Here is a 72,089-nt window from a genome sequence, read left to right as displayed (position 1 = left end):
ACACCACTGGCATGTCCAATGAATATGCCTTTCTTTGGCTCTTAACTCAAGTTTTCCATCATTAACATGAAAATATGCAGGACAACAAAAAATTTTCAAATTTGAATAATCAACAGGAGTATCAAACCATACCTCATTTATTGTTTTCAAACGAATATCTTTGGCTAGAGAGCGGTTAACCAGAAAGCAAGCGGTGTTGACTACCTCAACCCATAAATCCTTAGACAAGCCTATATTGGAAAGCATACTCCGGGCTCTTTCCAAAAGAGTCATATTTATCCTTTCAGCTACCCCATTTTAATGTTCAATTCAAAATGATTAAAACTCAAGAATAACGAAATCAACCTACAAGTAAAGCTGTAATAGCTGTAATTCGAAAATATCATATCTTTACCAAGGATAGAAAAATCCTATTAAACACACCAAAAATAAATACGCAAATATGGCCGGTAAACCAGATGAATTTTTCTTCTGAATTTCCAGCTGGGCCATAGCTAAAGTTGGGAAGTATGGCCGTACTAAGCTAAATTAAAACATTGTAGTATTTTCAGATTAAGAAAAAAAATAGTGCTATATATACGTAAAACTTTATATACAATATTATACGTATTGAATATCTACATCTATTTTATAAAAAAAAAAATTAATTCGAATTTCAAAATCTTCAGAATTTTTATAGCTACACGGCAACATTTATGATTATATTTATGCATGTAAAGTTTTAAAAATAAATAGCATTTTTCGGAGAAAAAAAACAAAAAACAGAAACAAGAATATGGCAGAATACTTATATTTATATAAATTCCATCTTGCTGTAAACTCAAGTTCCCTTCACTGAAGAATAAGCATTGAGAAATGATAGTTACAGTCGTGAGTGTACAAGCACTGCGCGATCACTTTGAAAAAAATGAATAACTATTGGGTCTACATGAAAAAATAATAATTTTTTAATAGTAAATTCTACTCTTTTCAAAACAACTGCATGACGCTTACGCACTCCATGACTGCATATAACATTACTCATAAGCATTAAGCAGCCCCTCCTTTCTATTTCCCCCATTCACATGCTTGATAGGATTTTAAGCACACAGATGAGTGCTGAATTTTCTTTTTTTACAATGCTAGATTGCATCATATAGAAACTTATTGTAACACCAGTGGATAACTTCCCTCTGATCAGATGTAAAAGCTATGGCTTCTTTCGACATCAGCCATAGCTTGTACTGCTACAGCATCATATTTAATTTTTTGGGCCAACGTCCTAATTAATTTCCTTTGATGTGATAAATCATCAATGCCCCCACGTCAAGAAATCCCAAAAGTCTAAAGTTCATACATGAAATTCAATAGAACAATCTTAATGGCCAGTGTTTGATTTTGACGTTTGTTTAATTTACGTGGAAGGACTAATTCAATTCAAAACCGTGTAAATGGTATTGCAAGTTGGCTTAGCAAGAAACTTAATTCCCACGCAACTTCATTTAAATTTGTACTTGGAAGAAGATAATTAAAACAGATTTGGGTATCGACAAATCGCTTTCTCAAAAGAATTAATTAAGGTGCATGAGAGAAACTAGGAAGTCAAGTTTAGGGGGTGGATTTGTAGATGCATGATCAAAGTCTTGCCTAGGAATAAAAGTCTGGCACCTTTTTAGTCCCATAATTTGGGTTAAAAAGTCAACTAGTAGTTGTGGTTTGCCTCTAAGACAAATTAGACCCTAGGTTTTAACTTTTGAACTTTTACTGATCCTTATCTTTCCAACTTTTATCAAATTAATGAGACAAAACCGTATAAATGGGTGCAAGTTGGCTTGCCAATCAAACTTGTAATGCATGTGCTTCAAATGCTATTATTACTGTGGAAATTAGTTCGCAAAGTGCTGGAATAAGAACTTCATTAATAGACCATTAATCCTAATAGGTGTTCCATGATCTGGACATTTGTCTTACAAAAGACTTAGGGTACATTTGGATAGTGAGAAGTGTTGATAATGTTTGTGAATAGTTATGAGTAGAGATTGGAGTGAGTTTGTAGGTCCCATTGAGAGTATTTTGAGTTGTTTGGATGTGTGAAGTATGTTGAGTTGTTGACTTTTGAGTAGGTAGTTGAAAAATATGTGGGTCCCATAAATATTATAGTGATTTTATTTTTAGTAATAAATATTATAATGATTTTATTATAGTGATTTTTTAATATTGATAAATATTGTAGTGATTTTATTTTACTTTTATATATAATAATGATAAATATTATAAAGATTTTATTTTTAATTTATATATAATAGTGATAAATATTATAATGATTTTATTTATATATATAATAGTGATAAATATTATAGTAATGTTATTTTTTATTTATATATTATAGTGATTTTATTAATAGTGATAAATATTATAGTATTTTATTTTTTATTTATATATAATAGTGATTTTATTTTTTATTTATATATTATAGTGATTTTATTTTTTATTTATATATTATAATGATTTTATTTTTTATTTATATTTAATAGTGATTTTATTTTTTATTTATATATTATAGTGATTTTATTTTTTATTTATATTTAATAGTGATAAATATTATAGTGATTTTATTTTTTATTTATATTTAATAGTGATAAATATTATAGTGATTTTATTTTTTATTTATATATTATAGTGATTTTATTTTTTATTTATATATTATAGTGATTTTATTTTTTATTTATATATTATAATGATTTTATTTTTTATTTATATTTAATAGTGATAAATATTATAGTGATTTTATTTTTTATTTATATTTGATAGCGATTTTATTTTTTATTTATATATTATATTGATTTTATTTTTTATTTATATATTATAATGACTTTATTTTTTATTTATATATTATAGCGATTTTATTTTTTATTTATATATAATAGTGATAAATATTTTTTATTTATATATTATAGTGATTTATTTATTTATTTATATATTATAATGATTTTTTTTATATTTAATAGTGATAAATATTATAGTGATTTTATTTTTTATTTATATATAATAATGGTAAGTATTATAGAATGTTTGTGAATAGTTATGAGTAGAGATTAAAGTGGGTTTGTGCGTCCCATTGAAAATATTTTAAGTTGTTTGGCATGTGAAGTATTTTTAAAAGTACAAGAATACTTGAAAAGTATTAAGGATACTCTAGTACCCAAACACACCCTTAAGTTCAAAATCGTTAATATTCAATAGACTTCAGACTTTTGGGATATCCTAAGATGAGAGGCTGAGAGCATTGGCATGCAGGTTGTTGCCAACCGCGCCCCAAGAAGTTGCTGAGAAGTTTGACCCACTTCTCTATTATTATTTATTTGCAATAAGTACTCTATAGCTGGACCTCTTGGTGAATACTAATCTCGCATTCAGATCAGAGGATGAGCACTTCTTCCATAGCCTTTCAATTAGAAGCTTCTTCCTCTCTCTCATTCTCTTCTTCTTCCATTCGTAAATGGACTCACGATGTATTCTTGAGTTTTAGAGGTGAAGATGTTCGCCAAAACTTTATTTCTCATCTATACCATGCTTTGCATCAAAGGGGAATCAACACTTACATAGACAACAATCTCGAAAGAGGAGAGGAAATTTCGTCAAAACTTTTCAAAGCAATTGAAGGATCAATGATTTCTATCATTGTACTATCTAAGAACTATGCAGAGTCTCGATGGTGTTTAGATGAGCTATTGAAGATCCTCGAGTGTAAGGAAATGGAAAAACAAATTATTTTACCCTTGTTCTACGATGTAGATCCGTCAGAGGTACAACATCAAAAAGGGAGTTTTGGAGAAGCATTCGCCAAACTTAGATATAAGTTGAAGGATGAAGTAAAGGTCACAAAGTGGGAGGCAGCTTTGGAAAAAGTAGCCAATTTGTCCGGACTCGAATTAGGGGACAGGTACTTCTTATGAGCTGTGCTTATATATATATATATATATATATATATGTTTACATATGATGTTAAAGAGAAGTTTATGGGGAAAATTTCGACAAATCCCAGATCTGGGAGTTTGCAAATCTGTGAAGATCATATGGTGCCATCCAAACTATTTGATATTCATTAGTTTTTTCGGCATTGAGTTTTATGCATATCATACTTAAAATAGAAATATTTTCTTACTGAGGGATTTAATATCATACTACCACAATAATTTCGCATGATGTTTATACGAGAAACATAATAAAAGAACATGAGATAATACAAATTGAAATCTTCTCAAAATTAAGGGAGGGTTAAATTCGAGAACGGAACAAAAAAGTAGTTAAAATGTTTAATAATTCATATGAAGAATGAAAAATATAAGTCGGAGAAGAGCACGACAAAGAAAAAAGGTTATCTTTGACATGGTAATCTACTACTGTCATTTTGTAATGGAGAGAGAGAAAAAATGATATTGTTACTAAATCATCTTTATGTGTGTATTTATGTGACAAGTCTTAACTCTTTAAATTTCTTTTGTTTTATATATTGATAGGAATGAATCAGAGTTTATTCAAGATATCATTAAATGGGTGGATTCAATAATGGTAAATCGTACATTTCTTAAGGTTGCTAAGCATCCAGTCGGAATAGAGTCCCGCGTACGAGACATTTTTCAACATTTAAATATGGGAATGAATGATATTATATGCATGATAGGGATATTTGGAACCGGTGGAATTGGTAAGACAACTATTTCAAAAGAGGTCTATAACAAGATTTCTTACCAATTCGAAGGAAGTTGTTTCTTGAAAAACATTAGAGAAACTTCAAAAGTAGGAGGTCTGATCCAACTACAAAAGACACTTCTTTATGAGACTTTGGGAATAAGTTTGGAATGTCATGATACTGAAAAAGGCATCAATGTAATTAGGCATAGACTTTGCTTTAAAAGAGTTCTCCTAATTCTTGATGATGTGGATGACTTGGTTCAACTAGAAACATTGGCTGGAGCTCGTGATTGGTTTGGTTCAGGAAGTAGAATCATCATAACAACAAGAGATCAACATTTATTAAATATATCTAAAGTTGATTCAAAATATGAAGTAAAGAGATTGGACCATAATGAAGCTCTTGAGCTCTTTAGTTGGCATTCTTTTGAGGAAGACAAACCTATTGAAGATTATGTGGAACTCTCTAAGCAAGTAATGCAATATGCTGAGGGCCTTCCACTAGTTTTAACAGTGCTAGGCTCAGATTTAAGGGGTCAGAATATAAATTATTGGAGAAGTACATTGGATAAGTATAAACGAATTCCTAGCAAAAATATTCAAAAAGTACTTTGTATAAGTTACGATGGATTGGATGATAATGAGAAGGAGATTTTTCTCGATATTGCCTTTTTTTTCAATGGACAATACCTGGATCATGTCGTTAAAATTTTAGATAGCTGTGGTTTCTCTCCGGAGAATGGTATCAAAAGGCTTATAGATAAATGTCTCATTACAATTACTACTTACAATACATTGTGGATGCATGATTGGCTACAAGACATGGGAAAAGAAATTGTCCGAAAGGAATCACCCAAAGAACCAGGCGCACGTAGTAGATTATGGTTTCATGAAGATATTCGCCATGTACTAGAGGAAAATACTGTAAGTTCTTAGATTAAAAGCTCTTTCAATTGAACATTTTTTACTGGTAAAACTTACATGAAAAGTGTTGATTTCTTTTCATAACAAATTATGGTAAAGAAGTGGATATTAAATAAAATATCATATATGTATCGATAAATAATGTGGTCTTTCTTTATATTTCCAGCCTAAAGTAATGTATTTAACTAATAAGGGGAATCATTGTCCTTCAACCAACGTCTTTAAATATATATAATCATCTCTTTTCAAATACAAGAATGAGTTTTTTTAATCATGAGTATATTGCCTTATCTTATATGAGGGAATAGTTAATAATGTCAAGTAAATTTGAAAAAAGAGAAATTTTGAAGGTGATTAAATACTTTTGGATAATAATGGATATTATAGTTTTGATATTATAATTTTAACAAGTGCTTATAAATAAAGATTTTAACGATCTGACATTACTGGCAAATTTATGAATTGTCTTATTAGGGAACAAACAATGTTGAGGGGATAGAAGTGATTCTGCCTGAGGACAATGATCATGACATGATACGCTTGAGTCCCAAATCATTTAGAAAGATGAAAAGACTCAGATTTTTTAAAAGCCATGGTGCATACTTTTCTAGAAGATCACTTGATTATCTTTCTAATGAATTAAGAGTGCTTGATTGGTCAAACTGTCCTTTACAATCTTTGCCATCTAATTTCCGTGGAGAGAAGCTCTTTGATTTCAAACTATATAGATGCCGCATCCAGGAGATTAGTGGGAAATTTAAGGTACAATTATTACTTTCAATATTTCCTTCTTTAAACTTGTGATGTCAACTTCCTCAGGGTTAATATACATATTTGTTGTTTTTCAACAGAACTTGACGAGAATGAGATTTTTTGAGTGCAAGTTCTTAACCAAAATCTCGAATCTTTCGAGTTGCTCAAGTTTAAAGGAATTGGATATTAGGGATTGTGAAAATTTAGTCAAAGTTCATGATTCTATTGGATTCCTGGATAAGCTTGCTCGTTTGCGTCTTTATCAATGCTCCAACATGAAGAGTTTTCCAAGGTGTCTTAAGTTGAGATCTCTAGAAGTCCTTACACTTTTTAATTGCTCAAAACTTCAAACCTTTCCAGAAATTGAGTGTAGAATGGAATATTTATGTTTCATCTCATTATTGGGCACTCCAATAAAAGAATTGCCTTCATCCATTGGATACCTCACTCCTGCGCTTAAAGAGTTACTTTTGGGGCAATGCACAAAACTCATGCGTCTCCCTAGTAGCATTCATCAATTGCAAAATTTAAAGGTGCTAATTTGTCTCAGTGACTGTATTAATGGATGCTGCAAGGACCTGATGCGTCTCCCAATCATCGTTTCTCACTCGCAACATCTAAAGTGTCTTTCTCTAGAAAATTTTACAAATCTTGCAAAAGAAGAAATAGTTCTATCCATTGGGTACTCCAAGTGGCTTAAACATTCACAAATAACATTATCCAGAACGATTAAGAGGTCTGAACCAAAATCAAGTGCTGAATTACGACGACAACTCTTGTCGTCACTTCATTGGTATCTTGACGACTTCTCATTTTATAGCACATCCACTTTGCAAGAGTTAGATCTATCTTGGAGTGCTGTTGTCAGCCTTCCTCCGAGAATGAAAATATATGTTGAATTGAGGATTCTCAAATTGTGCCATTGTGAGAAACTTCAAGAAATTCTACATTTTCCACCAAATATACAAGAGCTATATGTCAGAGAGTGTTTCTCCTTGGAACGATTACCAGAAGTATCAACAAAATTTCAATTCTATATATCCTGTGGCTTGCGAGAGCTAAGATGGATTGACTTGTCCGGTTGCTATAAATTGGTTGCAAATATAGGGAGTCAGGTGCCAAAACCTTCATTCGTTGAGGTATGTCTGTATTTTTCTCTGTGTTTTTTATTTTTCTTAAGGTGTTTGTGTTTACGGATTGCCTTGTGTTCATGAAAATATGTGGTACATTTTAACAGGAACATATTCAGGACCATTCATGTGGTATTATATTTCCAGGGAATAAGATTCCAAATTGGTTTAGCCATACTAAGGAGATTTCAAATGGTGATGATTCTTGTGAATTGGATATTCGCGGGCCCTTGTATTTGGAAGAAATCATAGGAATTGTTTTTTGTGCTGTTCTTGGATCCGACCCGGATTACCCCTTGGGGCCCTTTTCCGGTATTTGTGTTTCTATAAATGGTGACATGCTTGTAAAAGAGAGGTTTTGCTTATATGGAGGCTCGGATCATGTATATCTAAATTACTCGTTTGCAGAATGTATCGAGCAATTGCTGCGGTACCCAACAGGAGACAATCTGAGGTTTAGATTTTATTGTGATTCTTATAATGTGATGTTTAAAAGTTGCGGAGTCCACATAATCTATAAGCATGAAGAGAATGAGAGCCTAACAGTTGGGGAGTGCTCAGTAGATTCGTCGAATGGTATCCCACTTTCTAAGAGATGCCGAGATGATGAAGACAGCAACTTGGAATTCAACGGGTACCCACAACACAAGAGACGCTCTTACAACTTGGGCAATTCAAATGTGGTTGTCGATTGCGTAGGTGTTGATGGTGATTTCGCAAAAGCAGAGGGAGGCTCTGACTCTGAGGGAAGTTTAAAAGAAGAAGTACCTGCCTCTCGATCTGCGTCCCAAGAAGGCCAGGGAATTCGGAGAAGGCTTACTAGGCATCAGGTCAGTGTCTTTGCATTCATAAAATTCCCCATTTTGGTTTTTTTTTTATTGGATTAATTTTGTTGTATTGGTTTCATGATATTAATGGCGTGTACAAGGATATTACGCTACCGGTGCAAAAGGGTTTCTCAAATCATCGGCAAAAGTCAAAGCAAATTTGGAGGAAACATGTGTGGGTGGTGTTGTTGCTGGACTTGTTTGTGTGCTCAGTGTTGTTCGTGATATGGTTTTGGGTCTGCAGGGATTGAATGGTTGAGTTGGGGGCATTTTGGTTCTCTCTCTCTCTATTTTTTTTTAAAGGTTTGGGAGGAGGTGGGGTTGGTTTTAGGACAGTGGCATGACTTTCAAGAGCAATTGGTGTATGATGAGGACGTATAAGCAAGTGTTGTTGATTTCTTCTTTTGATAATTTACTTGGAATTTTCTGCTAAATCTTTGTATGAACTTCGAGACAAGTAACTTGTTCCTCTTTCTATTGCTTGTGCATGCCTTGATTCTATACCTGTTCCTCTTTCTTTTGATATTTATGTGGTCACACAAAGCTAGTCTCCCATTTTAGCTAGCTTATGCTTCTCTTTTTGTTTCCCTTTTTTGTTAGTCTTTTGGTTCAATCTGAAATCTTTATTGTCTTGCTTTAAAACTCTTTTAAGTTCATCCTCTGTATTTGCTTGAAAACAAAGACCAGAGCTGCTAGATGAGCACCAAGTGCAATCATAAAAGCTTTTACTTGATTTTATATGTATACTTTGGTTGTAGCTAGTAATCCATTGCAATCGAGAATAGTTTCATCCTCTGTATTGGGCCAAGCTCCATTTCGTAGCTAGGAGCATAAAATCCAGGGCCAAGATAACAAATCTCGTACTTTGTTTTGTGATAACTTTTTCAGAGATCTTTGATGTAGATTGGTTTATAAAATTTCTGTCAAAAGACGTTAAAATTATTCAACATCTGGTTCGATACGCTATGTGTGTGCCAAGGAAAGATGTTACGAAAGTTGTGTATTGCCTGTTGATCTCTTGGAAAGGCATGTAAGGTTCATTCTCTTATGCTTCTATTAATTGCTTTTGTACGATATAATTATGATTTTTCTCTTCTTTGTTTTGTATACTATTTCTCACTAGATGCCAAGAAAACCTTGTTGAAAAGGAGCCCATCTTAATTAGATGCAGACCAGATTGGTGATAGTTCATATGAAATTGGACATGAGACACCTGAGACTTAACATCAGCAGGCTGGGCCGTTACACTGGCCAAAAACTTCCTGCTTTGACACCTCAATTTGATCCTAAAAAAAAAAATTTACACAATCTTATACAAGATGCATCTCGAGCAGCCTTTAGATAACTACATGACGAGGAGTTGTTTCTGGATTCGTTGCAGTGCAGAACATGAGCCAAAAAGTTTATGGTTTGAATAAGATAACTGCCATCCACATACGTATGACATAACGACCCTAGGAAGGCCCAAGTCATATGGTCTATATTTCAAAATGACTAATCAATAGATGTTTATCAAACCTATTCATCATACTCTAAAATGACTGACCAAGATTACAATTGGAGTTCCTTGTAATCATTCCACCTGATATATATTTTTCCTCTGGGGTAGTTCATAATTCTTTTTTCTGGATGTCAGTTTTTAACCATGATTCCAACTCTTTCTTAGATGTTTAGGTGTGATTTCTAAACCATGATTCCAACCCATTAACCAAATATCTATTTTTTCAGTTATCTATTTTAAAAACAAAATACTGTGCTGGTTTCTTTGCATGGGTTCCATATTTTCAACTACTCAGAGAAAACCCAAAACAATCAAAACCAAGCCAATGCAGTCTGCACGATTGCCAACATCTTTTGGGCAACACTCAGTCTACCCCAACTCTCTTTTTGACAAGTTAACTAAGCCCATAAGAAATGACCTAAGAGAACCAAAAAACCAAATAATGACTGGTCTAGTCTATATCCATATCAAATAAAGGACCGTTTGGATACTAGAATATCTCAGAATATTTGTGAATAATAATAAACTAGATTGTAAATATAGTTTGTTTTTTAATAGTTTTTCCCAAAGTTTCTTCTTGAGTTTCTAATTTCTAATGGACTTCCTTGTTATCTCAAGATATAGGGGCCCAAGGTGGAGATTGGGCCTCACTAATATTGTATACACGTCTGCCATGCCCCATCATGTCTCATATCTTACGTGTACAACTAGGATTCTCTTTGCCCAACCAATTATTTATCTTCTTTCTCCTTGAGCTGATTGCTACCTTTTACCATCAATACTGGGATTTAGCAAGAATAGTTGTTCATTACCATTAGCAAGAGTAGCAGAAGATTAAACTAGTAGATTTATTATCAACTTTCTAGTACTTGATTTGCTTTTAGATATCGATCTGCTTTCAGATAGAATCAATCACGTTAAAGCGCATGGATTCAGAGATGAGATGAGATGGTTGAGATGAAAAATAAAATTTGAAAATAAAATATTATTAGAATATTAATTTTTAATATTATTATTGTTTTGGGTTTGAAAAAATTGAATTGGAATTTGAAAAAGTTGAATTGTTTATTATATTTTGTGTGAAAATTTTGGAAAGTTGTAATGATGAAATGAGATGAAACACTTTCCGAATCCAAATGTGGCCTAAATGAATTTGAAGCATTTATGTTTTATTTGAAGCCTTGGAAGTGTATATATATATATATATATATTGGATTTGGAAAATTTATTAGTATTGTGGAGGTTGATTATCAGGTGACAGGAGTTCACTCCCTGGACCTCCGGGGTTGGGGTGTTACAATAATGACCATATATGTTTAGTCTTTGCGAATGAAATAAAGATGGTCATTTGGTTACTATTTGATGTTAAAATTCCCCTAATCTACTCGGGTTGCATTTGCATGTGTATTGAGAAAGAGAACAACCACATTGATTGTGAAGAATATTGTTTCATAGATTTTAATAATCTTGCCTTTCCAGGATGATTATTTGCATTGTTTGGTGATCCACAAAGAATACCATGATTTGAAAAATCACTTTCTTGTCCATTCCTATAAATTAGTTCGAGTTTTTACTTGGTTTCATTTTCCAACCAGATAGGAATAGATACTAAAGTTTTATATGGTGTAGCGTTTAGTGGGAAGAAACATCTTCGGCTGCATCATATTTGTCAAAACCTGTCAGTTCCATTCAACATATACAGCCATTTCAAGGTTTGGCATCTACAGCCCAAGTGGCTTGCCGGCCCCTGTTGCTTTTATTTCTTTTACTTGGGATATCTTTGTTAAATCGCCTGCCCCTATTGCTGCTATTTCCTTGAAATTGCAGCTGAGTTTTTCCTTTCATTTTTGTTTGTTCTCGTTGGTCTCTAAGACTTGATTTGGTATTTGCCATTGAAATCAAGTGTTGTCATTTGTTTCATATATGATGTTAAAAAAAATGACATTAATTTACTCGTGGGGTTGCATATGCACTAACAGTATTGTTCATGTTGGTTGGTTGGGATTATGGGAACTCAACTCTATTGATCTCAACTTTTGGGTTTAGGGACCTGTACAACATGAGCACTGATGTAACATGTCTTAATTTTCAAGGGACCTGTTCCAGATAAGGTGGTGAAGGACTATGATGATCCAAAGGTAGATTTGGAGTTAGAGCCAGGACTTGTTTGAGATGGATGAATGACATGTACGTTTAAAAGAGCTGAATCTTAAGACCACTACACTATTGCTACAGTCATCCATCTCACTCTCTCTCTCTCTTATTTGGAGGTAACCGTCAATCTTGCCAAAAGTGGGGAAATCTTCATACTTAGCTTGTAAGCTTTTCACTTTGGCCGTTTACTTAAAGCCATTAGTTTATTTCTTGCATGATGAATTAAATTGTTGTGCTGCCCTGAAATATTTCTTCTATACCCTTATTACAGCAAGTTTCAGCTAAAAACACTTGCTGAAAAATCAGAAAACACCTCTTCTCCTTCAAGAACTCCCATTAAGTTGGAGAGCAGCTTATACAAAACAATGAAATATTGATACAGACTGACTTACATCTCAGATATGCTAAATCAGCTCTTTCTAATATCAACCAACCCCTTGACACTTTCAGGAAGTTGAGACACAGCCCTGAATTCCCTTTTGCACCTTCTTTAGCAAAACAATCTGCAATTTGATAAGGGTAAGTTGTGTATGAGATCCCACATTTCTTGGAATTGAGAAGTTCTTGATCTTTATAAAGTTCCAATATGACTCCAATTATGTCATTGGCTAGTCCTTTTTTAGTATTGACCATGTGGCTTGGCCTATACTCCAACCAACCGTCCTGTTTCTCCAACAGTAGGCATAAGCAGAGACTATAAAGCATTTTGCAAATTAATCCAAAGCCATATCAAACAGAACAATCAGCAAAACCAGCCATTTCACACCTTAGCACAGACAAAATTCCTCTTGGTTTCCAATGTGTTGTGTAGCCAATGTGGTATACAAGCATGAAAGGAAATCAAGGGAAGAAAAAGAAACAAGGTTGTAACCTATCCTTTAAAAGGCCTCAGCAAGGATGGAAAGTTTCAAAGAAAGAGGCCTTCTTCGACTTGGTTGGGATATCTGTTGAAAATTGAAATGGATGATCCGTACTACAAACTTTGAGTCTGATGTTCCACACAACATATTACCTCCTTGTTCCTCCACGTATTGATCACTTCTAGCTATCAGCTATGACCTTTGCTTAAAGCAATATTGACTTATTGTTTGAGATGTCTCACACCATGTTGATAACAATTTATATTTTAGTATAAGACTTTATCATAGAGCTATATATACTCTAGCAATGAAATTTGATCTTTAAGAATTAATCTGACCTTTTTGGTTTTGGGACACTGTCTGTAAAAACAGTTTAAACTTCCTCTTTCTTTGAAGATTTAAAACTTGTTGATACAGAGTAGTTAAGGATCTTTGCCACTATGGGAATCTAATAGGCATTGTGGGGTTTTGTTAGGGGTATGCAGGCTGCAACCAAATATGTTGACTTGAAATGATCTTCATTTCGACTCGCACTGCTTTTAAAAATGGATGAATTAATGATATAAAAATGAACAGGTTGTCTGCTTTTAAAAATGAACTTCTTTTATAGATTTGAATAATCTGTCTTGTCTAGGATGCTTTGGTGAGCTTAATGATGTCATTATACAAGAGAAATCAGATGGGAAATCCAAAATAATATATCTCAGTTATTAAAGATTTTAATGATGTCATTAAAAAAGTGCCAAGGTGAGACTTAATTGTGTCATTATACAAGAGAAATCAGTTTCTGGTCCATTCCTTTAGTTCAAATTCTTACCTGGGTTCAATTTTTATTCAGATGGGAAAATATATTGACGTTTCATGTAGCAGTGAGAGAACATACAAGCACATGTGCAGCAATGGGAGGAAACAACTCTGGGGGGCCATCATATTTGCCAAAACATGTCAACTCCATTCAATACATCCAAATCAGAGTGAAGAATCACCAACTCTTCCAGTAATCACTGAAGCAGTCAACAGAAAACTGGAATTTTTTAAATGCTAACCACAGCATTTCAAAAATTCCCCCATAAACTTCGTTTCTCATAGACCATATATGTTGATACCAATCACTGTCATTTGCTAATTGCTGGAATTTCCACCGACAAAAACTCATGATATCTCAGTTGGAGTTGTTTTAGCTATAATTTATTCTGAGGGGTTCTAGCTGAGTATTCATATCAAGAGCATTTACATAATTTCAAGATGATCCAGGGCATTTGGAGAACGCACGTTAGACCTGATTTAGAACGGACCAACAAGCGCAGATCATGTAATGCCTAGACACAAACTACATAATAGAAAACTTCATAGCATCTCTGTCCCCAAGCAATTACATAAATAATAAACTCCCCATCACCTTCAGAAGTACTGAAACTGCTTCTTTTTACTTGGTTTCATATTCCAACCAGATAGGAATGATTAGACATTAAAGTTTCATATGGTGTAGCGGTTAGTGAATATGGTGTAGCACTAGTGCAGTAGTGGGAAGAAACCACTCTGGTTCCATCCTATTTGCCAAAACCTATCAGCTCCATTCAACATATATAGCCAATTCTAGGTTTAGCATCTGCAGCTCTCTTGGCAATCACAGAAGCTTCAACAGAAAACTGGACAAGGTGATCGTTGAAGAAGATTCTCTAGTGCCAATCACAACAATCCAAAATGCCGCACATCTCGGAGGATTTGTGAATTCATCCCATCATAAGGCCAGGACATATGATCTATGATCTAGATTTTTAAAAGTTTGACAAGTACAAAAATTACTTTAGTTCCAAAACTGACTTGTGCACGATCTGTGGGATAATGGGCAAGTTCACAGTGGCATGCAAAGACTCAACTTGAAATTTGAAATGGAATGTATTATATGTTTTTTGTTTTTAACTTTAATGTGCTCAAGGTTGGTGATAAAGCATTGGAAGTAGTGACATTGACTTGTTTTTTCAGCCATGGGCCACAGCTAAGTTCACAACTGAGTATACTTGGAACTCTTCCGATTTTCAGTGGAAAGAACCAGTTGCAATGAGAGCAGAACTTTCACCTCCAACATCAACGCCTCCAACATCAACGAAGCTGAGGACTTTCCCAAATAACTGTCCATGTGGGATAAAGTCATAATATAAACCTAGAAATGAGTGACTTCAACTCCAATATTGAGAAAGTAAATGTAGGAAAAGAAATGTGTTGCTACTGCAGTTTGTGATATGCATCTAAAAGCAATAAGCTTGGCTGTTTCTAGAATACGAATTTTAAGAATAATTAAAGGAATATTAAAGTGATCCAACATAAGTCTGCCTCGAGAACTTAATACGTTTATTTTTAATTTCTGTGTAGAATTGCTCAAAATGGCTTTAGAAATTGCTCAATGTAAGGAGAAATGTGGCAAAGACGGCCACATGAGGAAACACTGCCGCAAGTTTTTAAGGGAGCATGGTCAAAGCAGTAAGCGGAAGAAAGAAGATGGTGAAACTCTTGTCACTCTTATGGGAGATGTGGCAATACTCTCCACTAGAGACGAGACATGTCTGCACGTTGCAAGCCACGATGTTGAGTGGGTGGTAGACACAGCAGCATCATACAACGCCATTTCCCATAATGAATTTTTCACTACATACAAAACAGGAGACTTTGGTACGGTAAAGATGGGGAACGCCAGTTCCTCGAAGATCGTGCGAGCAGGCGAAGTGCAGATACGTCCTAGAACACGCCCCCACGTGTCGTCGAAGGTTTGAGAGGGAAGCCCACTCTCGACACGCGCCACCACGTGCCCAGAGGAAGCAACGCGCATGAACCCCAGTGCTACAGTGAAGGTTCAGCGCGTGAGTCTCACACGCCATACGAGCTCTAGCTTCTAGAAGGCACACGATTTTCACTCGCCTAAGTGTTCCATGCTCACTAGCAAGATTTTCGCACGTGAAGCACACGCGCCACGCACTGCACGCTCGACAAAGTTCCTGTTTTGGTTCTTTTTCTCATCCTTGTGCTATCTGAGTTCGATTTTAATGAAACAAGACTCGTTTCCAACAAAATCAGGGGTTCCAGACACAACGGTGTTGTCCGTTTTGTGACATTCCACCTCGAAGATCCTGTACTTGCATTTTGTATTTAGACTCAGTCTAAATCCATGGAGGATTCAGCAACAGGCGCCATGATAAAGTTGATTGCCTCAAACTACAGTCTTTGGAGACCTTGAATGGAGGATCTTTTGAACTATAAACATCTGTTTGACCCCTTGAATAATGAAGGGAAAAGCCAGATCAATTTACAGATCAAGTGTGGAAAAAGATGCATAAGAAGACTATCGGTCAGATCAGGCAATGGATCGACCATAGTGTCTTCTACCACGTGGCCCAGGAGACAAATGCATATAACCTTTGGAAAAAGTTGGAGAATATGTATCAAGCTAAGACTACTCGAAACAAGGCCCTCTTGATGAGACGGCTTGTTAACTTGAAGTTGAAGAGCGACACCTCTGTTGCCGAGCACACTAGCAAGTTTCAAAACCTAAGTAACCAGCTCGGGTCCGTCAAGTTGAATCTTAGCTTTGAAGAACAAGCCTTACTACTTCTCAGTTCATTGCCAGACAGTTGGGAGACTCTAGTGGTCTCTCTAAGTAACTCTAGTCCAGAAGGCAAACTTACCATGACGATGGTTAAGGATGCCCTGTTCAATGAGGAGGCCAAACGAAAGTAGACGAGCATGAATCAATCTCATGTCCTTGTCACTGAGAGTAGAGAATGGCCTCAAGGTAATGATAGAGGTAGAAGTGGAGGCAGAAACAGAGGGAGATCTCAACCACGTGGAAGGTCCAGCAGACGGGTAACATGAAGTGTTACCATTGTGGCAAAGAAGGCCACATGAGGAAACACTGCCACAAGGTTTTAAGGGAGCAAAGTCAAAGCAGTAAGCTGAAGAAAGAAGATAGTGAAACTCTTGTCACTCTTTTAGGAGATTTGGCAATACTCTCCACTTGTGACGAGACGTGTCTGCACGTTGCAATCCACGATGTTGAGTGGGTGGTAGACACAGTAGCATCATACCACGCCACTTCCCATATTGAATTTTTCACTACGTACAAAGGAGGACACTTTGGTATGGTAAGGATGGGGCTCGCCAATTCGTCGAAGACTGTGGGTGTAGGCAAAGTGCAGAGATGTCCAAGAACGCGCCCCCACGCGTTGATGAAGGTCGGAGAATGAAGCCCACTCTCGACACGCGCCCAGAGGGAGCAACTCGTGTAAACCCCCACGCTACAGAGAAGGTCCAGCGCATGAGTCTTAGCGCTAAATGTGTTCCAGCTTCTGGAAGGAGCGTGATTTTCACTCGCCTACATGTTCCACATGCACCGGTAAGGTTTCGGCTTGTGAAGCACACGTGCCACGAACTGCACGGACGACAGAGTTCTTGTTTTGGTTCTTTTTCTCATCCTTGTGCTATCTGAGTTCGATTTTGACGAAACAAAACTCATTTCCAACAAAATCAGGCGTTCCGAACATAATGGTGCTGTCCGTTTTGTGACCTTCCACCTCAAAGATCCTATACTTGCATTTTGTATTTAGACTTAGTATAAATCCTTGGAGGATTCAGCATCAGGCGCCATGATAAGGTTGACTTCCTCAAACTACAGTCTTCAGAGATCTCAGATGGAGGATCTCTTAAACTGTTAAGATTTGTCTCACCCCTTGGAAAATGAAGGGAAGAAGCCAAATGAATTTATGGATCAAGTGTTGAAAAAGATGCACAAGAAGACTATTAGTCAAATCAGGCAATGGATCGACCATAGTGTCTTTCACCATGTGGCCTATGAGACAGATGCATATAACCTCTAGAAAAAGTTGGAGGATATGTATCAAGCTAAGACTGCTCAAAACAAGGCCCTATTGATGAGACGGCTTGTTAACTTGAAGTTGAAGAGCGACACCTTTATTTCCGAGCACACTAGCGAGTTTCAAAACCTAGTTAACCAGCTCGGGTCTGTCAAGTTGAATCTTGGCAATGAAGAACAAGCCCTGCTACTTCTCAGTTCATTACCAGATAGTTGGGAGACACTGGTGGTCTCTCTAAGTAACTCTACTCCAGATGGCTAACTTACCATGACGATGGTTAAGGATACCCTGTTCAATGAGGAGGCTAGATGAAAGGAGACGAGCATGAATCAATCTCATGTCCTTGTCACCGAGAGTAGAGAAAGGCCTCAAGGTAATGATAGAGGGAGAAGTGGAGGCAGAAACAAAGGGAAGTCTCAACCACGTGGAAGGTCCAGTAGTAGTAGGAACTGGTAGATGGGTAACATGAAATGTTATCATTGTGGCAAAGAATGCAATATGAGGAAACACTGCTGCAAGTTTTTAAGGGAGAAAGGTCAAAGCAGTAAGCTGAAGAAAGAAGATGGTGAAACTCATGTCACTCTTTCGGGAGATGTGGCAATACTTCCCCACCGGTGACGAGATATGTCTACACGTTGCAAGCCACCATGTTAAGTGGGTGGTAGACACAGCAGCATCATACCACGCCACTTCCCATAGTGAATTATTCACTACGTACAAAGCAGGAGACTTTAGTATGGTAAGGATGGGGAATGCCAGTTCCTCAAAGATCGTGGGAGTAGGCAAAGTGCAGATAAAAACCAACATTGGTTGCACCATGGTGTTGAAGGATGTTCAACCCATTCTTGACCTTTGGCTCAACCTGATTTCAGGAAAAACCCTTAATCGACAGGGCTATGACAGTTACTTCAACAAAGGCACTTGGAAGCTGTCACAAGGTGCCATGGTTGTCGCCCAAGGACATATTTGCGGTACGTTGTACAAGATCCATGTGAAAATCGGTTCAAATAGCCTCAATGCAGCGAAAGACGAGGCTTCACTGAATTTGTGGCACAAGAGACTCGGACACATGGGTGAAAAAAGGGCTAGATATGCTTGTGAAGAAGGCACTCATCAAAGTTGTCAAAGGAACAGTGTTAAACCCTTGTTGGTACTTTTTTTCGGCGAACAATTCAGAGTCTCGTTTAATTCCTCTACAGAGAGAAGATTAGAGTTGTTGAGTCTGGTACACTCTGATGTATATGGTCCCATGGAAGAAGAGTGATTGGATGATAACAACTTGTTACCTGATAAACAGATCACCTTCTGCACCACTGAAATTTGAAGTTCCTGAGAATGTTTGGTTTGGAAAATATGTCTATTACTCTCACCTAAAAGTGTTTGGGTGCAAAGCCTTTGCACACGTATCCAAGGAGCTAAGACAGAAGCTCGATGTCAAGTCAACTCCATGTATCTTTGTTGGATATGGAGCTGAGACAAAGAGAATTGTTAGAAGTAAGGACGTTGTGTGCCTTAATGTCAGTAGAGCTTAGTTCCTATACTCCAAATCTTGTACCATTAATATTCACCACAGATAATGAGGATATGCAGGATCGAGATCCAGAAGCAGAAGAAGAAGATTAGGGTGTCGAGCAGGGGGAGCAAAAGCCCTCTCCACTAGCAGCTGGTGTACCACCACAAGGGTTAGATGGTGATAAACCTCCTTTGGTTGATGAAGCTCAACCAAGAAGATCAGCAAGAGGCCACTACTGATTCCATCGAGGAGATATCAGGAATCAAACTATATTCTGCTTACTGATGAGGGGGACCAGGAGAGCTTCCAAGAAGTTCAAACTCATGCTGATAGAAGCCTATGCGTACAGGCAATGCAAGAAGAGATGAGTTCTTTGCAGAAAAATCTGACCTATGAGTTGGTGAAACTTCCTGAAGGAAAGAAAGCCTTAAAGAACAAATGGATGTTCAAGCTCAACAAAGATGGCCATGGAAAGTTGATAAAGCACAAGGCCAGATTGGTTGTCAAAGGATTCCAGTAGAAGAAGGGAATCGACTTTGACGAGATATTTTCTCTAATGGTGAAAATGATGTCAATCTAAGTCATACTCAGATTGGTAGCGAACTTGAATTTGGAACTCGAACAAATGGATATGAAGACAGCCTTTCTCCATGGAGATTTGGAGGAGGAAATCTATATGGAGCAACCAGAAGGGTTTGAAGCTCCAAGAAAAGATCACTTAGTTTGCAAGCCAAATAAGAGTCTCTATGGCCTCAAGCAAGCGCCGAGGCAATGGTAGAAGAAGTTTGACTCATTCATGATGAGTTATGGTTACAAGAGACTTGTTGCAGATCAGTGTGTCTATGTTCGAAGATTCCAATATGACAAGTTTGTCATACTCCTTTACGTTGATGATATGTTAATCGTTGGTGAGGATAGGTCCATGATTAACAAACTAAAAAGGGAACTATCTAAGTCCTTTGACATGAAGGACTTAGGCCCATCACAACAAATTTTGGGCATGAAGATTGTTCGTGATAGGAAAGCCAAAAGGGTGTGGCTATCACAACAAAAATATGTTGAACGGGTCATCAGACATTTCAACATGGGAGATGCTAAGCCATTCAATACTCCACTTGCTAACCACTTCAAGTTGAGCAAGAGCTCATGTCCTTCTTCAAAGAAAGAGATTGAAGAAATGGAAGCAGTCCCCTACCCTTCAGCAGTAGGAAGCCTGATGTACGCAATGGTTTGTACCAGGGCAGATATTGCTCATGTTGTAGGCATGGTGAGCAGATTCCTTTCAAATCTAGGAAAGGATCATTGGGAAGAAATCAATTGGATTCTCAGCTACCTAAAAGGTACATCGAAGATGTGCCTGTATTTTGGGGGAGCTAAACCAGTTTTGGAAGGCTATACTGATTTAGATATGACTGGAGATCTGGATAGTCAGAAATCTACTTCGGGATTTCTCTTCACCTTTGCAGGAGGAGCTGTCTATTGGCAGTCCAAATTACAGAAGTATGTTGCTTTATCTACAATAGAGACAGAATAATTGCCGCAGCGGAAGCTAGGAAATAGATGTTGTGGATGAAGCATTTTCTCCAAGAACTAGGGGTTAGTCAAGAAGACTACAAGGTACTTTGGAAAGAATTAAAGAACAGAGGTGAAAAGAGAAGTTGTAGATCGATCATGCTTGTGGTTGAGAGTTCAATTTTATCCCAATGATACTGATCATCCTTCGTGGGTACAGTTTTATAAAATTTTCGGAGCCAATGTGGTATACAAGAATAATGAAAGAAAGAGCAAATAAAAAGAAAAGAGAAGAATGGATTAAACCGATCTGCAAAAAGTCCTTGACATGAGCTGTTCACGTCTTCCCTGTTGCTACTGTTTACTCTAATTAAGTTTATTTTTTTCTTTCTTTCTCTAAATATCAAGAAAAAGGGGACCATAAACATATTAAATTCTAATATTACCTAATTTGGTTAAAGCATTATAATTTATTGACTCCTTATTTTAGATCAATTATAGCAATTTAATTATATTTTGGTATTTGGTATTTGCAACACAAATTTTAAGGTTGTTAATTATTATGATATTGTGTTTTACCATTTGCTTAGTAAGTAAATTACTTGACCGCACAAACGGTTTTGATCAAAAACTACAATATATATTGATAATTAATTCCATTAATGTGAACTTAATTTAGACCTTTGACTTTTCTTAATTAATTTATTAATTTCCTCAACAGCCATTTTTCCTACCACTAATTATGATGTGTTAAAAGAGCATTATTGGAAAGTCACGTTAAATATACATATATATATATAAATATTAAGTAACCTCTTTGTGTATTTTGTAAATTAAATGAGTTAGATTCCTTTCAAAATATAAAGATTGCCATTATAAATTTATTAAAATTTTCACTGATTGAATTCTCCTACACAATTTTAGACACTGCAAATCTTATATTGAATGAACTGCTAGATCATCTTTTCAAATTTAAACTCTCTTTTTGAATGAACAGCTAGATCACTTTTTTTGTATAATAATTTTATTTAAAAATAAATAAATAAAAATTTAGTTTTTGTGTTTTTTAGCTAAATAGATCAACGGTACTAGTGGACCAATGGCGGCTTCTTTACGGGTTTTGACTTTTGATAGGGTGGCTTCCATTTTCTTTTAAATATTGACCTGCAGGCTAGCTAGCATGGTTGTTGCCGAGAATTACATCCCCAGTTCTCACCTTTTTTGACCCACTTGATCTTTATATAATTGCACCTCTCTCGTCAACATTAATTACCCAAACAAAGAAGATGAGTTCTTCCAAGGCCATACAAGCTGGATCTTCTTTCTCGCTCTGTTTCTCTTCTTCTTATTCCATCCATCCTTGGATTAAAGATGTATTCTTAAGTTTTAGAGGTGATGATGTTTGCCAAAAATTTATTTCTCATCTATACGCTGCTTTGCATAAAAGGAGAATCAACACTTACATAGACAACAATCTCGAAAAAAAAAGATGAAATTTCGCCAAAACTTTTCAAAGCAACTGATGAATCAATGATTTCTAATGTTGTACTCTCTAAGAACTAATCTGATTCCAAATGGTGTTTAGAGTAGTGAAGATCCATGAGTATAAAAAAAAGGTGAAACAAATTGTTTTTCCCCTATTTTATGATGTAGATCCATCAAATGTATAACATCAAAAAAGAAGTTTTAGAGAAGCATTCGCTAGAGTTGAATATAAGTTCAAGGCTGATAAAGTAAAGCTTATAGAGTGGAAGGCAGCTTTAGAAAAAGTAATCCGTATTAGGGGAAAGGTATTTTTATGGGTAGTGATTGGGTTACTACCCATTTACTACTCATAGTTTATTTGAATTTTTTTTTTATCATTTTCTTTTAATTATTTTTTTAACATATTTAATCATTAAGAAAAAAAATAAAAAATATATAATTTTATTAATAATCACTTCCTTAACCATTAAGTAAAATTAAAAATTAAAAAAAATCAAATACAAAATGAGTAGTAGGAGAGTGATAATCCTATCATTATGCTATTTTTATTGGGCTGTGCTTATATATATAAATATATATATATTTATATGTTTATATATGATGTTCAAGAGAAGTTTATGGGGAAAATTTATACAAATCTAAGATCTGAGAGTTTGCAAATTGATGAAGATACGGTGTCATGCAAAACTATTTTATATTTATCAGTCTTTTTGGCGTTGAATTTTATGCAGACTATACTTAAATTAGAAATATTTTCTTACTGAGGGATTTAATATGTATTACCACATTAATTTCACATAAAGTTTATAGGAAAAAGAGAACTGAAGAACATGAAAAAATACAAATCGGAATCTTCTCTCCGTTTTTCTTTTTTCTTTTGCCCACGTAAAATTGTTTATTTTTGGGTTCTATAAAGAATAAGCAAATATTTTAAACATCAAATTGTTTAGAGATGTAAAGACTGAAAAATATTCTTAGTTTTAAGTTTCAGAAGTAAGGGAGGGACAAATTCCACAAGAAAAAATTAAAATATTTAATAATTCATATAACGAACGAAGAATGTAGTAGTACTCTGAAACGACCATGAGGAAGAATAAAGCCTATCTTTGACAGTTTGACATGGTAATCTACCAATGTCATTTTGTAATGGAGAAAAAAAGGAAAAAACAAATATTGTAGCAAAGTTATCTTTATGTGTGTATTACATTGAAAAGTCTTTAACTCTTTGAATTTCTCGTCTTTTGTATTGATAGGAATGAATTAGACTTTATTCTGGACATCATTACATGGGTGGACTCGATAAAGGTAAATCGTACATTTTTTTAATGTTGCCACTCCTTTCCATTTCCCCCCATTCACATGCCTGATAGGATTTTAATTAGCACACAGATGAGTGCTGAATTTTCTTTTTTTACATTGCTAGATTGATATAGAAACTTATTGTAACACCAGTAGATAACTTCCTTCTGATCAGATGTAAAAGCAATGGCATCTTTCGACATCAGCCATAGCTATCATATTTAATTTTTTGGGCCAACGTCCTTAATTTCGTTTGATGTGATAAATCTTCAATGCTCCCACGTCAAGAAATCCCAAAAGTCTAAAGTTCATACAAGAAATTCAATAGAACACTCTTAATGGGTGTTTGATTTTGACGTTTGTTTAATTTACGTGGAAGGACAAATTACTCAATTCAAAACCGTGTAAATGTTATTGCAAGTTGGCTTAGCAAGAAACTTCCTACGCAACTTCATTTAAATTTGTACTTGGAAGAAGATAATTAAAACAGATTTGCGTCATGTCGACAAAGAGCTTTCTCAAAAGAATTAAGGTGCATGAGAGAAACTATATAGGAAGTCAAGTTTAGGGGGTGGATTTGTTAAATGGTTATTTGTTTGGATTTGTAGACGCATGATCAAAGTCTTGCCTAGGAATAAAAAGTTCCATAATTTGGGTTAAAAAGTAAACTAGTAGTTGTGGTTTGCCTTTGAACTTTGAACTTTTACTGATCCTTATCTTTCCAACTTTTATCAAATTAATGAGACAAATTATAAGTGGGTACGTATCCTGGACGTTTGCTTTACGTTGAAGCCATTTTGGTCAAAAGCGTATAAATAGGTGCAGGTTGACTTAAGTTCAAAATCGTTAATATTCAATAGACTTTAGATTTTTGGTATATCCTAAGATGAGAGGCCGAGAGCATTGGTATATCCTAAGATGAGTAGTTAACGGGAAGTTTGACCCACTTCTCTATTATTATTTATTTGCAATAAGTACTCTATAATTGGACCTCTTGGTGAATACTAATTAATCTCGCATACAGATCAGAGGATGAGCACTTCTTCTTCCATGGCCTTTCAATTTGGAGCTTCTTCCTCTCTCTCATTCTCTTCTTCTTCCATTCGTAGATGGACTCACGATGTATTCTTGAGTTTTAGAGGTGAGGATGTTCGCCAAAACTTTATTTCTCATTTATACCATGCTTTGCATCAAAGGGGAATCAACACTTACATAGACAACAATCTCGAAAGAGGAGAGGAAATTTCGTCAGAACTTTCCAAAGCAATTGAAGGATCAATGATTTCTATCATTGTACTCTCTAAGAACTATGCAGAGTCTCGATAGTGTTTAGATGAGCTATTGAAGATCCTCGAGTGTAAGGAAATGGTAAAACAAATTATTTTACCCTTGTTCTACGATGTAGATCCGTCAGAGGTACAACATCAAAAAGGGAGTTTTGGAGAAGCATTCGCCAAACTTAGATATAAGTTGAAGGATGAAGTAAAAGTCACAAAGTGGGAGGCAGCTTTGGAAAAAGTAGCCAATTTGTCCGGACTCGAATTAGGGGATAGGTACTTCTTATGAGCTGTGCTTATAAATATATATATATATATGTTTATATATGATGTTAAAGAGAAGTTTATGGGGAAAATTTCGACAAATCCCAAATCTGGGAGTTTGCATATCTGTGAAGATCATATGGTGCCATCCAAATTATTTGATATTTATTAGTTTTTTCGGCATTGAGTTTTATGCATATCATACTTAAAATAGAAATATTTTCTTACTGAGGGATTTAATATCATACTACCACAATAATTTCGCATGATGTTTATACGAGAAACATAATAAAAGAACGTGAAATAATACAAATTGAAATCTTCTCAAAATTAAGGGAGGGTTAAATTTGAGAACGGAACAAAAAAGTAGTTAAAATGTTTAATAATTCATATGAAGAATGAAAAATGTAAGTCGGAGAAGAGCACGAGGAAGAAGAAAGGTTATCTTTGACATGGTAATCTACTACTGTCATTTTGTAATGGAGAGAAAGAAAAAATGATATTACTACTATATCATCTTTATGTGTGTATTTATGTGACAAGTCTTAACTCTTTACATTTCTTTTGTTTTTTATATTGATAGGAATGAATCAGAGTTTATTCAAGATATCATTAAATGGGTGGATTCAATAATGGTAAATCGTACATTTCTTAAGGTTGCTAAGCATCCAGTTGGAATAGAGTCCCGTGTACGAGACATTTTTCAACATTTAAATATTGGAAGGAATGATATTATATGCATGGTAGGGATATTTGGAACCGGTGGAATTGGTAAGACAACTATTTCAAAAGAGGTCTATAACAGGATTTCTTACCAATTCGAAGGAAGTTGTTTCTTGAAAAACATTAGAGAAACTTCAAAAGTAGGAGGTCTGATCCAACTACAAAAGACACTTCTTTATGCATCAATGTAATTAGGCATAGACTTTGCTTTAAAAGAGTTCTCCTAATTCTTGATGATGTGGATGACTTGGTTCAACTAGAAACATTAGTTGGAGCTCGTGATTGGTTTGGTTCAGGAAGTAGAATCATCATAACAACAAGAGATCAACATTTATTAAATATATCTAAAGTTGATTCAAAATATGAAGTAAAGAGATTGGACCATGATGAAGCTCTTGAGCTCTTTAGTTGGCATGCTTTTGAGGAAGACAAACCTATTGAAGATTATGTGGAACTCTCTATGCAAGTAATGCAATATGCTGAGGGCCTTCCACTAGTTTTAACAGTGCTAGGCTCAGATTTAAGGGGTCATAATATAAATTATTGGAGAAGTACATTGGATAAGTATAAACGAATTCCTAGCAAAAATATTCAAAAAGTACTTTGTATAAGTTACGATGGATTGGATGATAATGAGAAGGAGATTTTCCTCGATATTGCCTTTTTTTTCAATGGACAATACCTGGATCATGTCGTTAAAATATTAGATAGCTGTGGTTTCTCTCCGGAGAATGGTATCAAAAGGCTTATAGATAAATGTCTCATTACAATTACTACTTACAATACATTGTGGATGCATGACTTGCTACAAGACATGGGAAGAGAAATTGTCCGAAAGGAATCACCCAAAGAACCAGGCGCACGTAGTAGATTATGGTTTCATGAAGATATTCGCCATGTACTAGAGGAAAATACTGTAAGTTCTTAGATTAAAAGCTCTTTCAATTGAACACTTTTTACTGGTAAAACTTACATGAAAAGTGTTGATTTCTTTTCATAACAAATTGTGGTAAAGAAGTGCATATTAAATAAAATATCGTATATGTATTGATAAATAATGTGGTCTTTCTTTATATTTCCAGCCTAAAGTAATGTATTTAACTAATTAGGGGAATCATTGTCCTTCAACCAACGTCCTTAAATATATATAATCATCCCTTTTCAAATACAAGAATGAGCTTTTTTAATCATGAGTATATTGCCTTATCTTATATGAGTGAATAGTTAATAATGTCAAGTAAATTTGAAAAAAGAGAAATTTTGAAGGTGATTAAATACTTTTGGATAATAATGGATATTATAGTTTTGATATTATAATTTTAACAAGTGCTTATAAATAAAGATTTTAATGATCTGACATTACTGGCAAATTTATGAATTGTCTTACTAGGGAACAAACAATGTTGAGGGGATAGAAGTGATTCTGCCTGAGGGCAATGATCATGACATGATACGCTTGAGTCCCAAATCATTTAGAAAGATGAAAAGACTCAGATTTTTTAAAAGCCATGGTGCATACTTTTCTGGAAGATCACTTGATTATCTTTCTAATGAATTAAGAGTGCTTGATTGGTCAAACTGTCCTTTACAATCTTTGCCATCTAATTTCCATGGAGAGAAGCTATTTGATTTCAAACTATATAGAGGCCGCATCCAGGAGATTAGCGGGCAATTTAAGGTACAATTATTACTTTCAATATTTCTTTCTTTAAACTCGTGATGTAAACTTCCTCAGGGTTAATATACATATTTGTTGTTTTTCAACAGAACTTGACAACAATGAAATTTTTTGAGTGTAAGTTCTTAACCAAAATCTCGAATCTTTCGAGTTGCTCAAGTTTAAAGGAATTGGATATTAGGGATTGTGAAAATTTAGTCAAAGTTCATGATTCTATTGGATTCCTGAATAAGCTTGCCCGTTTGCGTCTTTATCAATGCTCCAACATGAAGAGTTTTCCAAGGCGTCTCAAGTTGAGATCTCTAGAAGTCCTTACACTTTTTAATTGCTCAAAACTTCAAACCTTTCCAGAAATTGAGTGTATAATGGAATATTTATGTTTCATCTCATTATTGGGCACTCCAATAAAAGAATTGCCTTCATCCATTGGATACCTCACTCCTGCGCTTAAAGAGTTATTTTTGGGGCAATGCACAAAACTCATGCGTCTCCCTAGTAGCATTCATCAGTTGCCAAATCTAAAGGTGCTAATTTCTCCCAATGATTGTATTAATGGATGCTGCAAGGACCTGATGCGTCTCCCAATCAGTGTTTCTCACTCGCAACATCTAAAGAGTCTTTCTATAGAAAATTTTACAAATCTTGCGAAAGAAGAAATAGGTTTATCCATTGGGTACACCAATGGGCTTGAATGTTCACAAATAATATTATCCAGAACGATTAAGAGGTCTGAACCAGAATCAAGTGCTGAATTACGACAACAACTCTTGTCGTCGCTTTATTGGTATCTTGACGACTTCTCATTTTATAGCTCATCCACTTTGCAAGAGTTAGATCTATCTTGGAGTGCAGTTGTCAGCGTTCCTCCGAGAATGAAAATATATGTTGAATTGAGGATTCTCAGATTGTGCCATTGTGAGAAACTTCAAGAAATTCTACATCTTCCACCAAATATACAAGAGCTATATGTCAGAGAGTGTTTCTCCTTGGAACGATTCCCAGAAGTATCAACAAAATTTCAATTCTATACATCCTGTGGCTTGCGAGAGCTAAGATGGATTGACTTGTCCGGTTGCCATAAATTGGTAGCAAATATAGGGAGTCAAGTGCCAAATCCTTCATTTGTTGAGGTATGTCTGTATTTCTCTCTGCATTTTTTTTTTTGTAGGTGTTTGTGTTTACAAATTGCCTTGTGTTCATGAAAATATGTAGTACATGTTTAACAGGAACATATTCAAGACCATTCTTGTGGTATTATATTTCCAGGGAATAAGATTCCAGATTGGTTTAGCCATACTAAGGAGATTTCAAATGGTGATGATTCTTGTGAATTGGATATTAGTGGTCCCTTGTATTTGGAAGAAATCATAGGTATTGTTTTTTGTGCTGTTCTTGGATCCCACCCGGATTACCCCTTGGGGCCCTTCTCTGGTATTTGTGTTTCTATAAATGGTAACATGCTTGTAGAAGCGAGGTTTTACTTATATAGAGGCTCGGATCATGTATATCTAAATTACTCGTTTCCAGAATGTATCAGGCAATTGCTGCGGTACCCAACAGGAGACAATCTGAGGTTTAGATTTTATTGTGATTCTTATAAAGTGATGTTTAAAAGTTGCGGAGTTCACATAATCTATAAGCATGAAGAGGATGAGAATTTAACAGTTGGGGAGTGCTCAGTAGATTCATCGAATGGTATCCAGCTTTCTAAGAGACGTCGAGATAATGAAGACAGCAACTTGGAATTCAATGGGTATCCACAACACAAGAGACGCTCTCAAGACTTGGGCAATTCAAATGCAACATAATTAGGCTTGCCACAATCGTATTCTTGCCAGCCATCTCACGCACAAATCACACCATCTTCTTCCTTCGATTGGAGTGACTTCCCCAACGAACCTCTTTCCTGTCCGGGCTTTCAGCAACAACAATATCTCTACTTCAAGGGAGTCTTGTCGCCAACCAATTACCCTTCAAATCTAGAGCGAACACCTCAGTTAAATTATGCTACAGGGAATTATAATGGCCTAAACCGAATTGGACATGAGGGTGGTTTTGAGACATTTGATTTTGAATCCACAAGTGGAGCTCAAACAAACAACAGGTCAGAAGCTTCATCATCTTTGAGTTCATTTGTGGAGGTTATTCGGGAATAGGACAGTGAGATGCTGGCAGAATTTCCAGATATTTTAGATGCATCTTTTGATTACTAGGTACTATAATTCATAGTTTCAATGGGTGGTTTCTCGAGTCTCATTTGGAATTCCTATTGCCTCTTTCTTCGCATCGGTGGTCTAAGAATGATCAGCGTGCAGGTATGCTTGTTTTGGCCTCTCTTGTGTTTTAGTAGAGTTGTTAATGGAATGATAAGTTTTGCGGTCGTTCTGTCAAAGCTTTGTAGGTGATTTCTACTTCTTAGTCAGCTGAAGGAGCTGAATTTAAGGTTAGAATTTGGAATTTAATCTGTTTTTTTTTTCTTGGTGTTTGATGCTGCTTGTTTCTGAACAAAGATGGCTTCTTTGCTTTTTATATCTTTATTCAATTATCTATCTGTATTTGTGAACTCTTTTCATCTGTTGGATACAATTTTAGAGTCGAATTATTCTTTGTATCAGCCTACTGTACGCATCAACCATAACACACCTGACGTGTGGACCGGGTTCACTAACCAGTGGACCGATTTTCCCGGTTTTTGGTTTCGCATTCGACAGATGATGAATTCGACCCCCAAATTCGAATTCCACGTTCCCCTTCCCGAACCAGTCTTCTTCGTTCCCCCTCCCAAACTTCGTCTTCGAATCGAACTTCTCCCTCGAAGCCAAGCAACCATTGACCTCAGCCCTCCCACCACGACCTCAGCCCTCCCAAGGAGATCAGTCCCCAAGCCTTCGGTCCCTAAGTCCACCAACCTGAAGCCCTAAGTCCATTTGACATGAAAGGAGCCCTCGGTCCACCGACGGAAGCCGCCCTCAGTCCGACGCGAGCCCGCCCTCAGTCCATTGACGCGAAGCCCTCAAATCTGCAAGAGGGAAAATAATCTGTGATTCTAGGGTTTGGGCCTACATTTTTTTTCTCGAATTTACTCCATTTTTTTTCTCTGTATTTACTAGAAACTAATGGTGCGGGGTTGTAGATGTTGCTGATGTTGCCTCTCATGGCATACTTCTCTTTTTTCTATATGTTAAATTATTTATCTAGCATGTTAATGGATGATAACACTGGTTCTTTTGTTGGTCATTTTCTTTTCAGGACTGCAAATGCTTCAAACAGAATAAACAGGAAGAATTTAGATCCCACCATCCAGCTTATAAGTTCAAGCTCCTTCATCACATACTGAAATTCTTAGGTTAGGCTTGATATTTGAAGTTTCTTACATTCATATGTAATTCATGATAAACTGTTACTTCATTAATAAAATACAAGCACATATGGCAATTGATGTGTAATTCTCATATATCATAATGTTTAATTTTTTTAGTCTAATTTCTAACTGTTCTTTCAGAATACGTCAAATAGTTTAGATCTTATGGTGTGTGACTCATGTGTCTAAAACTATATATATCTATATGGGATTAAGTAAAATTCAACATCACAACATTTGACATGTAGCGATGTAATTCAAGACTTAAACCAACTAAAAGGTTTCATCTCAAAAATCTTGAAAGGCATTTGGGACAACTCTCATTCAGGTCATTCATTGTTAATGGTACATTTTTTCCTCAGAAAACGTAAAATCAGAGGAGAAACCGTTATGAGTGAGCAAACTCTGAAAATAACATTACTCTTTGCTAAACATGTAATGCTATATTTTAGGAAATAACATAAATGTTTTTGTCTTCATGTCACCATTTGGGAGATTTTGCTAGAGATAACTTTACACTAAAGCTGTACAAAAATGCTAAGAAAACGGACAAATTATCTCTCTCTCTCTCTCTCTCTCTCTGCCTTCTGTAAGCTTGCGTCCATAAAAAGTATTAAATGATCAACTTTTGGTTTGGGATGTTACTTGGGGTATCCCACCCCTGCTATTGTACCTTTGCATTTACATCAGTCTAATTTTCCTATACAAAAGCAAGAATTCATCATGTTATCAAAAGAGATGTTGTCAAACAGGTGGTATATTTTGGAGCCTTTTAATGATAGTTTCATTTTTCTTCCTTTCTTATCAAAAAAAAAAAAAAAGTTTCATTTTTATTTCAAGCTACAGACTCTTTCCTGAAGGTTGTTGATTGTTCTTTCTCAGTTTCTACCTTCTATTTCTCTGCAGTAACTGGCAGCTCTATAATACGTTATATACTTCATTTGGTGGTTGGTACACATGCTGTGCATGTGCAAATATTTCTCACACGGTATTTTGTGATGCGTTGTCTAAATGTGTCATGGGAAAATGGATAATTTGTAATAGTAGCTTTTTGTTTTTTTTTATAAGTTCATTTGTAATATCAGTTAAATGGTGCAACTCCCTGACATCTGATGCAGTTTACTATGTTGGGATATTGCAGATATTTGTACCATATATATATCATATGGGAACTAAAACTTTAATATGTATTGCTCCACTTTCCCCTATTTTTTTTTTGGTGTCTACAGTGCGTTATGTTATAGCAAGGATCCAACCAACCTAGTGCACGTAAACATGGTCAAGTTTGGATTGATAGGTAGAGACATACTAATTGATATAATATGATTGAGAATTCCATGTAGTAGTTAACCTCACAATGAAAGGTAACATATGCAAAGCAATCTTTTCAGTCCACAAGGAATTTTGACTGCTACAATCAGTCAAAACCTTGACAGAAAACTCAGGTGATAATTGTTAGTGTCACAAAAACTCAATAGTGTACTTTTAAAAAAGAACAATTTGATGGTGAATCCCATGCAAAGATTGTAGAAGACTAAAAATGTTGGTGGTTAATCTGAATCATTTGTCTTGCTTTCCTACACTAGATTCTACTATCCAGACATTTACAAATTTTGAGTGGCAATGGCATCTAAGAGCTCATTCCCTGAATGTAAAAATACTTTTTTTTTTACCCATGAAAGTCATTCCCCTGGAAACAATAGCGGAACCTTCTGATTGACCCCTGTTTTTATGACCGCAGGTGCTTTTCATGTGAGACTATAATTCATCGAATGATGGTCAGTACGTTAGTATCTTATTGTTGTTTGGTGTGTAATGGTGTCTTGCTTTAGATTAAAAACAAGTTAGTTATGTTTAAACAAACCTGGATTATAACATAGGATTGTGCTTATTTCTTTTACTAAATATCCAAAGATATATGAGCACTTAATCTTTGTTGCATGTTCATATGATTAGAACCATATGACGGTTTAACCAGGATGAGGTAGTGTATTTAGTACTGCTGCAATGCCTATCAGTAGGGTGGTGAGAATTAATTTATCTCCCTTCACCAATTGAGTTCCTTTATTTAAATTTTCAACCCTTTTGAACTCATGGCATGAGAAAAGTTGTCATCAGCTGTTTATTTCTTTTCTTTTATTTTGTTCATTTATATTTCATATGATTATTACTTTTGTTCCTTATATGCAATAGGAATGACGAATCACCTTAAGCAGTCAGCAGCAGCCATAAGTTGCTACCTACACAATTATCAACATGTTGCTTTCGTTCTTCTTGATTACTACAATTGGAAACAAATTCTTACTTGTTTCTCTCTCCTGTCTTAGGGAGTATTGCGTGGTGGATATTCTGAGAGCTTTGTGAAGTGGCTCTTTCATGGGGAGGCATTGTTCCTTAGAAGTTGACTGAAGAGTCACTCTTCCTTAGAAGACTGAAAAAGATTAGAGCCCCACAGCGTTTATTCGCGCATCTTTTAATTAATCTATACAGAGCGCGAGTAAATTGTTTCTTTTTTTTTTTCTTCCAATCTTTGGCAAGTGAAAGTTCTTTACATGTAAGGTTCAATTGAAAGCTGACAACTTGACGGGTATTTGTTGAATTCAGAATTATTTGGCATTCTCTGATGTCTATAATTAAAACTTGCTTACATAAGATTATGAGATTCCATTCATAATCTCAATCTGTAAGATTATGTTTGAGGACCACCGTTAGCATTCAGAGGAATATCTTTTAACACAAAATGCAAATACTTTGACAATAATACATCTTTACCCTTCACAGGCATTATTAGCCGTCATTGGCTGCTCAGAAAATCTATAGTCATCTAAATTATTTACTCTGAAAATTCGGGGCCAAATGCAGTGATGAACAATAAGCATGCAATTCGATTAGTTGCATTCAGGAGACTGATAAAGCATATGTCTTTGCATTGCTTGAGAATATCAGATTCTTGAACAGATCAAAATAAAGCAAATCCCTTAAAGGCACCAACTACATAGTCAAAAATCCTTGAAATTACACTGAGTTGTGCCCATAAACAATGTTCATATCACAAAAGAAATTGATCAAACTTGGAAAGCTAACTCAAAATTATGCCAGCAAATTGCTTTCTAACTTCATTCACCCCATCCAGAAGCTAGAGCAGCAGCAACTTCAATAACAGTGGTGGTCACTGGTGGCACGGGAGCAGCATCCCAATCCCCTGCTGCTAAAGCAACTGCAGTTGAACAAAATAGGGTTAAAACTAATTAATAAAACAGGCCAGCAAATATAACAGATGCCAGCCAAATAAGTAGTTTTTCCACATAAAGATTTTAATTCTACAAGTAGTTCCACCTGGTTTTCCAACAAACCAAAATTATTCAAAAAGAATCCAAAAACAAAACAAAAGAAGGTAGTAAGGTTCTACCTGGTTCTGTGGCCCAAGTAGTAGGAACTGCTGAGATAGGATGCTGAACATGAGGGCTCCACTGAGTATCAGCAACTTGAACAGGCCACTGGTCAGAGGTAAGGGGAGAAGCAGAATAATCAATGAGTCCGTAATTGGGAATGGCAACTGCTTCTTCCTCCTTCTGTTGCTTAGCCTCCTCAGATTCACGATAGAAAAACAAATCTACATGCACATACAAAGGATAACCCATTTTCAATTGGCAGTTTAGAGCTGTGAAAAGATTCCACCAAACAAAGCCCTCAAGTTTCTTCCTCACTATCACATCCCACTTATGTCCAGGACGAATAGTACCGTGCATCTGCAGAACCTTTCTTGGCAAGAGCCAAAAGAGACCCTATGCTATGCTTCCCCTTGTTGTTGGCAGGGATACCAATATCAACGTACCGCATTGGTGAATCAGTGTCACAGAAGGCAATGGTTGGGATATTTCCAAGAGCAGCTTTCTTAATGGGCTGCAAGCAGCTTTTAGTAGTGAGTAAAAATAAGGACAAACAAAAGACAAGACAAGCAAACACAGATGCACACAGATCACGGCAATATACATAATCTTCTAATATATGATAGCATTCAAAGTCTTCAAAACTCTTATGCGAATAGCTTTCACAATAAAAATATGCGAAACAAATAACCAACCAGTAACAGAACTTAAACCAGGTATCACATGAAGTGGGGAAGCATTAATCACCTGGTGATCTGTCCTTGGATCAGTTAGGATGAGGAGTCAGGGTTCATTGAAAGATGTCTGCAGCTGGTTAGTGAAGGTAGTAGGAGTGTGCCTTCCGGCAATGGCATGGACACCGGTGTACTAAGCAAACTTAAGGACTGCTCTCTGGCCGTTAGGGCTTGCAGATTGTACTGTCATGTCTTGTGGATTCTAAATTGCAACAATCACGCAGGCTGCTAACTGAAGCTTTTCCCATGTCTACCCCAGGTTGATTATGTATATGCCTAACCATCAAAACATCACTCACAAGTATCAGTAAATCTTCACAGGTAACCAACACGAATACACGACTTTTACACAAACACGGAAAGTGAAAGATGACCGAGTCCAGTGTTCTTTGTACACGGATAAGAAAAAATTGATGTACGTATAAAAGAACAGAACTCAAAATCAACTAAACACAACTAAACCATTCAGCATTTTTAAAGTCTCGATAAAGCCAACGAGATCAACACCACTTTACATTATTATTTATCTCTTTATGTAACACTTCCAATCGGAAATAAGCACACACACAGGTAAAGAGCTCACTTCGAGGGTGAGCACCTCCAGAAAAGGGGGAGAAACAGATAAGGAAATAAGGAGACTAGGTTTTCATTCAGAATAATCATACTGCATACGTAGCTACAGTGACTTAAATACTAGGGTTTTCAATAAAAGGCCTCAGCCTTAATACAGACCCAATGTAATACTGAAATCAAATAAAGGCCCAATTACTTAGGGCTCTCAACTGCAATTAACGAAATGATAAAAACAATAACATATGGCCCAAGCCCGGCCCATGATCTTCACTTAAACACTTCAGAATGCAAGTACACTACACGGAACTGAAGTAAACACTTCTCTTTCTCAGCAGTTCCTTTTCCACCGTAGACTTGCACGTGGGTTAGGGTTTCATCCCTAACCCTTCCCCTCATCTTCTTCCGCTAATCTCTTGGCATCACCGCTTACGGATGCTCCACGCCGGACTCGTTACATACCCTCTTCCTTAGAACACCTTGCCCGTAAGGTGAGGAAAGTCCCCTTTCAGCCGTGCGTACGTCTCCCAAGTAGCGTCGGAAGCGTCTTGGCCATGCCAACGGGTAAGTAGTTCGACTCTTGCTTTGTTTCCTACTTTTCGCATCCTTCGAGTGAGTATTTCTTCTGGTTTGGGGTAGATGACTCCATTGTTATCGAGTGGGGGTAATGACTGTACTGCTGTGATTTTTGACCCGAGTTTCTTTTTGATCTGAGATACATGCACGGTGGGGTGAATTCGTGAAGATGATGGTAGATCCAATGTATATGCGACACTCCCAACGCGCTGCAAAATTTTGAACGGCCCATAGAATCTTGGAGCGAGCTTGAGATTCCTTCGTTGGGCTACACTGGTCTGACGGTAAGGCTGTAGTCTGAGGTATACTGAATCTCCCACTTGAAAATTTTGTTCCTTTCTCTTTAGGTCTGCATACTTTTTCATTCGATTTTGAGCTTGCTGAATGTTTTGTTTGAGGAGCTTAGTGACTTGATCCCTGTTGCATAGAGTATGGTCTACTGTGTCCACTCTAGCTGTCCCTGGGATGTAGTCTAGGATTCGGGGTGGGGTATAACCGTAGAGTGCTTCGAAAGGAGTTAGTTTTGTAGATATGTGTTGAGTGGAGTTATACCACCACTCAGCAAGAGGAATCCAGAGTACCCAATCCTTTGGTCTGTCCGAAGTAAAACACCTTAGATAATTCTCCACAGTCTTGTTGACAGCCTCAGTCTGGCCATCCGTTTGTGGGTGGTAGGCTGTACTTTAGTGCATTTGAACACCCTGGAGTGAAAAAAGTTCCTGCCAAAATTTACTTGTAAAAGTGGTGTCCCTGTCCAACACAATTGATGTTGGTAGTCCATGTAACTTGAAAATGTGCTCAAGGAACAATTCAGCTACTGTTTTGGCAGTGTATGGGTGTTTCAATGGAACAAAGTGGCTGTATTTTGTCAAGCGGTCTACTACAATCCAAAGGCTATTGTAGCCTTGAGAGTTTGGGAGGTCATCTATAAAATCCATTGTTATGTTTGTCCATGGTTGGGAAGGGATGGGTAAAGGCTGTAGTAATCCGCTGGGCAGAGTGTTATCTAGTTTTACCCTTTGGCACATGTCACAAGCTCTAATGAATTTCTTTAAATCCTTCTTCATGCCGGGCCAAAAGAAATCCCTTCGCATGCGATGGGCTGATTTGTCGTACCCCGAGTGCCCTCCCCAGGGGCTGCTGTGCGAGAGATCCATTAACTTTTGCTTGAATTCCTCATTGTTAGGAATGTACAGCCTGCTTTTATATAGAAGAAGTCCCTCTCTCATGGTGTATCTAGGATTCAAGTTGCCCTTGTTGTAGCTTTCTAAAAGGGCTTGCAAGTGTGCATCCGAACCATAGGCTAGCTTCAACTCGTCCACCCATTCCACACTAGGAAAAGTAATCAACATAAGTGTCCCTTCCTCAGCCTTTTCCATTTTGGACAGAGCATTAGCAGCTCTGTTTTCAGACCCCCTCTTATACTCCACTACAAAATCATATCCGAGGAGCTTAGTAATCCATCTTTGCTGCATTGGTGTCCCAATTTTCTGATCGAGCAAGTGTTTAAGACTTTGCTAATCTGTTCTCACTATAAATTTCCGTCCTAGCAAGTAGGGTCTCCATTTTAACACCGCGGATACAAGTGCAAAAAATTCCTTCTCATATGTTGAAAGTGAGAGTGCCCTGCCCTTTAAGGCATAGCTGTAAAACGCTAACGGTCTGCCTTGCTGCATTAAAACAGCCCCTACAGCAGTGCCGGATGCATCGCATTCAATCATGAATGGGATGGTGATCTCGGGTAAGGCCAAAACCGGGGGTTGGGTTACCGCTTCCTTCAACTTATGGAATGCCACTTTGCTATCTTCACTCCAAGAAAAACCATCTTTCTTTAGCATTCTTGTAAGAGGGGCTGCAATCGCCCCATACCCTCTAATGAACCGTCGATAATAACCTGTTAATCCCAAGAATCCCCTTAGTGCCTTTAGGGATTTTGGTAGGGGCCAATCGATCATGGCTTTGAGTTTTTCGGGGTTCGCCTTCACACCTTCCGCTGAAATCAAGTGGCCTAAGTAGGCGATTTCTTTGCAACCAAAGTTGCACTTAGAGTTTTTTGCAAACAATGAGTGCTGTCTAAGTATCTCAAGAGTGAGTCTTAGGTGTGTAACATGCTCTATTTCAGATCTGCTATACACAAGAATATCGTCAAAAAACACAAGTATAAATTTTCTTAGAAAGGGGCGGAATACCTCATTCATTAGGCTTTGAAATGTGGAATGAGCATTAGTAAGCCCAAAGGGCATTACTAGGAACTCATAGTGCCCTTCATGAGTTCTAAACGCTGTTTTTGGAACATCATTGGGCTTAACTCTGATTTGGTGGTAGCCGGACCTCAAATCCAACTTTGAAAATATCATTGACCCTTGTAGCTCATCCATTAATTCTTCTACCACCGGGATAGGGAACTTATCCTTGATGGTAACACTGTTCAGCCCACGGTAATCCACACATAAACGCCAAGTTCCATCGAATTTTCGAACCAGCAGGACGGGGGAAGAGTAAGGACTTTGGCTTGGTTGAATTACCCCCATCTTTAAGAGTTCCTGAACAATCTTTTCAATCTCATCTTTTTTATAGTAAGGGTAACGGTAGGGTCTTATGGATATGGGTTTTGTGTTTGGTATGGTGTTTATGGCGTGGTCATGGGTTCGTAGGAGTGATAGTCCTTTTGGTTCGGCAAATATGTCTTTGAAATGATTCAACAGGTTCTGAATTGTGGCTGGAATGGGTGTTTTTGCTTGCTGGTCAGATTCCATTTGCCCTTCTAAAAGCTGTAAGATAACTCCTTTATTTTGGAACTTGTCATTGCTGTAAAATGAACCTTCTTCTATCATGTGTGTTGCTGTAAGGCCCTGCAAAATCACTTGTTTTCCATTATAACAGAATTTCATTGATAGCTTTTTAAAATCCCATAAAATTGAGTCCAAGTCCCTTAACCATTTGATGCCTAGCACCATGTCACAACCTGCTAATACCAAAATCTGGACTTCCAACATAAAAACAGTTCCCTGAATTAAAAGTCTCACATCTTGGCATGTTCCCTCACTTGGAATGAGATCCCCATTAGCAACTCGTACCTTGACTTTTTGAGTGTCATCAATAGCTAAGTGAGATTTCTTAATGATAGCCGGGTTCACAAAGTTATGGGTGGAGCCGCTGTCAATTAAGATAGTGAGCCACTGGTTGCCCACTCTCCCTTTTACCCTCATAGTCCGTGGGTTGTGAGATCCTGTGATGGCATGTAATGATATTTCTGGGTTAGGTGGGGTAATGGTGGTTTCAAAGGTAGCTTGAGTTGTATCATTTTGGTCATACAGCTCCTCCCCAATGGCATCATTGTACTCACTGTCCAGCAATACTTCCTCTAGTAAATAGAGCTTAGGATTTTTACATTTATGGCCTGGCACCCACTTGGCGTCGCAATTGTAACACAATCCTTTGTCTCTGCGTTCTTTCATCTGAGTTTGGGAGATTTTGTGGATGGGAAATTGTGGCTTGGTGTGGTTGGATTTGGAGTAATCTGTTGGGTGGGTGGGAGGATTTTTTAAAATGCCGGGATCGGGTGAGTATGGTGAACTGAATCTGGTATATCGTTTGGGTAGGTTAACCTTTTCCTCTTGAAGTTTAGCTAGACTATATGCTGTGGTAAGGCTAGTGGGATTGAACATTCGAACGGTTAACCGGATCTCATCTTTTAAACCACTTAAAAAACAACTCAGCTTGTAAGTGTCCAACAAGCCCTTTAATCTGTTAGAGAGGGTCTCAAACCTTGCTTGATAGTCTTTGACAGATCCCACTTGTCTCAGTCTAGTGAGGGCTTCCATTAGATCGTCATAAGCATTAGGCCCGAATCTAATCAACAAGGCCCTAGTGAATGTTTCCCAATCCCGAAACTGTGCAGTATCCTCCATTTCTTGAAACCAAATAAGGGCTTTTCCCACCATGTGGAATGATGTAAGTCTAAGTTTTTGATTTGGTATTGTATTGTGAAAATGGAAAAATTGATTAACTCTATAAAGCCAACTTGCAGGGTCTTCCCCATTAAAAATGGGAAAATCTAACCTTACTGTGCGAGCTTGCACATCTCCCATATTTTGATATTGAAATTGCTGGTTGTGAGGGATTTGTTGCTACTGGTATGCTGATGCTGTTGCTGGAACCGGGGCAGATTTTATTGCAGCTGCATTTGTTCAAAATCATTCCCAGGTTGCTCACTAGAGGATGAGTCCCTATAGCTGACATGGGGCTGCTTGTTCTTCATTCCAGCTGTTAATATCGCAAGCTGTTATACGATGATCTCATTTTGCTGTTTGAGAGTAGCCATTTCATTCTCTAAGTGTAAAAACTTAGCATCAGATGATTTTTTTTATTTCAGTGTATTGACTTTCGGAAGTTGTTTTTAGGGCAATGAGCCCATCTTGTAGTTGATTGATTCTTGTTCCTTCAGCCATTGTAAAACATTGCCAAAATTCGGTGGCTCTTGATACCACTTGTAACACTTCCAATCGGAAATAAGCACACACACAGGTAAAGAGCTCACTTCGAGGGTGAGCACCTCCAGAAAAGGGGGAGAAACAGATAAGGAAATAAGGAGACTAGGTTTTCATTCAGAATAATCATACTGCATACGTAGCTACAATGACTTAAATACTAGGGTTTTCAATAAAAGGCCTCAGCCTTAATAGAGACCCAACGTAATACTGAAATCAAATAAAGGCCCAATTACTTAGGGCTCTCAACTGCAATTAACGAAATGATAAAAACAATAACATATGGCCCAAGCCCGGCCCATGATCTTCACTTAAACACTTCAGAATGCAAGTACACTACACGTAACTGAAGTAAACACTTCTCTTCCTCAGAAGTTCCTTTTCCACCGTAGACTTGCACGTGGGTTAGGGTTTCATCCCTAACCCTTCCCCTCATCTTCTTCCTCTAATCTCTCGGCATCACCGCTTACGGATGCTCCACGCCGGACTCGTTACACTTTACTTTCCACTCCTTTTCATCACCCCCAATCAGAATAAAACACAGATAAGGAGGAAAAAGACTTCACAATCTGAGAAAGTGAAGCGAGAAATACAATCGCTGCAATGCTTGAATATGTGATGCTCCATCTGGAAGTCACAATTTTTAGTTCCAAGGTGGACCTCCGAGGCCAACATCATATGAATGTCGGCTTCCTTCTGTGAGAGCTGGTGAGGGGCGGCGGGAGCAGCCATGCTTCTAGGAGTGGAAGAGCCGAAAAGCAAGTAGAAGACTGCGAAGCCCTAACCCTAGCAGTACATTTATATGGCATCTACACACACCCTTTAATTTTATTGACTTAAATGCCCTCCTGTCACTGATCTCAACAGGACTTTTGATATACACAAGAAAAATGATGAATGTACAACTATTTTATAATTATTTCAGTTGACCACATACTAATAAATCCAGCCACAGGTCCCTTTATTGTTGATCAGAACGATGCATGAATGATCAAAGCCTAAAATCTCAACATTAAACTTCCCCCAAAAAATTCCCCACCCAGCCTTATCCTTTTCCTAGTTCCTAAACCCCACCCCAAAAATTAGTGTGATTCTCAGTATCATAATACCCTATTAAATCGCTGAACTTAATAAATTGTTCGATCTTTATTATTTTAAAGCATAGTCTACATGCCACAAGCGCAGAGTAAAACAAAATATAAGGCACCACAATGTTCCATAATTTGGACAGACGCATGTAACTTAAAACAGACATTTTTAAAGGTGCAATAAAATATAAGGCATCACAATGTTCTGTTACAAACTTTTAATCAGTTTGTGCTAGAAGGAAGAGAGAGAGAGAGGGGGAGGGAGAGAATGCTTCACCCAATGATGATTAAATTAAAGTACCCAAACAAAAATTAACAGAGACCAAGATTAAAAAAATCACTAGAATCACTCAAAAATGAACACAAACCAAGTGTTTTACAAAAAGAAAAAAAAACACACAATCATACTCCTATCATTGTCACCAACTGATATCTGTCTACATTTTAAGATGTTCCATATGCCAACCACATAAATAGACATACATTTAAAATGTGCCACTTAATAAATTTGATTAAAGAGACAATTTAAGAAGAAGAAAACATTTATGTTTTTGAGATTTACTCATATCTCATCGAGCAGGCTGCTTTCACAGGTAACCAACAGAAAATTTGGCATTGCTTGTCAAACCAGGGGGTTTAACTGATAATAAAAACCCATACAGTCTAATTTTCTATTAACTAGTGTGAATAAAGTACAATCACATGCATGGTCATTTCAAAGTGATCAAACCCAACCTAGGTAAGTGAAGAGAACATGCATTCTATTCTACTGAGCGTTGGAGAAGAGCAGCAACAAAGTTTGGCCTTGAATAATCACACAAATCAAATCAACTAAAACGGAAATTTAAGTTTCAATGAGATGAGGAAGAAAATGGGTGCAAGTGTGCTGCTTTACATCATCATCCACAAACAGCCCCATAGTTTCCTTTTCTATTTTTATCCTCTCTATGTTTTTCTTAGAATGCCTCAAAGATCTCATAAGATTAATTGTTTTGAGTTCCATCGCCATCGCCATTTCTTACATATAAAGGATCTTAGAAGATTATGGGCCCAGTTTTAGCCAACACCAAGGCTCGTAATAGGATGAGCTTCAAGTTAAATACCTAAAGGAAATAATTTCTACTAGGAAAAAAAAAGATGATGAATCAAACAAATTAAGATCATTTTTTGAATGCTCAGAACTTCAATTTTTTTTTTTCAAAAGCTCCAAGATAAAAACTAACATAGTATGATTTATCTTCCAGACATGTAGAGTCATTTTCGACTCTAAAAAGAGATTTTTAATTGATTGCAGAAGAAGTAGAAATAGATTTTCCTTAATTCTCTTCATTCCAAAATTGAGATACATAAGATACTTCACATCTGACAAAGATCATTGCAAGAGGAATATATAAGTTGCGTTATTAAGCCCCAGGATTAGAAGTAAATATGTTCCAAGCATGAATAATAATAGTATAAGACATCAAGGTACTCATAAAAAAAATAATATAAGACGTCAAGATAAATTCACTTACTTGCCCTAATTTAACATCCCCACGGCTTGGGTTATAAAGGACATGAATGTTACCAACCAGTAGTCTTCTGGATGGATCTTTTCGCATCTTCCTGTATCGGCACAAAGTCAGCCTTCAAAGCAATAAAATATTGCTCATAATACCACTAAAAAACTCAGCAGATGCATATGAATTGGCACCTCAAAAACAGAAAGCTGAGCAACATTATCACAAAGACCAAACTCCTTGAATTCAAATACTTTGTCCCTCTAATAACCGGAACCTAATAGAAATGAGTTAAAATTATTCATATATCTGAAGTCTCAGAAATATAATGCAAAATTAAACATAAATTTCTTACTTATCAGCTTTCCAAAACATAGCACAGCCATCAGCAGCATCTCCAGTGCGTCTCTACAAATGCAAACAACTTAGGAATTTTTAAGTTCAATTTGAAGAAAGCTGTAATTTAATACAATTACTTGACACACATACAGCTCCATTTGCACGGGTTGCCAGGTTCCAGACTTCATTTATCAAGTGAAATACCACCATATGATGGCCCGTTTATTAGATGAAGCATACCACAAATTGGCTCACTTTGATAACATTAGTTTCCCACAGATGTTTAATTTTATCAAACATTTCTTAACATTGAAAATTTTTCTATTTCTTAACATTTGTTCTCAGTGACATCAGAAATGAGTCTATTTAAAAAATTTTAAAAAGAAACCTTTCTGGATTTTAATGTGACCCTGTTATCTCATATGCCATCTCAACTTTACCATATGGTCTGTGACTTCAGTGCTATGAGAAAGCCAGACAAAATGACTTCAATTTTATGGTCTCCAAATTTGCCCCTATATAAACCCAAATATGCAGGATACCAACCTCAAGTTCACATGATGCAATCATCTGGGACAGAACCTCTCTTAATCATCAACAGCTTCACAACCTCTCATCAGCAGCTTCACAACCGCTTAATGTCTTAAATTGACGTCCACCAGATCAAAATAGACCTCCATCTGATCCACCATTCATACAAGTCTCAACTTTTCCATTTACCATGGCCTTCGTATTTTCAGCTTGATGGACCTTAACGAATATATGTCCTCGTTCGGTGAACTGTCAAATGCTCAGTATAATTAATAAACTGCAAAGCTCTGGTTGAGAGGGCCAACCATAATCGTCTACCAGTAAAATAGATCACTAATTGAATAAAATGTTAACAATATAAATTAAAGATACTGAGCAGTGAAAAATCGATGGTGAAGAATTACTTGGTGGGTAATTGACAGAAGGGCTTTAATGAGATTTGCTTACCATCAAGGACAACCTGCCTACTCAAAATCAAGAAGATAAATGAGTAGCTACAAATCTGCACATATGACCATTACCAAAGATATAATTATGAAAATATATAGATATATATATATATATATATATATAAATATATCTAGATCAAACATAGATTTACTAGTTATTGCCGTAACAAATGGGTGTATGCCCAATATTTCGTTACCTTCTTCACTCAAATGTCATACAATAAAATTTGAAATGAGAATGGAAAGGAACAAACCTATTGCAATCGCCCGTCATCAAAGACACAAAAAATAGCAACGTACAAAATCATGCTACCAAAAACCAACTGCTTGGCATACTAGTCGGCTCATGGTACCAAAACACCCCACCTCTACAAGAGGTACAAAAAATTACCCGTTGCATCTCCACAAAAAACCTTACATTTGTCATATTCACATGATGGCATCAAAATTCCACCAAGAGGTACAAAAATGCCTTACTAATAACTACTACCTTTCCCTCTCAAAAAGAACCAAAAATTACATGTAACCATATTGACAAACTACACCCAATCCTCTCCAAGAGGAACAAAAAAGAAACACTTTGCAGAAAATTCAAACTACACCCAACCTTCTCCAAGAGGAACAAAAAAGAAACACTTTGCCAAAACAGAAACACTTTGCTATATTTTCAAACTACACCCAACCCTCTCAAAAAAGAACAAAAATGAAACACATGACACAAACTGCACCATGGCCATTGCCAACAAACACAAAATCAGCAACTCAATTATGGCAGCACATCTGAAAGAAAACAACTATAATATAAAGACCTTTTTAATTATGCATGCAATCTTTAATCAAACAAAATATATTCAAAGACACATTTAACCAATAGCTGAAGACCTCCTGATTTCCCGATGGCATTGATTGTGTGACAATGCTGTTTTGTGTCCCAACACCAACCCCATCATCAAATTGGTGGTGTTGAGATCCCGGGGTGTCACCCAATTGTGTTTCATCATCGAATATTTTTCTGCAAGCCTAAGTTAACAAACAACAAAATTGGCCCAAATGTTAGAATCAAAATACTAACAACGGAACTTTAATTTGGAAATTAAAGTACCTTTCTCTTTCTTGCCATCTTCTCTACGGGCGGAACCTTTCTCTTACTTGGTGGTCTCCCTTTCCCTCGGACCACGTGGGGGCTTAATATCTTCTTACCCTTATCTGCCTCAACGTTCGGTCCGACCTTGGTTGATTCGACCTTCGACCTAAATGTTACATCATCACATTTTGAGTCAAAGTCATTGACATATCGCATGAATGCATTGACACGCTCATCACTTGGGGATATTTTTGTTGCCAATTTCATGCATCTTTTAACCACCATCTCATATCTCTGTGCATCTCCACTGGCCCGCAAATCATCATAACTACTTTTAATCAATGTGTACCTCTTCTCGTCCTTTCTCCAGCGATCCAAGACATATCTATCTGGCAGCACATTAATCCTATTCAGCTGAAAAACTTTTAGTGCATGCCTACATAGAATTCCCCTCATCTCAAACAATGCACAAGTGCATTTTAACTCACACTCATCTTCGTTATAGTAAACTGTGTAGTGGACTATCTTGGTGCATTCATCAATCGATATTTCATCGAAGATATCGAAAGTTGAAATGCATCCTTGCTTGGTTACCAGTGTGCAATTACAACACATTAGGCCTATCAACTCCTTTTGGAACTCTTTAAACTTTGCATTTGTGTAGACCTTTTGAAACTGCTTCTCAAAGTTGAAAGGGCAAACGCAAGGGCTCATTTGGTTGATAGAGTTAAAATCAGCCGTTGTCTCAACCTCCACCTTCTTTCTTAGTGCATTATCAAATTGGTCCACGAATTCCTTCAAGGTTGTACCGGAGTGGACATACCCGTCGAAAAAAGCATTCATGCTTTCTGACCGTTGTGTCGTGCTCATACCAGCCCAAAAGACATCCTTCAAATAAACCGGAACCCAAAAGGTCCTTTCCTCGTACAAGGACTGGAGCCAACTATTGCCTCTGAGATCATACTTATCAAGAAGTCCACCCCACATCTCCTCAAATTCCGTGCAAGTCTGTGAATCATACAATGCAGTTTGAATAGAGGTCTTCAACCCTGTACTGAATTGGGAGTGAGATCCTAACTTCTCTAGAAGTTTACGCATTATATGCCATAGACAATATCTATGGCGGGTTTTTCGGGAATACAATAGCAATTGCATTCTTCATTGCCCGGTCTTGGTCGGTTATGATGGCTTTGGGCGCTCGACCATTCATGCAAGACAACCACATGCGAAACAACCAAATAAAGGTATGCGTGTCCTCGCTTGACAGCAACCCCGCCCCTAGTAGTATGGACTGTCCATGATGGTTAACACCAACAAATGGAGCGAAAGACATCCCGTACAGGTTTGTTAGGTACGTTGTATCGAAAGTTACAACGTCTCCAAAATACTCATAGGCCGCTCGACTCCGTGCATTAGCCCAAAATACATTTCGTAATCTTCCCTCATCATCCACATCCATGTAAGAAACGAAGCCATCATTTTGATCTCTCATTCTTTGGAAATACTCATTAAGTGCTTCGCCACCTCCTTACCCAATCTTAAATGTCTAGCTTTGTCAATGAAATTTCGACAATCTTTCTCTTGAAAATTTAGATTCTCAAAACCCCCCGCGTCAACAACAAGAGAATAATAATTCATGTTCATTCGTATACCGGCTCTATCATTGAGGTCGAGGATCCTTTGACTGTATTCATCAAGACACTTATGAGATCGCAAGAGTCTTGTCTTCTTGGGGCTCACAGTAATGTGGTTGTGCTGATTTTCAAAAGTGGTGACAACCCATTTGTCACTCTTGTTCAACCTCGCATTTAACTTTGCCTTACAATCCGTTTTAGTTGTTGGTCGTGGCTTCGAGATATTAATGTTCTTAGGTTGGTATTTTCCGCCACGGGCACAACCAATAGTCACGTACACAGGCCTCTCAGCATCATCTTTCTTAGTCCTCTGTGTCCTTACACCAAATCCTTCTTGCTTGGCATATTGCTTATAGTAGGCAGTAAGCTCTTTCAAACTCTCGAATTCCATATCAGATCTTGGTGCTTCAACCCTACCCTCATCATCCGAGACAACAATTGTACCCTCTAAATCTTCATCTATGTCAATTAACATTTCTAAACATAGAAACATAAGGCTAGATTAGCATAAATTCAAAATTAGCGTCATTATAGTGAAAGAAAAACCAGACAAAAGTGCAATACCATCAGCAGTATCAGAAAATGTAAAACTATCATTTTCTTCGAATTCTCCAAATTCAGAAAATTGTTGCCTATAGTTGTCCGGATTACTCGGCGACAGAGGGTGGGGCATATTTATATCAAAATGATGTTGCAATTATGCAATCAATTGTGTTTCATGATCACGTCAAATGCAAGTCATTAAAAAATAAAAGACATCAATATGCCTACTCACATGGTAAACGTTTGGATTTTCTTCAAGATTGAGAGGCGTCTGTAATGAATGTGAAATCGATGTCGAAGGCCTACGATCTTCCTCTTCCCCCATTTAAAATTAATGAGAATGTCTTCCGAGACTTTAAAGGCGAAGCACATGATGGCAAAAGAAGGGAAAAAACAATTAAATTCTCATAATTGATAGTAGTAAAAATAAATAAATAAATAAAAAGAATATGGGATGATGTATTTTTGGGGTGAAGAAAACTAAGAACTCCCAAGTGGTCTTATTTTGTTTCATAATTGGCTCGGGTCGATCTGCCACATCATAATATTCGAAAATGTCTAATCTTAGTTTACAAATTATAGCCCATGAAGTCCATGCAGTCCAAATTCTACAGCCTTCTTCCATCATAACAAGAAAAAGGATAGAAAAGCAACAACACCAAAACTAGCACTCAGTTATGAATTTATACATATCATGCATTTCTATTTTCTTGAATAAAATGTGTTGGACGGATATTGCTGAGAGCACTAGAGTTTGGTTAAATTTTGATTAAAAACATTAAATTTTATAAATTTAGCTAGGCACTTTTTTAATAACGCCACACACTTGAAAATGAGGATTTTCAATAATGAATTATCCCAACGGTAGTATGCAGAAAAATCGAAAAAAAAATAAAAAAAATAAAAACTTCAAGTTAGATAGTGCTTGCATAAACACAATCATCAATTTTAGAGAACCAAAGTATAAAACATAAATGGGCATGCCTGAGTACTCAGATGATGATGATGATGTATCTAATTGATTGATTTGACATAGCCCTCATCCGAAATAAATTTTGAGGTCTAAACTCCCCTTAAAAAAAAATTGTCACGACCCAATTCAATTAGGACCCAACTGTAGGAGAGTAGCATTTTTCTTAGCATAATTGTTTAGTTAGGATTTTCTTAAGATGGTAGACGATCACGATGTGTTGATGTGTCATTGTTTCTTCTATTTAATCATTAGATTATCTCTCATTTTTTAAAAAAAATAAATCTAATGACTGATTAATAATATTTTATCCATATAGTATGATGAAAGTGAAAAGACTAGTGTAAATCCGTACTATATGTTATTTTCCTAAACTAATGTTCCGTGAATTTGATATGTTCAATCAACAACACAATCAAAACAAAGTTAATGTCATTTTCATATGGTCCATATCTTGTCTCTTTTTAAGAGTAGATTTACTTCTTATTTAGTGAATTTAACGCACTCAATAGACATAATGAAAATGAGAGATGGACATGAAACCAACCCTAAGGAGGCATAGAAGGGACATAAATTGAGGCAAAGCATTAAAGGTTTGCATGCTTACAAATTTGGAGTGGACCCTTCTCGATGAGTACAAACCTAGTTGGTTTGAGTTCTTTTTATTCAAGTCTTTTCCATAAGATCAAGCATCTCTAACCCAACTAAAAGGCATTAAGAAAGATACCCAACCCAACCTCGATAACATGACATCCTCCTCATCTCATCCCTTTTTACAGTATATATATTTCTTTTGGGGTGTTGCTTTCATTGCCCATTTATTCATAGGTCAAACTCAAATGCATGAATGGCAAGTTGTGGTAGTGTAAATGTATCTAAATCACTTTTTGTAGTCGGTTTGATGAGAATATATACCACTTTCTTTGGTCCTACTTCAGCTTGATGAAGTTGTTTTCGCTTCCCATACTACCTCAAAAAATAAATCCCATGAAAATATATTAAAAAAAAGTGAAAATATATTCCCATCAATTGGTTTATTTTATATTGTCCAAAAGATGTTGGGTGAAACGATATCCAATGGTGTCTTCCAATGGCATTAAACCAAAAAAAAAAAAAAATTGAAAAGCTTCCATATAGCTTAGAAAACATTGTGGATATGAAGGCAAATTGGATTTTATTATAATTTTTGTTTATAAATAATAAAATTTGGGTACAAAGTGGAAGCTTAGCCCTCCTCCCATTAATAATCCATGGATTCTAAGTAAAGGTGGGATTTGATCTTACATCACTATCATGATCCGTGAAGCTGAAACATGTTACCAAATTACCAATTAAGAACCATATGAACATTCAAAGTCCTTAACATTATCAATTCAACACCCATAAGTTCCCATTTTATTAGACACGATTCCCCTATTTATTCTCACAGTTACAATATTTACTACAGGGCTGGCTTATTTAAAATACAATACAATGTTCCTTGTTTGATCGATGAATGTGATAAATTAAACAAAAGGAAAAACAACTCCTTAATCTTAGATTAAAAAGACATAAAAAAAAAGTATCTTTTTTTAAACAAATATGTGAAGGCACCACAGCTATCCTATATTGGGTTGCTATGAAAATCCCATCATGAATCTAAAACTATTAACTGTTTTATGATCTGGGTAAGACTAAAACAACAACATTGCATCTTCCAGTTGAGTTGAACTTTTCAGTTCATGTTCTTTTCAAGGAAAGCAAACATCAGAAGAAGACCAAATTTAGAGTAGAACTTACTCGGGGATGACGAGGAAGCCGCACGAGGAGACTCGGGGAGAGGATGGGAGGGTCGGAGGGAGGGGTGCAACCAACTAGGGCATTGTTTGGGGAGAAAAGGGGGGGGTGGGAGAGGATGTTGGGGGGCGACGAGGGGGGTGGGGAGAGGAAGAAAATGAGATGGCTGGCGATGGGAAGGGAGGAGAGCTGGGCGACGAGGGGTGTGGCGGCGTTGTGCAGACGGCCTCGGTGTCACTGGAAAGAGACGGCGTCATCGGAGGCGATGGGCAGAGCACAATCGAGAGGGCGAGGGCGAGGGTGGTTTCGACGCGGGGGAAACTCGATTTCGGGGGGAAAGACAAACCAATTACAAAACGCACGTTTTGGGTTGAAAAAAAAAAAAGGGACACATAATGTGTAAGGCAATACTTCTACGGGCAGTCGGCCCTTACAAACGGCGCGCAGTCGCCTAATTAAATAATATTTTTTAATGCCACGTCAATTATTAAAAATAAATAAAAACAAAAAAACAAAAATGCAGGAAAGACACTACTGTTAGCTTCTTCTTCTTCAAGTTTCTTTTTCCAAAATATTGTGAGCTCTGCTGCGTAAAAGGAAAAAATTTTTTGTGCTTGCTTTGATTGTTGAAGGAAAGTGGAAAAAAAACTGGAAAAAACACTGAGTTCAGTTGTGTGGGATCGTCGTCTTCGTCTTCTTTTGCATTGAATCATCGACATTTTCGTCTGTAAATAAACCGGTAAGAAATCACATTGTGTGTGATACCTCATATGATATGGATAAGGATAGGTGGTGTATGAGATCCCACATTGCTTGGGAAGGAAAAGTTCTTACTCTTTATAAGGTTTCAATAGGGCTCTAATTGTATCATTGACTAGTCCTTTTGGAGTATAGGCCATGTGGTTTGGGTCTTCTATTGGGGCGTTACACTGTGGGTCTTCGTATTCTTCTTCACAGTACTCTACCGTGTGGATCTTCATCTTCTTCTTCACCGTGTGGTAAGAAATCACATTTTAGATTGTGTTTTGAATGTATTGAATGAATTTGCTCTGTTTTGAAGCTATTTTTTCAGGCTCTGTTTTCAAGCTTGAAAACATGTCTAAAAATGGGATTCAGTTTCTCAAAATCGTTTTTTGATGAATGTTTGTGTTGTTCTCATGTTGTAATATTAGGAAATAGAAAATCGAGAACCCATGAGCTTGCTTTCCCATTCACAGACCCGCTTGCAACCGTGTCTCACATTGTTCCTATCAATGGGAAATGGTCCAGCGATCCTTCTTTGGGTTCAACGGCTCAACTTTTTGAGCAGCATTTCGGTTCGATAATGGATCTATAGAAATCGTAAGGCAGGGGCAGAAGCTTGTGATTGACTATTCTTGTCAATTGTAACTTTCTTTAGAGCAAAAAGAACCAATGTATTTGATTATAATGAAATAAATACAAATACCTTTTTTTATTTTTTTATTTAAGTTTGAAAATGATTTCCTGACTTCCTCTTTGTGGTTCTTGTGAAGTCTAGCCTTCTTACCTCCACTAGCTAGCACCTATCCGGCCTACATAAAACGAGTTGACCATTGGTATCATATTCTGTAATACATTTACTAGATACTTAAGTTCAAAGACAAACACAATAACTTCCATGACCACAAATTCCGGCCTATATAAAATGTTTACGTATTTCTCTTACAAGAACTCCATATTTAACCATTTAGTTGGTCTTGAAATCCTTAAATCCTTCATAAATAAGGTGTCGTAAGATAACAAAAGAGTGAAAGTAAAGTAAAAAAAATAATAGCAGAGTATTTGTTATGATAAGTAGTACCCCTTGGTTTTAATGAATTCATTATGCATGTCTATAGCTGATTGTTTTACTCTTTTAAAATTGTTTTAGTTCATTTTTATGATTTAACTTTACAATATTGGCAATTTGTTCACTCTTCTTTATAATCTATTGTGTAAGATTGCATCTAAAAGTTTTCTTAAAATAATAGCTGTAGCATACTATTTCACATTCTTTGCTGCACGAATTTTCTTGGTGCATTTGTTAGACATCTTTATAATGAATCTTATAGGTTTTGTTATTCATTTGAGAAATTTCATTCTATTCACTGAAAAAAGTCATAGAAGAAAACTTTATTTTGATAAGAAACTTTTAGCACACCAACATGCGTCTTTTTTAAGTTAACAAGTTTTGAATTGGACTAATGAAGGTGCTAGAAACAATAAATTACGGTTATAAAGGAACATCTTTTGTCTTGATGTACCATCATAAATAATGCTATCACAAGCATTAGATCTGAATGAATTGGACAAGGGAGATGCAGGTTTTATTAGGATTGAGCTATATTAACTTGGTAGATCTCAAAGTTTAAGGATTGGAAGCAATATTTCTGTCATTATTGTCTATGATCCTAGTCTTTTCTTATATATTTCTGTCATTATTGTCTATGATCCTTGTCTTTTCTTTTATAGCTATTTAGTGCTTCAATGTGATGGGTGGTGAATTAGTTTTGAAAATAATTAGTTTTGGAAGTAAATTAAATGTTTGACTTGTTGCAAAAAGTTTAAAAAAGCCGCTATTTGAAAACATGTTGAATTCTCTGAACTATTTTGCTCCTATAAAAATGGTTTTACAATTCTTTTTAATGCAGCATGTCAGCATGGGAAAAGGGGAAGAAAACACATCTCTCTCAACACCAAGTAGCTCAAATCCTCCAACCGCGGTATGTTATATGATTATTAACATTTGTTAGGAGTTTGTCATACTCGTACTTACTAATTATCATTATTATTGTTATGTTAGGATATCCCAACAACTGCTCTAAACTTTCTAAATTACATGCACGGTTACCTTGGACCAGGGTCTGCATGGTCACCGACTTTTATCACATATCCAAATGCATACCAATGTCCAAACAACATTCAAATGGTGATGCAACTTTGTTGTTTAGTTTTTTTTTTTTTTTCCTGTTTTCTGGAAGTTTAATTGCTTTCATTTTTAGCAGAATACTAGTTACCCATTTCAATATGGGATAAGACCTTCGACTCTTCCGATGGCTACAAGTTCCGGAACGACCGAAAGATTCCAAGAGGATACACCCGGGTGTAGGGAAACTGAAGCGCCATGTTCCTCCTTTAGGGTTCATGAACAAGGTGAAGAGGATAGGCCAGATTCAGGGGAAACTTACAATGGCACTGTCGGGTCACCTCCGTTAGACCGAATGGATGGTGGTGATATGATTGAGGAGCCAAAAGCGGGGATGGAGTTTGATTCTTTTGAGAAATTAATGAGCTATTACAAGCTATATGCTAAGAAATGCGGGTTTGGATCCATGACACAAAGGAGTGAAAGGGATGACGAAAGGAGTGTCAGATATGTCACTCTTGGTTGTGCCCGTGGGGGAAAAGCTCGGAATAGGACAATGAATGTCGCCAAACCACGCCCGACAGGAAAGACTGATTGTAAGGCAAGGATTAATGCCTTAAAAGTTGAGGGAAAGATGCGGTTGACATAGTTCATAATACCCACAATCACGGGCTGAGTCCACAGAAATCTCGCTTCTTCCGATGTAATCGCGAAGTTAGTGAGACTGTAAAAAGGGTACTAGATACTAACGACATGGCTGGCATTCGAATGAACAAGAGTTTCGGATCTCTTGTTGTGGGCGCGGGAGGATTTGAGAACCTTCCATTTTTGGAAAAAGATTGTCGCAATTACATCGATAAGGCAAGACATCTACGACTTGGAGCAGGTGGTGCTGGAGCGCTTCGAGACTATTTTTGTAGAATGCAGTACAAGAACCCCGGATTCTTTGCCTTGATGGATTTAGATGATGATGGGAGGTTAAAAAATGTCTTTTGGGCAGATCCACGCAGTAGGGCAGCTTATCAAGATTTTGGTGATGTGGTAACATTTGACACCACATACTTGACAAACAGATACGGGATGCCCTTTGCTCCATTTGTTGGTGTAAACCATCATGGGCAGTCGATTCTCTTAGGAGCAGGGTTAATTTCCAGTGAGGACACAGAGACTTTTACATGGTTATTTCAGACCTGGCTGCAGTGTATGGATGGTATAGCCCCGCCAACTATTATATCTATTTATACACGTACAATAGTCATGAATGATGAAAAAATTAAAACAATAAAATTAATTTAACATCTTGAAGAATAGATCAGACTCAAAAACCCCACTTGAGATTTTTGCACTATGTATGAGAAAGCTCTGAACAGTTTTTACCGAAATGGATTACTTGTTTTTTTTTTACCTGATTTGGGAGGTATAAACGTGAGAAAAAAAAAATGAAAGCCACAGATACTGCTACAAATACGTTTCTTTCTTTCTTTTAAAGACAACGTTTTCTTTTAACGAACCACAACAAATTAAGAGACTATAAAGTCGTCCCCTATTGCCTCGGGAGAGTAGAATTTTTCTTCTAATTTCTACACAAAATTCTGCAACGCTTCCAAGATATCATATTCAACCAAAATACGTCAGTGTTTCACCATAATCTAAATTATATCATCAACATTTGAATTCTTCCCAACAATTTTGATTTGGAGCTTTGAACAAAAGTGCAAAATTCACCAAATCCAAACGCAGTCTTCTTTAATCACAAATCTTGAAACTTAAAATCTGATATTGATACACATAGAGCAAAAATATTATGTATCCAACTCAAGAAGCCCAGATTATAAGGACTCTGCATGCGAATGTGAGCATAAAGTCACTTGTAATAAGAACTATCAGCAGACAATGAAAGAAAACTACGAAGGAATTAAGCTTTTACATCAGTTTGCTAGGCTTCTAGAGCAAACTTATGACCATAATAATGCTTATTCTGTCACATAAGCGTTATAAGACTTGTCATTTTTTCTTTGGACAGTAACAAGGCATGAAAAATAGGTAGCAGCAAGGCCTGCGTCGATTAAGGTCCCCTTAACACCTGTTCAAGGGCCTTGGCTATGCACTCTTGAAAAGAGGCCCAACTTTTCCTCTCATCATCGCCCTGTTCACCAACAAAGGTACAAGCAAGTAAAGACCAACAAAGATATAAGCATGTAAAGACTAGAACCAAAACAAGTAAACATAAGTTTAAACTACAATAGCACAAATAATAAATACCTCAAAAGTGTCCAACAACGAGTTCATCGTGCCATCTATTTTGCCCTTAGTGATCAATGAATTAGTACTGGCATTATCCTCAATCATTTCTGTGCTGAATTCACTTTCATTCTAAATTATCATCTCAAATTCTTGCCATAGAGTGTTGATTGCAACTGTTTGCAAAAGCATAACTTTTCAGATGTGGAATTCTAAAAGGCTTATTTAGATATTGACTATAACTCTGATAATACAGTGCATGTTAATACTTACATAAATATAATTCTCAGATTACATAGGAAAGTATCACGCGAACATCTAGAGGCCAGAATGTGACTAATGTTCTCTAACCAATTAACCTCTTTTATTTAATTACTATTCAAGATCAAGAAATCGCCATGTTCATGTCATCTAAGACTAAGACCTAACTCTTTTTTTTTTTAATATTCCAATAGAAAATAATTCCCCCCCCCCCTTCATTACAATTCTTTTTTTATCGGTAAACAAGATTTTATTAACCATAAGAATAGGCAAGAGCCCAAGTATATGGGACATATACAAGAGCTATCATATTGAGAAGTAACTGTCCAAAACAAGAAAAATATATCATCTCAAATTTTCTGAAACAAGAAACAACACAATTCACCAAGCGACTGACCAATACAACACAAAACTGAAACTGAAACAAGCAAGAGCTCATTGAAAATACACTGGACACAACACATAACAAAATGAGAGACAGGACACATTTAATACACACCAGAGATTAACAAACAAACAAAAACTGAAGAAGTCGATGATACAAATTTTCTTTTATAGATTTTATGTTTATATATACAAGCAAAAGCTATGTTTATACATATTTATCTTTTTCTGGGTAGATTATATTTTAAAAGAGTTCGATTAGAAATTAGAATGAACTTCAAAAGGTGTCTGTATGCAAACAGCAAATCAAATACTATTTTTTATAATATATAGGCATGGAAAGCATAGTACATAAATGCTTTCAACACCAAGAGACATTAGAACTTATAAAAATCATGACAGAGAACATAATGACCAAGTTTTTCCAGAACTTGTCAAAACGTAGTACCACTTATCTGGCAAAGACAAATGGGGTTGCCTTTTTCCAGGTTTGTAAGTAATAAGTGTTAATAGTAAGGCTTTAGAACTTACAAAAATTCATGCCAGAGAACATAATGATCACATTTCAAACAGATATAACTTCGCATATTCTACTATATAAGTGATAGAGACGGATTCTTCATACCTTTTAATAGCAACACAAAAGACACAGCTTACACAGAATATACATACCATAATGATGAAATAAATTAGCATCCTACTATCTTTATAAAAGATCCACTCAAGATATCAAGAATGGTAATTCTATCATCATACTGAACTGTCTATTTCTACTATATTTTCTCAACTGATCTTTTGTTTTTTTTGTCCATAACAAGGGAATCATTAGTCTTAACTTGTGCAGTTTCAATTTCTAGGAAAGAAAACCAACACTAAAAAAAAAGCAAATCAAAATAAAAACCCGTTATTTGTCATCCAACCCACGTCGTACAAGCAACCAAACAAGAATCGAGACCTTTGTAAGACATAATTTACCTAGAATACATTGAGTATGCACTTGAACAAGGTTAGACATTAGTTTTTCTGGGCTTATCTAGAAAACATTTCTAAACTCAGGTTCCAAGGGTTCAGGCACAGAGAAGTTGACCAAGCTCAAGATTTTCATAAAAGCTAAAGTAAACGGCCTTAATTGATTGAATGTGTATAGGATCGCGGCCTACATAATGTGGTAGTGTGCACTTGGGGCTGTCAGTGGAGGGCAAATCATATCCAGAAACATCCAAATCCAACAAGAAACAGTAACAACTCAAGTAAAATAAAAACCCACTACTATGAAAGGAGGAGGATAGAAAGATCGGAGGAAAAGTAATAGAAAGCAGGGGCTGAAGGACCAAGGAGTCTGCGAGAGAAAGAGGGGTTTACCTGGTTCTGAGTCAACTCGGCAATTTCCAGTCCTTGGAGTTGGAGTGCGGTGGTGCGGAGGCGGGGCTCCTTGGTCCTTGATCGAATAAAGGCAGAACTTCTACGTACAATCAAAAACACACCAAAAGCTAATCAATATCCGAACAGTAACACAAATTAAAAAAAAAACAAAAAATTTGCAAGAGTTCTTAGAAATGCTTGCCTTCAGGTTAAAGGGGAAGGGGCTAGGGTTAGGGTCATTCCGTGTGCTCCCTCCCTCGCTGAAGACGATGGCAAAGAAAACTAAGGTGCGATAAAACTTAGGGCTTACCAGTGTGGGTCTCAGAGAACCATCAAGACACTGAGGGAGAGAAGGCGGCGGCTTTGATGGGAGGGACGTGCCATCTTCGACGGAGGCGCTTTGAGGGATGGAATCGCCTTCTTCGACTTCAAGTGGAATCGCTCTGGGAGGGAATGGAGAAGCATAAAACGCAGAGGGAGGAGCTTGATGTAAACGGTGCGGTGCGTTTCGATGAGGACCAAAATTTTGAATCAAATTCGAAAGACTGATATGGTGCGTTTTGAAACACTGATTCCACATCAGCAGCCGCTTGCGCGACGTCTACCCCGGGCGACTGTCTTCAGCATTTTTCATGTGCAAGGTGTGTGAAGAGTGCAACGCTACAGTAGGCTGTTGTATAGTATAACTCATTTTTATAAGAGAAAATATAAATCGCACTCTACTGTGTATAACAGCCGCAGCACACTAAGTGTATTGGGTGAAAAAAAAAAAAACCACAGCACGGGTGTGCTGCGGCTATGGGCTGATGCCCAGAATAACTCTTTTTATAATCCTGTTACGTTGCATTTTGGCTGTGCTTTACAAATTCCAAGTTTATACTTTACATGGCGGGGTTCGTCTCCGGTAAACGGTACTGTGTTTACTGGTTAATATTTACGTCTAAATAAATACATATACTGTGGTCGAATAAAGTCAAATTGTATTCTATGTCTTTTAACTGGTCAAGAGGCTTCATTTGATTAGTCCATCTCAATTCATTATTATAATTTTTTTAAATTTTAATAAAAAATATAATAAATAATTTAACTTTTCTAAATTTTAAAATAATAATAATATTAAAAAATTATATTTTAATTATATTTTATGATCTCAATTCAACTCAGTTCAACAACTAAATACAGTCAAAAAATGATACTTTCTCTGTTTTATTTACCTCTTCATTTTGTTACCTTATATATTTTAATTTTTTTACTTAATAATTAAAAAAATAATTATTAATATATTGATAATTTTTTTAATATTTTTTAAAAATATTTTAAAATAATAAAAAATATGAATAAAAGATTGAAAAAAATAAAATAAGAATTCTGATCAGGTTGAGCGGTGCAAGAATAATGTTATTATCATTTTAATTTTTATTATTTTATGATATAGCATTAGGTGATAAATTTAAATAAAATATTATTAGAAGAATAATGATATTTTTACCGAAAAATATTATCTACAAAAATTATGAATGAAATATTTTTTCATGAACTGTTACAACTATCATAAGTTCATAACAGCACTAATGGCAGTTTGATGTTATTTGACAGGCCAAATGCGTGATAAGTGTGTAAAACATAAAAACAAAATAAAACAAATATATATATATATATATATATATATATATAAGAGCATAAAAGAATCATTTAAAATGTAAAATGATTAAAAAGGCCAAAAACAAAAAAATTGAAATACAACAAAAATAGAAAATAAAGAATAAACTTAAAACAGAAAATAGAAATAAAATACAAAAGCCTTAAAATATAAAAATAATCTTAAAAACATAATATCTAATAAAAGCCCGAAAATCATTTAAATTAAAAATAAAATGAATTATTTTATAAAACAATATGAAAAATTGGGGGGACCACCCAAACTACTACTTGGTTTTTGTTAGGGGTGATCCAATCCGGTTTAGTTTGATTTTAGATAAAATTTTAGACCGAACTGATAACATCAGTTTTACATTTTTAAAAATCGATTCCGTATCTGTTACACTCCTAAATTAGTACTTTCGGTTTTACCGATTCTGCTCCGATTTTCTAATTTTAATAAAGAAGCAACTTGTCATAATAAGTTTGTTTATAAAAAACTATTTTAAAAAAAAATATATGTTCTATTAAAAATCTGCTATAAAAAAATTGTTTATAAAAATCTGCTTTATAGAAAAATCTAATATGTAAATGTTATAAAAAAAATCTGCTTTGCTTTATAATAAATGAAATAGAAAAAGTCTGCTTTTATAGAAAATGAAAAAAAAAAAAAAACTGTTATAAATGCTATAAAAAACTGAAAAGAAAAATCTGCAATAAAAAAATACTAATAGTATATTATATCATTGATAGTAATAGTATTTGTATTACTATATCATTATTTCATATATAATTATTTAGTATAACTAATAGTGATTTATATAGTAATTTATCTATAAACTTAAAGTATATTACTAATACTAATATAGTATTAGACTATTAGTATTAGGCCATAAAATGTAAATTATAACTAATATATATTTATATATTAATGTATATTGATGTATATTAGTATTACTAATTTACTAATGTACTTATCAAAATGAATATATTAAGAATTTATTAATCCATAAAAAGTTATTAATATATATTTTATATTTAAAGTATATAATCAAATAAATGTTCATGTTTAATATTAAAATTTTATGTTATAAATTATAATAACATTATCTTATATATAATTATAATTTATATTATTATATATATTATATATAAAAAATATATATAATGTAAAAATTATTATATCTAATATTAAAAAAATTAATTTAAAATATATAATGAACCGGTCCACTCCTAAAAAGTGTAGAACAAGTACCAACCGTTTTTGAAACTAAGGGAACGGGTCCTGACCGGTGGGGACCGGTTCCACGGGTTTGAGGGACCGATTTTCCGGTTTTCCAGTTTATTTTTGCACCCCTAGTTTTGGCATATTGTCACCTCCTCATGTTTGTCCCATTTTTTAGGTTGTGTTTGGAAGATAAACCCAACTCAAACTCATATCAAACCAATCATTGATGAGACCTACTACTTTTTTAATTTTTCATAAAAAAAATTAAACTCCTTTCAATCTATCTTATATATTTTAACTTAAAAATTTAACTCTTTTCAACTAATATGAGGTATCAGTTATTTGGGAGAAAATAACCGATACCCCATATCAATTTGGATTTGTACCATCAACCTAAAAAGTTAAATTCATCTCAATGAGACTGATAAAATACTACTATTTACAACTCAATTCAACTCAACTTATCTCAATATCCAAATATATGAATCATTGTCATTGTTCAATGCGTAAATTCGGTTGTCAAAATTTAAATAAAAATATGTTACGATGACTTGAACCAATGTATGCCTCTTGAGGATATGAACCTTAACCACTTCGCAGCCAAACAAGGGGTTGTACCCTTTGGTGAAATAGAAATATTTTCAATATATTTTTTATGAATTGAAAAGTTGTGACTTTTTACAAATACCATTTCATTTATATAAGTTGTGACATTTCACAAATACCCTTTTAGTTATATAAGTGTGACTTTTTGCAAATGTCATTTCATTTTAATTGTAACTTTTCACAAATACATTTTCATTCTCTATAAATAGGGAACCCTACCTACAAATTTAATTATTTAAAATTCTCTACAAAAATTAAAAAAATACTTATACATTCTTTTTGTCTTTCTTTCTTTGCGTTTTGGCTATTTTATATTGAGTTCAAGGATCTCCTCTTGTATGCTATAAAAAATGAGATTAACGGGAACTGACGTTGTTGTATCTTGAGAGTAGACTGTCAAGAAACTTAGTGCATGTTTAGATTTGGAGACGACATAATCTACTCTAAGGAAAGCGTTTATTACAACGTGCCTCAAAATCGGATTCTCTCTTTCTAATTTATTCTTATTATTTTTATATATTCTTTAGTTTACAAAGCATTTTCACACATATATATATATTATTATCTAAAATTTTTCCAACAATCTTAGAGTAAAAACTCTCTTTGTTAAACTAGAGGAGTATTGTTGATTATTTGACTGTTACCATGACTATTGCACATGAGAAATTTAAGCATTGGCAAGAAAAAATGAAAATAAAGATACAAATCTTTATTTCAATGCTTAGATTATATTTTTTATTGGAAATTATCCTCATTCTGATGATTTACATGAGCTCACATGTACTGTTGAATTGCAAACCCAAAGGAGATAATTTGTGTAGATATGAGATTTTAAATTATTTAAATGATACACTTTTTTATATTTACCTACACATTAAATCTACTGAAGAAAGTTGAAATGCTCTTGATAAGAAATATGGTGTACAATATGCCAAAATAGATAAATATACCACAAGACAATATCTTGGCTTTAAGATGGATGGTTCCAAATCCATGGTAGAGCAAACTCATGAGTTAACTATCATTTACCATAAATTGGACTAATGGGGAATGAGAATTGCTGAGCATCTTCAATTTGCTTGTACAATAGACAAGTTGCCTCATTTATAGACGAATTTTATCCTATCTCTTAAAAATAATACTAAATATATTAACATGGAAACCTAGATCTCCACAATTAGGATCCAAGAACAACACTTAGAAAATTATCATATCTCACCATTAGTTTATAATTTTCAATCTAAACCAAAAATTGTTGAAGGTCATAGAACATATAGGAACCCAATACACTAGAAGTTCAAATTCAATAAGGGTAAAATTAGTTATGGACACAATTTGAAACCAAAGTCTCATATCAACAAGGATGATAAGAGACACATTTGTTTTAACTATAACAAACTGGGTCATTTGGTCAAAGATTGTCGCTATAAGAAGAGGAAAGATCAATGCAATGAACAACCAAAATTGTCTAACCCACATGCTCATATAGTGCTCTCCGAGACTGACTCCATTGGTATGGATGAATGGTATGTAACCATAATTTTTCAAATTTATCTAGTTTGTAGTGCCACTGGTTGGACAATAGACATAGGAGTCAACATACATGTCACTTCTAATTACAATATTTTTTTAATATATTAGAATACAAGCAGCATGAAAAGTGAAGATGGATAACTTTACCTCTACAAGTATTTGGAATAGGAAAAATTGAACTCAAACTAACGTCTAGAAACATTCTTCCATTAGAAGAAGCGTTTTACACGCCATAGGTAAGGAGGAACCTAGTTATTGAATCTTTACTTAGTGCGGCAAGCTACACATTGTTATTTCAATCCAATAAATTTATTATAACTAAATATATGTCATTTTTTGGGAAAGATTATGTGCGTGATGATTTCTAATAAATATTCAAAACAATGTAGTAGACAAATATGATTCTAATAATAAATTTACATTTTCTATATGTTCCTATTCAATATAACATGCTAGATTAGACCATGTTAATTATCATAATGTTAAAATAAAGATGGATTTAGATATTATTTCTAAAGTTCCTGTTGATTTGGAGGAAAAATGTTTAATATGTGTTCAATTGAAACAGTCTAAAAAGCCATTTAAATCTATTGTAAGAAACTCATCACTACTTGAATTAATTCATAGTATTGGTTGCTATTTAAATGGTGTCTCTTCTAAATGTCGTAATAAATACTTCATTATTTTTATAGATGATATGTTAAAAGTTTGTTATGTTTACATGATGAAAATAAAATATGAATATTTTAATAAATTTGTCGTCTATAAAACTGAAGTTAAAAACCAATGTGAGAGAAAAATTAAGATTATCAGGTCTTATAGAGGAGGCGAATACTCTTCTAATCAATTGGTTCAATATTATAAAAATAATGGCATTATACATGAGGTAACTACTCCATATTCAACTCAATCCAATAGTGTTGCTGAAAGAAAAATAGAACCTTAGAAGATATGGTCAAATGCATGCTCTCTAGTTCTGACCTATCTGAGCAATGATGTGGGAAGCAATACTTGCATGTTGTTTTATCTTGAATAAAGTACCATTTAAGGGTTGTGAAAAGATATCATATAAATTTTGGAATGGTAGAATACTCAATATTAATTTCTTCAGAGTTTTGAGTTATCTAGTAAATGTTAATATTCTAAAGATTAAGAAAATGAAATTAGGTTCCAACACAGTAAATGCAATATTTATTGGGAATGCTAGATACAGTTATGCATATAAGTTTTTTTATTATCAAATTAGAAGTCCAAGGTATTGATCCCAACACAATCTTAGAGTCTAGGGATGCCAACATTCTTTGAAAATCTATTTCATTTAAAAAATAAAGTAGAAAAGTATTTGCCTACAATAAGTTTTCCTTTCACCAATATTCAACCGACCATTTTATCTAATTTCGAAAGTTCATTTGGATTAGAAAATAAAATTGAAAGAGAAAATGTGTGAAAAAAGAAAATGACTTTGGACATTATTTTTTTAATTATTTTGTGGAGGAAGACCATTTGTCTTTCAAGGATGATATGTTTTCTATTAACTATGCATTCTGAAAAGAAACGGTAAATAATAAGATAAAATCTCTTAAGACTAATGGCACCTGAAACTTATGTGTTCCTCCTAGATGTAAAGCCATTAGATGTAAATAGATTTTTAAAAAGAAATTGAGACTTGATGGTACTATTGATAAATTTAAAACTAGGTTGGTTGCAAAGGGTTTTACACCCATAGAGAATACGATTATTTTGATATGTATTGTCTTATTACTAAAATAACCACAATTCGGGTTCTAATTACTTTAGCTGCGATCCATAAACTTGAGGTCCACCAAACGAACATAAAGACTGCATCTCTTAATGGAGATTTAGAAGAAGAGATATACAAGGATCAACTAGAAGGTTTTGTAGTTCGAGGACAGAAAAGAAAAGTTTGTAAACTTAATCTCTCTATGGTTTAAAGCAAGCCTCTAAACAGTGTCACCAAAAGTTTGATGAAATAATTTTGTCTGAAATAATTTTGTCTTATGATTTCAAGATAAATGAGTTTGATAAGTGTTTATACACTAAAATAGTTTATAGTGTATGCATAATGCTATGTCTTTAAGTTGGTTTCTTATCTTTGGTACAAATATAGATATTGTTCTTGATGTTAACAATTTTATATCTAAAAGTTTTGACATGAAAGACATGAGAGATACACCATTAATTCTTGGTATTAAGTTAATGAGATCTTGGGATGGTATTAGTATAAAACAATCTCATTATATTGAAAAGATTTTTTAGAAGTTTGAGTGATTCGAATGCAAAACATTAGTACTCCTCTTGATCCTTCTTTGCATTTAATTAAGAATCTTGGTTATCTTGTGTCACAACTGAGATATTCTTAGATTATTTGTATACTGTTGTATATTGCTAATTAGAAGGCATTGGACAAAATGCCAGAAAGGATCCATATGTAAATGACAAAAAAAGTATACACCGACTAGGGTAATGTATATTTTTCTCTTATCTAAAACCCACATTTGACCCATAAAGTGAAAGCTCCTGAGCTTATATTGTTTTCAACTCCCAGCAGGCAAAGACAATATTCAACCACCAAAAAGATAAAAAGAGCTAAACAGGCACCTATCAGGAAGCATATATGGATTAAACTTGCAGACACATGCATAGAACGATCCAAAAAACCCATATCTAGCCAGAAAACAATCTGTGAAAAACAATCTAAAAGGAAAACATGGCGACTGAGATTTCTATCAACCAGTTAAAATGCAGACCTACTCTTGCGCAAAATGGTGTAAAAGAGAAATGATAGTTGCAGTCGTTAGTATGCAAGTGCCTTGCAATCATTTTGAAAAAGTGAATAAATACGAGACCCACATGAAAAAAAAATTTTAATAGTAGATCTCAATCTTTTTCAAAACGATTGCACGTTGCTTGCATACTCTACGACTGTATATAGCATTATTCCGGTGTAAAAATGTAATATGGACTCGATTGTAAGAGCATATGTTTATTACTTGGATTTTTTTTATGTTTTTTTTTAGCTTTTTATTTAAAAGAAAAAAATCTTTCTAACACTTTTTTTATTATTATTCATGTACACAACAGATATATATATATATATATATATATATATATATATAGAATAGCATATTATTGACAGTTATCTATCTTACCATATACTTAGCCTTTAGAAAATCAGCAATCACCTTTAGTCTAGGCATTAGTCTAATTAGTCCACTTACCATATGTAAATGTTTCTATACTAGTCCACTTAAATGTTTCTATACTAGTCTAATTAGTCCACTAATATAAGTGAGAAAACACCCATTTAAACAAATTACCCACATACTATTTTACCTGCAAAACTAATGTCATATAACGAAATGAAGTAAGAGTACTATTAATGCATGCCAAGTTGCCCTTGAAAGATTAACGCTAATTATGGTGTTCGGAGGAGTTCTCAAAACATGTCCCGGACGGATGTGCAGATTGCTCCAAGAAATGTCTAGAAAAGGCCGTATAGAGTCATAGATAGTAAAGTTTTTGGAATTAGTAGAGAAAATATAGAAGCTAGCCCAACTGGTCACAAACCGTTGTTTATAAATACCACAATGAACAGCTTCCCTCATTTTTTATAAAGGATGAATAAAAGCTTAGAAATATCAAGGGAAATGATAGTTGGCATGACCAATGACAACCCTAACATCCAGAAAAATATTAGTGATATCTTAAAATAATAAAATGTTTCTTTCTTTTGTAATTCTTTTTTCAAAATCTTGCATTTTCAAAGAAGACGATATCTCTTAGGGTTGTACAAGAAATCGTAAAACCAGCCGGAATCGACTCAGACCGGCTGCCGGAGTTCGGAATTGGCTGAAGCCAACGTAAGAATGGTCAGCTGGCGGTTGAATTTGGCCAGAACCAATGTCCAACGGTTCAGTCCTGGTTTGGGCCTGGATCGGACCACTGAATCGATCGATACTTGAAATGTTTTTTTTTTTTTTTAATTATACATATATGAAATGACATTGTTTCACTTTGGTGAGTGAAACGGTGTCATTCTGGGACCTAGTGTTTGAAAAAAAATATAAAGGAAACAGTGGCGTTTCACTCTGGGGTTTAAACACACGCACTCACCCTTCTTTTTCTTCATTTCTTTCTTCTCCTTTCTAATTTCACACTTCAGTTCACAGCGCCGCCCCCCCCCCTCTCTCTCTCTCTCTCCCTCTCTTTGCGCACGTAGCTATCTCTCTCTCAGTGTCTCACGGCGCACCTAGTCACAACCACCTTTGTCCTCATCTATCTCTCTCTCTCTCTGCTCTCTCTCAAATCACACCTCACGGCTCACAGCGTCATCTCTCTCAAATTGCAGCCACCTCCGTCGCCACCAAAGATGCCAACAAACCGACCAGAGTTACACCGAGACCGATGTAGACGATTTTCTACCCCTTCATCGGCCGATTTCGGTTGAGATTCACATCATTTCAAGATATCAGTCCAAGTATCGGTTTTGGACCGAAACTAAACCTTCGGTTTTCACCCTTAATATCTCTAACTGATTCTTCTTTAAACAATTTCGAAAGTTGAAAATATAGAAAAAAAAAAATCATTTCGTCAAAAAATGGTTGTCATTTGTCATGCTAAGTACTATAACCCAATTAACAAATGCTAAAGGACTAAGCTAATCCAATTTAATAGAAACGATATAAGAGAGATTATAAATCCTCATTGCATTTGTTCTATGTTTGAGTGAAAAATATTAATATACTTAATAAAATCATAAGATCTCACAAAGTTTGGTTTGAGAGAATTGCCTAACTCAAGTACATAGCTTTTGACATTGCCAACACCATCCAGACAAATGGGTGAGGATATTAACCAATTCTGTAAACAAATAAGATTAGAAAACTTTGGAATTAAGGCCTTGTTTGGTTAAGCTCAATTTTCAAGTTTTTTTTTATTTTAAAAGTCAACTTTCACAAACATCTTTCAATTTTAAAAAGAATTATTATTTCAACTTTTCATCAAATCATTGGTTTAAAATCTCGATAAAAAATAAGAAATACGAAAACAATTTTCACAAAAACCAAATCAAAATATCTTTAAAAATCATATCTAAATAACGTTTTAATTATTATCATCCACTTCACAAATCTCAAAGACATCCTCAAAATTTCATTAACTAAACATGGCCCAACATCCTATCTAATTGAAAGATCAATAGAATTGATTGGTGCCTTAACATGCTCCATAGAAATTTTGTCTAGCGGAAGACTGACCAATGCGAGGATGGGGTTGGGTGCGGGGCAGGGTGCAACTGCTACCTGCCTATTTAGATTGTCTAGCGGAAGACTCATCAATGATTCTATAATGCCTCTTCTTACTCCTTAGTGTTGTGGTAAACTCATCGGTCTTCTCATTGGCAATAATGTCTATAATTTGAAATTCTACAATCAGTAACTCATTCTCGATAACCATTCGTGCAATCAAACTCCTTTGCACTCCCCTCACCGTATTATGGCATTGTAAACTTAACAATTGTACCATTATCCCTACTCTTTTTTCATAACTCAACTACAACGGTAACACCATGCAAGAGGGTTTTCATGATTGTTGTCCAATTTGTGAAATAATTCCATTCCCACTAGGGGTGGCAATATAGGACGTGACTTGTGAAATCAATAAGAAATAAACAACTTTGAGTTTAATATAAATTTGTTTGGATCAAAACGGGTCGACTTGATAAGACGAGTTAATACACGAGTAAATTATGGGTCAATCGGCAAAACTTGTAATTAACCCTTATAACACAAATAAATTATATTTTTAAATTTCTAAATATTTAGTTTTATATATATATTATTGTTAGGATATAATACTAATATTAGTATTTGACTACTTAATATCTCAAGTTGTTATGAATTATTATGCAAACAGCCCTGCTAGGTACAATCGCCCATGCGACATCGCTATGCAACCGGCTACCACAATTTCCTTTTTCATTCGTATATCTGTAATCTCCTTCCCATAAACTTTTACATTTAAAAAAAAACAACAAAAAAAGCAATCAATTGGCATTGTCCATTCATCTGCAATTTGAAATCTCCGAGAAGAGCCGCCGTACGATTCTAATTGTAACAGCCCGCTAGAAATTCATTGGTGGAATTTTTATTGACTTTAGGAATCTCGTGAAAACCCCATAAGTTTTTATGAATCGACCAATTGCATAGGTTTTAGTCTGTTAACATAGTCAGTGTTATCACTCACTATGCTGCTAGAAATATGAGTTTTATTTATTTGAAGTGGTTAGAAGTGTCAAAATGCATTATGGTCTACGCCATTAGACTTAGTGGATTATTTAAGATTTTATAGCACAATAGCCTATTTTCATAATTCCAGACGAAATGTCTGTTGGGAATTATGAAATTATTTTTAGGGACACTTCGAGGTTGAATTTTGGTAAAATATTTTCACTGTAGGTGAATATGAATATTTAGGAATTTTTTAGTATTAAGTTTATGATTCACTTTTTCGGAGTGAATAATAATCTCGATAAGCGCACCAATTGCAGTGTTTCAAAATCACAATGTGGAATGTCCAAATTAGATTAGAGAAATTTTATTTGGACACTTGACAAGATCTTAGCCACACTTAGTGAATAATATTAGACACTTGGCACCATGAGGAGCGTTTGATGGATCTGAAGGAATCAAGCTGTGAAATCATGCCACTTAAGCAAAACTTTGTTTCATCTGCTCAACCAAATTGTGCCAGATTAAAGAGGGCTTCAATCCTAGTAAAATCCTAAATGGTGGGAATCCAATCGAAAGCCCAAAAGCATGGTTGAAATCGGAACCTTAAACGGTTTCGCCAAAACCCTGAAGTTGGCCTCTAAACCTGTTCTAATCCGATTTCTAGCATTGTATTTAATCACTTGATTAAATCACTTCCACGTGTTATTAATCCTTCAAATTTGTGTTAGAACATCATTATCCAACCTTGTTAACATTGAAAAATTGATTGGACCAAGTGATATTGGATTTGGGCTTGATAGCAACCCAAACTCTCTTTAAACACCAAAATTTAGGCCCATTCGATTTAGGCTCATTAAGGCCCACGAAATTGACCACATTAGCATTGCTTCATGGCTAAGTTTTGTACCCCCACTTGGCTGGTTAGATCTTTACAAGAAGGGCCTAGAAGGTTCTTGAAGTACAAAGCTAAAGGCCACCTCACTTTTTCACTCTTACACTCTACCTTGAGAAAAGATCTTGGACTGATTTTTTATGAGAAGAAAAGGCCAACACTCAACCTTTCCTTCAGTCCTATCACTTTCCATAGCTTGTGTAAGAGGCTCTCCAGTCCACTTCCCATGAAAAGCAACTCTCTTTTATACTTTTCCTTCATAGAACACAAAAGACACTCTCGGACAGTTTTTCATACCTCTTTTGAACACCTGTTTCGAAGCTTTTGTAAGTGTTTTCTCGCAACGTTTACTTCATAAAAGTTGTTTCTTTTGGAGTCTTGTTTACGTGGATATCTTAGTCATTCCATTTGGTGATCATTTGATTGGTCAAAAGTTGTTTAGACCCCAGAAAGGTCATTCTGGGCGATAAACATGAGAGTGTGTTATATTTTGGAGTTTTTGACCAAGCTAATGAATAGATCTTGGTCCGAACTTTTTATGGAGTACTGTTAACATGTGTATATGATTATTGTTTGAGGATTTGTTGCATGATTAAAAGTTTTGGTGAAATATTTTCTTAGGTCTAGAAACTTAGAAACTGGAAGAGGAAAAAAAGTTTCTGTTTTGAGAAAGTTTAAATCTTTTATGGTTTAATCTTATTCCAATATCTTTGATATTTTTAATTGGAAGATCCTAAGCATCTTATATACATGTTAGAATGTTATTTTGAAGATATTTTATGTTAGTTTCGAACATATGAAATTTTATGCATTGAGATATTTGGTTAGGCCAAAGTGATGATGTTCTTGGCTAAATTTATGTTTTGGGTGATGTTCAACCATGTGATCTTGAGTTTGAAGCTTGGATCTATTTTAGGACACCTTTTTAAACCATGTGATGTTTCGGTTTGAAGATCACTTCTTTATAAGTCATGGATCAAGAGGTTGATCAAAACAAGTTAGAAACAAAATTCTGTTTTGAACTTAGAAGAAAAACCAAAAAGTTCAAGTATGGTTTTAGTGATTTTGATGACTTTTGTTAAAAGAAAAATCAAAAAGTTCAAGTATGGTTTTAGTGATTTTGATGACTTTTGTTCATGATTCAAAACATGATTATTCTTAGGAATATGTTATGAGTATAGTAGAAGAAAAATTTTGGTTTAATCATGAGTTTTGAGATTTGAAAGAATTACAACAAAATCAAAGGAAATAGCCTTGTAAGTTTCGGCCATATAGAGTTTTGATGGTTGTGTTTAGTTTTATGCAAAATCCTTAAGTTAGGGGTAAAATGGTCATTTTTTCACATGTAGAGAGTAAAATTGTAATTTTACTCTAAGTTGATATTTCTCCATATTCTTAATTTTTAGAAATGACTTTCCGTTTCTCGTGATCGCACTTGAGTTTTATCTAGAAGCGCGAAGACCGAGGTAAGTTAGCTTTTAACTTACTATCAATTTAATGTGTATGAGTGATAAGTAAGGGAACTAAATTGTATATATGCATGTTATCATATGTGCCATGCCAAGTCATTACATATTTATCTGTTACACAGAATTTATTCTGTCATGAATTATTCATCTGTTACACAAGATATTCTGTCACGTATTGCTATACATTGCAAGTATGTCGTGTTAAGTTAAGTATGCCATTTGTTACATGTATTTCATGTCACGTAATATTCACTGTCACATATTACGCCATGTTAAGAAATGTTGTCTGTTACATGGTATGCTATGTTACGAAATGTTGCATGTTACATGTATGTCATGTTACGCAATATTGTCTGTTATATTTATGCTTCAAAGTATGTCATGTTTGTCGTCTTACGTTCATGTCACGTTACGCTACATCAGGATTTCCGTCTTTTATGTCACGTTTATGTCACGTTCATGTTACGTCACGTTACAAAATATCATGTATGCCAGTTAAGTTATTCATGTTAATCACAACCCTAAGCGCTAGGATGGGGTAATATCCTAGTGGAACTCCTTTGTTCACGCTGGAGTGTCTAAATAGGTGTGAAATTCCCTAGGTTGACGAAGTACAGTCAACAGGTTGCGAATGGGACCTAATTAGCTGGTCATCGGAGCGCGTCAGGCACTAACGCCGATGGTGCCACACATTATGTTACGTGTATCCACAGCAAGTGTGGCACAAACAAATAAGTCATGGGGCCACAACAACTGTGGAGCATACACTACGTGAGACATAGCAATTGTGACACGTAGAATATGTGGGGCCACAACAACTGTGGAGTACGTATTAACGCACTCACAGCTGGTATAGAAACCTGTGATGTGATGTGATAATCGGCAG

The 72,089-nt window shown here is 35.5% G+C and overlaps 3 protein-coding genes, 1 long non-coding RNA gene and 2 pseudogenes across 4 annotated transcripts in view; 4 read left to right on the top strand and 2 right to left on the bottom strand.

The window, feature by feature from the left end:
• Positions 1-5,610, top strand: part of LOC108979928 (disease resistance protein RUN1-like) — a 12,506-nt gene extending 6,896 nt beyond the window's left edge. Inside the window, exons 2-3 of the mRNA XM_035689156.1 lie at positions 3,397-3,922; positions 4,500-5,610. Coding sequence (XP_035545049.1) covers positions 3,405-3,922; positions 4,500-5,610 — 1,629 coding nt within the window. The 5' untranslated portion in view covers positions 3,397-3,404. The remainder of the gene's footprint in view (positions 1-3,396; positions 3,923-4,499) is intronic.
• An 18,826-nt stretch (positions 5,611-24,436) lies between these two features.
• Positions 24,437-27,764, top strand: LOC109017667 (annotated as a pseudogene).
• Positions 27,765-29,994: 2,230 nt separating this feature from the next.
• On the top strand, positions 29,995-33,561 carry LOC109015050. Its single transcript, XR_004801276.1, has 4 exons — positions 29,995-30,490; positions 30,689-30,785; positions 32,542-32,578; positions 33,128-33,561. It is a non-coding gene; the product is annotated as an uncharacterized LOC109015050 (long non-coding RNA).
• Positions 33,562-33,884: 323 nt separating this feature from the next.
• On the bottom strand, positions 33,885-41,307 carry LOC109020595 (annotated as a pseudogene).
• Positions 41,308-43,497: 2,190 nt separating this feature from the next.
• Positions 43,498-46,647, bottom strand: LOC109020597 (protein FAR1-RELATED SEQUENCE 1-like). Its single transcript, XM_035689155.1, has 3 exons — positions 45,568-46,647; positions 45,348-45,485; positions 43,498-43,554 (listed from the first exon to the last, which is right to left on the bottom strand). The coding sequence occupies exons 1-3, from the start codon at positions 46,645-46,647 to the stop codon at positions 43,498-43,500; spliced, it is 1,275 nt and encodes a 424-aa protein (XP_035545048.1).
• Positions 46,648-54,091: 7,444 nt separating this feature from the next.
• Positions 54,092-55,327, top strand: LOC118348160 (protein FAR1-RELATED SEQUENCE 8-like). The gene is made up of 2 exons (XM_035689154.1): positions 54,092-54,548; positions 55,131-55,327. Exons 1-2 carry the CDS (start codon positions 54,092-54,094, stop codon positions 55,325-55,327), a joined length of 654 nt encoding a protein of 217 aa, XP_035545047.1.
• The last annotated feature ends 16,762 nt before the right edge of the window (positions 55,328-72,089 follow it).

Source organism: Juglans regia, chromosome 4 (assembly GCF_001411555.2).
Source record: "Juglans regia cultivar Chandler chromosome 4, Walnut 2.0, whole genome shotgun sequence".
Lineage (NCBI taxonomy): Eukaryota > Viridiplantae > Streptophyta > Magnoliopsida > Fagales > Juglandaceae > Juglans > Juglans regia.
The sequence above is the reverse complement of the archived record's forward strand: the minus strand, read 5'-3'. Positions and strand labels throughout refer to the sequence as shown.

Coding starts and splice junctions, on each gene's coding strand:
- LOC109020597 (XM_035689155.1), bottom strand. CDS start 46,647: ATGCGTAAACTTCTAGAGAAGTTAGGATCTCACTCCCAATTCAGTACA. Junction 45,486..45,567: donor AGATGGCAAGAAAGAGAAAG/GTACTTTAATTT, acceptor TTGTTAACTTAG/GCTTGCAGAAAAATATTCGA. Junction 43,555..45,347: donor TGCCATCGGGAAATCAGGAG/GTCTTCAGCTAT, acceptor TTGCATTTGTAG/AGACGCACTGGAGATGCTGC.
- LOC118348160 (XM_035689154.1), top strand. CDS start 54,092: ATGGCTGGCATTCGAATGAACAAGAGTTTCGGATCTCTTGTTGTGGGC. Junction 54,549..55,130: donor CTGGCTGCAGTGTATGGATG/GTATAGCCCCGC, acceptor TGATACACATAG/AGCAAAAATATTATGTATCC.